General features: G+C 31.5%; 4 protein-coding genes, 4 long non-coding RNA genes and 1 other non-coding gene across 10 annotated transcripts; 5 read left to right on the top strand and 4 right to left on the bottom strand.

The window, feature by feature from the left end:
- The first annotated feature begins 6,324 nt into the window (after window positions 1-6,324).
- Window positions 6,325-7,185, top strand: LOC126688291 (uncharacterized). Its single transcript, XR_007644221.2, has 2 exons — window positions 6,325-6,831; window positions 6,967-7,185. It is a non-coding gene; the product is annotated as an uncharacterized LOC126688291 (long non-coding RNA).
- Window positions 7,186-7,469: 284 nt separating this feature from the next.
- LOC130014771 (uncharacterized) lies at window positions 7,470-9,352 on the bottom strand. The gene is made up of 3 exons (XR_008791037.1): window positions 9,101-9,352; window positions 8,393-8,477; window positions 7,470-7,682 (listed from the first exon to the last, which is right to left on the bottom strand). It is a non-coding gene; the product is annotated as an uncharacterized LOC130014771 (long non-coding RNA).
- A 4,265-nt stretch (window positions 9,353-13,617) lies between these two features.
- On the bottom strand, window positions 13,618-16,189 carry LOC126686284 (uncharacterized). The gene is made up of 4 exons (XR_007643874.2): window positions 15,972-16,189; window positions 15,339-15,476; window positions 14,631-14,715; window positions 13,618-13,918 (listed from the first exon to the last, which is right to left on the bottom strand). It is a non-coding gene; the product is annotated as an uncharacterized LOC126686284 (long non-coding RNA).
- A 747-nt stretch (window positions 16,190-16,936) lies between these two features.
- Window positions 16,937-18,535, bottom strand: LOC126687450 (uncharacterized). Its single transcript, XM_050382012.1, has 2 exons — window positions 17,992-18,535; window positions 16,937-17,889 (listed from the first exon to the last, which is right to left on the bottom strand). The coding sequence occupies exons 1-2, from the start codon at window positions 18,533-18,535 to the stop codon at window positions 16,937-16,939; spliced, it is 1,497 nt and encodes a 498-aa protein (XP_050237969.1).
- A 9,837-nt stretch (window positions 18,536-28,372) lies between these two features.
- On the top strand, window positions 28,373-29,825 carry LOC126653444 (uncharacterized). Its single transcript, XR_007632238.2, has 3 exons — window positions 28,373-28,410; window positions 28,708-29,042; window positions 29,115-29,825. It is a non-coding gene; the product is annotated as an uncharacterized LOC126653444 (long non-coding RNA).
- Window positions 29,826-31,341: 1,516 nt separating this feature from the next.
- Window positions 31,342-33,375, top strand: LOC126685679 (uncharacterized). 2 transcript variants are annotated; one of them, XM_050379601.2, is made up of 2 exons: window positions 31,342-31,498; window positions 31,880-33,375. In XM_050379601.2, the coding sequence occupies exon 2, from the start codon at window positions 31,911-31,913 to the stop codon at window positions 33,207-33,209; it is 1,299 nt and encodes a 432-aa protein (XP_050235558.1). In that variant the 5' UTR covers window positions 31,342-31,498; window positions 31,880-31,910; the 3' UTR covers window positions 33,210-33,375. The 2 variants fall into 2 exon arrangements, with proteins under 2 accessions (XP_050235558.1, XP_050235557.1); XM_050379600.2 differs by having other exon boundaries at window positions 31,342-31,579.
- A 9,862-nt stretch (window positions 33,376-43,237) lies between these two features.
- On the top strand, window positions 43,238-44,312 carry LOC126688131 (AT-hook motif nuclear-localized protein 28-like). Its single transcript, XM_050382727.2, has one exon. It carries the CDS (start codon window positions 43,239-43,241, stop codon window positions 44,082-44,084), a length of 846 nt encoding a protein of 281 aa, XP_050238684.1. The 5' UTR covers window position 43,238; the 3' UTR covers window positions 44,085-44,312.
- Window positions 44,313-60,502: 16,190 nt separating this feature from the next.
- On the bottom strand, window positions 60,503-62,124 carry LOC126686861 (uncharacterized protein At4g04775-like). The gene is made up of 2 exons (XM_050381133.2): window positions 61,557-62,124; window positions 60,503-61,056 (listed from the first exon to the last, which is right to left on the bottom strand). The coding sequence occupies exons 1-2, from the start codon at window positions 61,683-61,685 to the stop codon at window positions 60,652-60,654; spliced, it is 534 nt and encodes a 177-aa protein (XP_050237090.1). The 5' UTR covers window positions 61,686-62,124; the 3' UTR covers window positions 60,503-60,651.
- Window positions 62,125-63,442: 1,318 nt separating this feature from the next.
- TRNAT-UGU (transfer RNA threonine (anticodon UGU)) lies at window positions 63,443-63,514 on the top strand. The gene has a single exon. It is a non-coding gene; the product is annotated as a tRNA-Thr (tRNA).
- The last annotated feature ends 8,575 nt before the right edge of the window (window positions 63,515-72,089 follow it).

Raw genomic sequence — 72,089 nt, 5'->3', positions numbered from 1 at the left:
TTTAATTAACCTCCCTTTAACCCTTGCTTCTCTACAAACTCTACCTCCTTTTCTCGAAAATTTCCGAGGGCAGCACGGGCTAGAGCCTACCCAAGCCTACCCTTGGTTCCGCCCCTAGTTATTAACAACGGTTTTCTTGACTTTTTGTTCATCTCGTTCCGTTTTATAGTTTTGATGAGGTCTTGATTTTCTTAACAGCATCAAGGATTACATGTTTGAGGAAAGCGTGTGCTTTTATCTAAGAGCAGCGTGGTTTAATCCCTTAATTGTGGAGAGTCACGAAGATGCATATATATGATGATTTAGAGGAATACTATCGATATGATTTTGAGTATGATGACGACGACGACGAGGAGGATGATCTAGCTGATGTTTATTTAAGTAGCGATAAATCTTCGTATTGGCAATCGGAGGTGGGGAGAAAATGGTTATGTCAGGTCAGGCCGTCAAGAAGCAAGTCCAGTTCTTCGACCAAATACGAACGATTCTGATGCTTGTTCATCATCTTGCGAACCTAAGAAGAAAGAGACTGCAAAAGATGTAACATGCCGTCGTGCAAAAAGGTCACTTAAGCGTGAAGCTGCTGATAAGGCGGCGGCAGCAAAACAACAACAGCATTTGGTTAGGTTCGGCAGGAAGTGATTTGTATTCATGAGCCTTGTGTATTTCATAAACCACAAACCACAAATCTGGCATTTGCACAGTAATTGACTTTGTGAAATAATAACATGGTGATTAAATTGGTCATGCAACGTTAAGTTTTCTAGCATTTGCTTTTACTGAAGTCTGATTTGACTGTATGTATATACAATATTTTTGCTCAGATGCCATTCTTACTTCTTTACAAGTAGATTAGAGTATATAAATGAGAAATCTAACAAAAACATTATTAATTACCTGTGACGTCTGAATTTTTAGTGGTATAATTTTTATTTTTAAATTAGTATTCTCATTTTTTAAAAACATATTTAATTAATGAGTGTGTTTAATTGTTTTGTTTATTGGACTAAACTAAGGTCAAAAGTGATTCACAAAATGTTCTAATGTGATTAACTATTTTAATTCTATCTATCTATAACATTTTTATAAGGTTTAATTGTAACAAAAATCACCAACTTTCACGTGTTTTTGGTATTTAACATAATCTTTTTTTCTTGGCATAAAAAATCATCAACTTTCATTTTTTGGCATATTCGTCCACATAACCATTTCCTTTGAAAAATTAAGCGCAAAACGGCCCCGTTTTACATTCAAAACGGCGCCGTTTCACATCTCGTGGACAAATATGCCAAAAAATGAAAGTTGGTGATGTTTTATGCCAAAAAAAAAATTTATATTAAATATCAAAAATACGCGAAAGTTGGTGATTTTTTATGCAATTAAGTCTTTTTATAATTGGAAAGGGAAATGGACAAGAAAAACTTATTAAATTAAATCACTACTGGAGTAACGATTGTTGGTGGTGAGCTGATTGGGTAGCGGCTGGTGGTCTGATGGCGAGTGGTGGCAGGAATGGAATTTTTTTGTTGGTTCATGCCGGCTCCTCTGTATTTTTTTTTATTGAATTAGTAAGATTTATCATGGTATCCTGATCAATTAATTCTCTTTTATTAATTTCGCTGATTTCATGGGTTGACTTCTAGCCTATGTAATTAAGACAAAACCTATATACAGACTCCTATATTGTACAATTTTTGTGCGAAAAGCCCTTAATTCAAACTTATTTATGCTCAAGTCCCTTTACTTGGTAAAATCTATTTTTTACCCCCTTACGTGGACGCAAATCTACAAGTGTGTTACACTCTCCATTAGTGAGAGTCAAAAACAAAAGAAGAAGACATGATATATAGTACTCTCTCCGTCCTAATAGAGTTGTCCACTTTACCTTTATCACACAGTTTACGAAAAGTAATTATTGTTTATGGGTTTTATAAAAATTTTCTTATTTTTCTTATCATATCCCTATTTAATATAGGGTCCACTTACAATTTACTTTCAATTTACACAGTATTGTACTTTAAATAGGGGTAATATAGACAAGTTAAATGTAAAAGTTAGTTACTTTTTGAAAGTGGACAAGAGTTTTGGGACAAAAAAATTATGAACAAAGGGTCAACGCGCCTCCTGAACTTGTGACACGGGGTCATGTAGCCCAATTTATACTTTTTTGAGGAACTAACCCAAAACTCTTCATTTTTGGGTCAAATAACCCCGTAATTTATATTTTTATTTTAAAAAACAGATTTAGGATAATTATATCGCAACAATTAGAAAAGTATCTAATTACTTTTTTGCATCCCTCACCTCCGATTTGTATTTTACGCGTTTTGAAAATATAATTATGGGGTTACTTGACCCGAAAATGAAGAGTTTTGGGGTTAGTTGCTCAAAAAAGTATAAATTGGGTTAGATGATCCCGTGAGACAAGTTTAGGGGGCGCGTTGACCCTTTGTTCAAAAAATTATCAAAGTGGACAACTCTATTGCCACGGAGGAAGTATTTTTTTTTTTTGATAAATGATGACATGGCATATTTGTTTTTTGTTGACGTGGTAGTTTTAAAGCAAAATATGTGCTAACTGGACATATTCTCCTTTCATTCTTCTTTATAGTTGAAAATCTGCAATCTTAAATAAAATAATATATAAAATTTGAACCAACTTTGTCTTGAAAAAGCTCGTTTTTCATACTCGTCAAGATCTTTAAACTAGTAGTAGTCTCTTTATTCTGAACAAATCCGGAAAAATCTTCGAAGTCTTGAACGAGCAGCATATACAGGCTAAATTTTTTTGTCTTCTCCTTAGCTGGAATGATGGTGGAAGGTGAACTTTTCGTACGGCTGGGCCGTCGGCTGTGTTGGTGTCTCTGAACCCGGCATGTTTTCGAGAAGCGGCTTTAACGGTTGCTTGTTTGATGTCCTTAATGTTGATCACAAATCTTGGATTTTGGAAAATTAGAATTCGAAATGATGGTGTAAGAATTGAACAGATTATGGAAGTGAAGGTGGTGGTGGTGGCGGCGGCGGCGGTAGAATCAAGGAGAAGGTGGTAATTATTTGATTACGGAATTGAAGGCGGTGATTTGAAATAAAATCTAGGTGGTGGGCCATCTTCTTTCAATTATTTTGTTGAAACGTGTCAAAAATAAAAAAGACTTTTGGATGATGTGAACTATCAAAATCAAAGTTAGCTCCGTTAATTAACGGAATGGGAGAGTGTGGCACACTCGCGCAATTTTCGTCCACATAAGGGTATAAATATTAGATTTTGCTAAGTAGAGGGACTCGAGAATGAACAAGTTTAGAGTAGGAGCTTTCCGAATAAAAATGTTATAGTACAGGGGTCTCCGTATATCATATAAATAGACGGTGACATGTATATCATATTACATATATCAAATACAAATATATTTCAAATCACAACATTATCAAACGGGGAAAATAGCTTACAAGTAGGAACAAAATTCCCATGTTTTTATAAACATGTTCGAATTTTGTTTTATTTAGATAATTAACAACTTAAAACAACAATGAAAAGCCAACATAACTTGAGAAATACAAAGCCTTTTATTTAGATTACATATATAGCAAAGTGACGACGGCCAATTACTTCACAATTTAAATTTTATATTGTCTCCACCACCTGTTTTAGAAAGTCATGCCCATTTTCTTTGTCTTTGGTTACAGATGATCTTTTCAAGTAAACGCCAATTCCGTTGTCATTTATCTGATGGATGTCATAGAATCAGAATTATATATTAAACTTCAGAAATGGTGATATTAATTATGTATTTCAATTACGTAAAATTATGTTTATATTCATAACTTTGACTATTATTTCAAATATATATATTTTTTAATCTTTTGGATAATCCTCTCCGTCAAATTAAGATAATTACATATATAATATATTTGATCCATCGTCAATTGCTTATATTGATTTATCTGATAGGTCCAGATAGCAAAGAAATATGTTTTGTAATTTTAATTGAATAAAATTTAAATATACTTATTTTGATTTATAAAATTAACGGATCAAATAGGTCGATTTTTTTATAAAATATATTTTAAAAATAGTCAAAGTTATGAATTGAAAAATTATACTGCCTTTAAATTATGATTGAAAGCGAAGAACTTACTTCTTTTTTTTGTGCAGCTGTGGGAAAGAACATTGTTTCATGTGGATTGGTTAAAGAGGTATAGAAAGTGTCTGTTGCTATCACTGCAGTTCCTGCTCTAAATTCATAAGAATCTTTGCATAATTTGCTTTTCGCATTCTTAGTCTGCAAATTAAAAAGAAAAGCAATTATTTTTGAATGAACATTTAAAGAAACTAATTCAAGGGTGTTTATGAACGATACTTGTAGTTTTATAAAAGCTAAATTTATAGAAATCTCTACAGGTGTAACTATGTGCATTTGTATTCTGCAAAAATACAACAATTAATTTTTGTAGTCGCAATTCAAGACAAAACATTTAAAGAAATTGAGTGAAGAACTCATGAGCTATAATTTAAATGATATAAGAGCTGAACAACAAACTGTATAAGTCTAATCTTTTCCACAAGCACTTCCCTTTTTTAATTATTAAAAAAAATATCAAGTGAAGAGAGTATTTATATACAATAGTACAAGCTATTCAAAAGTGGATTCATGAATTAATATGTGACTCCATATATTTTAAAATGTATCATAAATATGGATCGATCCGAGGACAATGTTAGGAATATCTTATAGAAACAAAATAATATCTATAATTTGAACTTTCTGGCCTATAAATTTTTACGAATTTGAACAAATATATCCAATCCTCAAATAATAGCTATTAGTGTTTTATATACCTCAATAATAATCCAGCCAACGGAGTAATCTATATTCGTTGATAATTCACCAGTGTTGGCTTGAAAACAGTCAGCGGCCCAGCTTGTTTTAGTGAGAACAGGAAATCTTAAAGTTGCTAGTCGAACGTAAGATTCAAGTCTAGTATCGTTTGCGATATTACTGACTTTCGGGTTTGGCATCGGAACTTGTTCGGGCATATCTCGTGCATGTCCGGCGAGCATAAAAACAGAAAAGCAAATAAGAAACATTGTGGACGACAAAGATAGAGCCATTATGATCGTGGAAATGGTGACTAGCTTGTTGAAAGAAGCTTGGGATGTTTTATGAAAGGAAGCTGAGGCAGGTATTTATAGAAAATAAGTTCAAGAGGTAATTACTTTTAATACATATTTGATATAAAATTATATTAGTAGGCCCTTGTATGTATATTTATATTTAATTATGGAGTATTTGTTTTAATAAAAACATTGATGACTTTCATAGAATAATATCCAAAGTCAATATCATTTGAAGTATAATTTAGTAGTCGAAATTAATTTATTTTGAATGAATGATTCAGTAATTTTGTAACTTATCATCTTTATTTATTTTATATGATAATCTAAATGTTTAATGTTGATAAAGAAGTTAATTAAAATTTATATATATCATATTTATCTAGTCCAATTTAATTTTATATTTAAAATTTAGTTCAAATTTTTAAAAGTTATTATAGTCCTAACCTTTTTATTATCAAATATAATTATTTAACTAATTATTTTAAATGTCTAAAATTTAATTTTATATATATATATATATTCTATCATTATATATATATATTTAAAAAAAAGATTTTATATCGTCATTTTAGTGTAACAGTGTGGCTTTTAATTGTTAAAAGTTGGCCAAATCCATCTGGAGGTCCCAGACAATCAATCATCACATTTATGCATGCTCTTATTGTATGTATAATATTTAAATAACCTGAAGTAAAAAGCAAATAGATTTTGGAATTCAAACTAAATCATAGTAAATAATATAATTAATTAAGTTGTTTAAAAAAACAGACAATCTTAGAGATTACATCAATTGTGGACTTATTCTATAATACCTTATCGACTAATAATCTGACTCCCTTACAAAAAACTTCTTAAATTTCAAAAAAGGTCACTATACCCCCCTAAACATTATGGTGGCGCTGAGTCCAAAATTTTGTTAATATCGTTAACTTTACTGAGTTGTGACCTCCGCATCACGTAATAAAAGTATAATTTATTTAAAAAATAAAAAATTAAACTAACTCAACCCAACTCAACCAAACCTAAACCACCCTCTTAACTCGCCCACCTCCGCCACCATAAAAAATCATCTCTCCAGATTTGAGGAAACAAACTAACTAATGATTTTTTTTAGAAGACGAACCAAGCTTCGGCTTCTGGTGAGAAGATGAGCTAAGGACGAGGTGCTCGTAGGGGTGAGCAGAAACCGAACCAGACCGAAAAACCGAACCGAACCAAAATTTGTTATTTGGTTCGGTTTTTCGGTCAAAACGGTTTGGTTCGGTGTCAGATATGAAAAAGTGTGGAGATCGGTCTTTGGTTCGGTTTGAGGTTGTCACAAACCGAAATAACCGAAAAACCGATAACACCGAATGAGGTCTGATTCAGTTCATTTTTTTATCAAGGATACTACCTAATACTATGCCGTTTCAATATTATATATAATCCTCCTTAATATTGTGAACCCTATCTCTCATTTCTTTTTTCTCTCTCTTGCGGCACTCTCTTATTCTTCTTCTCTCCTTATTCCTTTTGTTTTTCACCATTAAAAACCCTAATTTCCAATTGATTTCTTAAATCTCTAACTAATACCTTTTAATTTAACACTCCACTTAATCATACAATTTCCCTCAACGTTTAGCGTGGCGATTCAAAGGAAGGCCATCATTTTCGCTTCTTCGAATCTGTCAATTTTTTTCATAAATGGATATTTGCTTGAAATCCTTTTAAAAAAAGTAAGTGTTTAATCAAATTTATTTCTTTTTATTTTGATATTTTGTTATTATTGGTATAATTTTGGAACTGCATGTTTCATTTTCTTTATTCACTTTAATTTTTTCCTAATTCATTTTTTTTCTTTATATCGACAGATCTACACCTCTAAACAAGATCAATTTGCTGATGATCCCTTTAATTTCTTGATGCTTCTGTTGAATTAGACTTGTCAATTTTTTGTATTCATCTCTTTTTAATTTTTTGTTAGTAATGAGTTATAATTTTAATTTTGTGTCTGTAATTTATATTAAGATTTGTAGAGTATGGGGTATGAATTTTTTTTATGGAGTGTGAATTTCTGTATTCGTTTTTTAGTTTATAAATTTATTGGTTTTACTTCTAAGTAAAGTTAACGACCCGAAATCTCGAGCTGCGACCGGCGCTAGGGAGTGGGAATTTTCGTTTCCAAAACCCGTAGCAAGCCTAAAACGAGTATAAATTTTTCGCGAATAAATTGATAAAACAAAATCATAATCATATACAAAATCATTTTCATAAAAGCCTTTCCATTGTGACGTATACAAACGTCTAGTTCAAAACCTGAAGCCATTACATAGGAACCTGGGTCTTATATTGCGATGTCTTATATCCAGCACAGCCCGTTCCACCTTTAGCAAACGGTTTAAAAGCGCAGTTTCAAAACCTTTTACAAATATCAGAGTATACGTTTTACAATCAAAACCGTTTGACACACCGTTACAACTTACTAGAACTCAACTACTGCAGCACTATTGATTCCGTACAAACTCCGAACTTCTGGAACAAGGATAGAAGTTCGTCATATCCTTTACTATGACCCTGAAATGAAACACTGTGAGGGGGTCAGTATTTTGGGAAATACTGAGTGAGTTTACGTTTACTAATGGTGTTATGTAAAATAACATCGCATTTAAAACATAACATATATATATGAACATAGTATATATCAAGTATTAGATCCGATCGAAACCTTAATCTTAAACTAATACTATTTCCTATAAATATCCTACTCATACTGTATCCGTTCATATTATATCGAATCATTTTAATCCAAGTGGTACGGTCCCGAGATAGTTCAACCGAGTTACTCGTTACCACGTGACATAGTCCCGAGATAGTTCAACCGAGTTACATCATGTCACTGCTTAATCCCAAGGTGTGAGTCCCGAGATAGTTCAACCGAGTTACTCACTAGATACGGGTCCCGAGATAGTTCGACCGAGTTACCTCGTATCTACCAAACATAATCCTCCTCATTCCCAAACATAATCATCATATAATGAGCTCATATCAAACATTTTTAGATACCAACATCTATTAATGCTAATTCTATGACTGACCGGACACTGGTGATCACACAGCCTATTGACGCCCAATAGGTAGCTCGTTTCCTCGGATCACTATACTAGTTTTATTTTATAAGAAATAAACATTCAATAAGAAATAATAATCATTATGAATAATAATGCAATGCATTAATAATAATGATAATAAAATAAATAGCTTTTATTAATAACACACAAAAGTAAATTGTAAACTCACCACTTGCTATCCAAAATCTTGTAGAACAAACAAAGCAATATCGTTCGTCACGTTCCGTGTCCTGTTAGTAGTCGCCTCGGCGAGTCTACAAAAATTCGATAATAACCTAAATTATTAACATTCTAACTATATGCTAAATATCCAAAACATAATTTCTAGCCAACTTCGGCTATCGAAATCGCTCATTTAAAACAGTCCGACCTCTAAACAAACTTAACATTCTTAAATTTTAGAATGTCTCCTAAAACATTTGTTTAGGTCTCGGACTGAGATTAGCACCCGAAGGTGTCGGAAATTAGCTCCAAAGTTATTTCCTTAAAGCTGATTACAAGTGCAGGGCAGACTGCACAATAAAATGTTCAGTCCAAAATGAACATTTTAGGTTTCGATTTTGCAAAAACTTATACTTAGAAATATTTAGATAACATCCTTAAGTTTCCGTACCAACAAACGGAACTTAATTTGGAGTTATATAGCTCGAGATACGGACTTCGCAATAGGGCTGTTTTGCAGAATAGTTTTCTGCAAAACGTCCTACTAGTTTGCGTAAACTCATCTCGTAACTTATAACTTATCGGAATCTTAGACCTTAGCATTTATATTATAAACCATTGTACTAGATTAGGGCCCAATGTCTTGATCATTAACTATTCCAAATTTCAATCAACAACTTGATTTGAACACGTCGAACTTTATACTTTAACTTACCTCGACCCGTCGCCCGTCGAACTTACTAACGATGAAAGCTTTTGTTCTCGACTCATAAGGACTTCCCATGCAGCCCCTATGGCCTTCATACCTCTGCCTACTAGGGTCAGGGTGTGGCTGGTCGAAGGCCTTCCGAACCTAGGAAGCAAAACGCACAACGTTTCATTGTCACACTCTCCATTTTCGCTTCAAAATATACATAACTCCTTAATCAATTCAAACACTAATCTTAGTGTAATTGCCGAAACACTCTAGCTCATTCCCTTCCAATTTTCATTCATTAGTTCATCTTAATTACATCCATCATAATTCAGCCATTATAACTCCTAATCAAAGCTTATGATTTTCAATAATCATCAACATGAATTCATCCAAAATTGTCATAATTCACCTACATATTTATCATCCATTTTTATTCAATTTAATCATCCAAGTTAAAATATTTTCGGCCATGACCTTCCTTCAACATATCAGCCTCAATTAATCATCATTCAACCATTAAAACACTTAATTATAAGCTTATAATCAACCAAAATCATCAAACACCATGATTACCTAATTGCCGAAAATAACAGCCCACAATTCATCCAAATTCGTTCAAAATTAGCCAACAAAATCGTGAATTGATGCTTACCTTGAGTATAGAATTGAGTCCTGAATCCATAGCCACAAATATCGTTCAATTTGGTCGAGAAACGAGCTCCGTAGCTCGATTTTAGCAAAAACGCTCCAAAACCTCATCTCCCATGGCTTCCTCTTTTCTCCATCTCTTTTTCTTTCTTTTTCTTTGAATGAATAATGGATATGCTAGAGAAATCAATAAGTGTAGGAAGTCAACATCTTCCTTAGGAAGTAATTGGTTAATATCACCTTTAGTACTTAAAATTGCCACCTCCTCATTTTTTAATCCATAACTTTTTTTTCGTCCAATTTAGTCCGTCGAACGCTAAATCTTTTAGGTCCGATTAATTCTATATTATTTATTATCAAATAAATAATATTAGTCCCATATCTTATAACTTCATTTTCTAATAATTTTATTTTGGCAATTTTGGCCAAAAACGCTCAAAATTTCATTTTGAGCTAACTTGCACTTTTTCGTCCAATATTTCATTTTAATGATTATCGATAATCATTTTATGGATATTATTTTCTTATCTTAAGAAAATAGAGTAAAGCACAACTTTCCTCTTAATTTTATGGTCAAAATTCCACTTTAGTCCTTAAAGTGGCTAATTTGCACTTTAACTCAACTTCTCAATTAACCGACATGCTTAACTAAACAATGTCCAAAAATTTATGAAACTTTTTCCATAATTTCTTAAAAATATTTCACGAACCTTGACGTGAAAATTATTAGCTCGGGACTCATACTTTATTTTATTTTAATTACTCTGGCTTCCTTTTAGTCCCGCTAATAATCACTCCGAATAACAAATTTTCGCTTAAAATTTATTATTCTGCGATCCAATTAATATACCTATTTTGACAATACTTGTCATTTTGATTCTCATTCACCATCACCTTATCCCAACTTCTTAATTTCGGACAAGTGGCACGTCCTAATATCTGAAAGTTATCTTAACAGTTTACGGGTTATTACATTCACCCCCCCTTATAATAAATTCGTCCTCGAATTTAAACTTTTGCCACTTACTCGAAATAAACATATATGAGTAGCTTCCTTGCATACTCGCTCTTACCTTGCACGTACACTTTTTTATAGAGTGATTTTTCCAAAGAACTTGCATCGCTGAAGTATCGTTAGTTCGTAGGTTTCTTATTTGCGTAACAACGATCCCTACTTGTTCCTTTTCTTATTATAGATCCTTGCTCACTTGTACTGTACACCAATCTTCGATTTTATCCATACCTTTGGGATAACTTTCTATTCTATCCAACCTGAACTGTATTTTTTTTCCTTGGAATTATTTCCTCTATCGTTTTCAACTTGAATAACTGTCTTTGTTATCAAGTTTTCGATTCTTCTTATGAGAATTGCTAACATCTATAAAGATTGTTAGTTTTGTCGTTGCATTTATTTGTATCATAGTCAATTGTACGTCTATACTTAATATCTGCTCGTAAAAGAGATGACCAATCTCTCTTCAACTTTCTTAGTTCACGCGTAGCAACTACGTATACGATTTCCGTATCGATAGGACAACAACAGGTGGGATAACAATTATTATCGCGTTGGGCTCTTCTCCCGTCGTCCATTAACCTCTTGCCTTAATAGGCTCGTATCCTTTCACTTCTTATTCTAATATCTCCAACCTTATCTTTTGTGTAGGGTCGAGGGTTGTTCCCTTTTGAATTTGTTGACGGGTTGCACTCTTGATCGTGTGTAAGTCCCTCTATCATATTTATACTGATATCTCGTCAATCAGTAAATTTGTTCGCATACCTAGACCAATTCAATTCCTCTTAACCTCTTTTGTACAGACGTTGATTTCCTTGTTCCCTTCTTGTTACTTTCCAAGTAACGTTCTTACTTCCTTTCCTCGATTACCTTTATAGAGTTCTTTTAATCCACGCAGGCTACACAAACCTCTTTAGCACCGATTATCTTAATATATCTCTTCGTAACCTCTGTTCATCTACTTCTCCGTTCGTCAATCGCAACGGTTAGTCTCTAGATAATCGTCTTAGGAATATCATATTCCAAAGTTAACTTGATCTGACGGCTTGATCAAACTTTATCAGGGTTTTACTAGCCTTATCTCTCGTTTACTTCCTTCGCGTCTTCTATGCGCCATCAATCCAAAACTATGTTCTTCTTAGGGTTTATGTGTTCACGTGTCGTGAATTCCCATCATTGTGATGGTTGTAATATCGATCACACACATATTGGTGTCGATGTTCGCAATCATATACTCCGATGTCGTTATCTAACGATCATCGTTGTACCTCTTACTCTTGAGATGATTTACTCTTCTTATACGATCTTCATTTTATATGCTCTACCTATGAGCTGTTAAGCTATGCTCATTATCAAACTATCTCTATATAATCCTTTATATTTGTTATTGCTCTTTGTTAAAGTTTATATATTGGTGTCACAAGAAATTCCATCTAGTTTTCTTATGTTTTCAAATCGTTTTGACTTTGCCCGTCGGCACTTTCAAAACGTTCTCTTTTCAAATCAAATACAATTTCAATAATATCTTTTCAAAACCTTTAATATAATTGCGCATCAAAGTGATGACACCTCTCATCACTAAAGAGTTGCTATTTTAAATTCTTTTAATTGCTCGTATCAGCGAATGCATGATGTAGTAAAATTGTGGTTTTATATTAAAATATTTATACATATATGTTGATACTGCAATATGTTTTTAATCATGTCTTTCATGCTTCCTATGGCATACTATATGCTGGGACTGCGCACAATTATACTTTTAAAAGAAATCTCAAAGCTTTATTTCTTTTATAAATACCATAAGTCAACTCAGATCGGAACTTCTGTGACAATTTAGTTTTTCTTTATTATGGCTTTTTATCAATCTTATTGGTATATTTTATTCTCATTCTCTGTCCTCCTATCACATATTATCAAGCTATGTTCAGGGCATAGCTCAGGTTATTCAGGCATATTTGACATTTTGTAGAGAATGTCGAACTCTTTCAATGTATGTTCGATGTGTGTTCAATGTATGTTCTCTACGTTTTGTTTCCTTCGTAAAGGAATATCTTAGGTTATGCACCTAGGTTCTCATTCTTCATAGAGCATCGTCTATTCGTTAACAATTTATCTCTAATGCGATACGTCTATACCATAATGGCTTGCCTTATTGGCCAAACCATAGCTACTAAAAGAAATGTGATAGCACAAAGCATATGCATCGTACTTGGGGGTGCTTGACTAGATTCGCCCCGTTCTCATATCACTATTCCTGATCGGCGACCTTTGATTCACTTCGGGCTATTTCTGGTATACGGGAGGTACATCCTCTCCGTTTGATATAGTGTGTGGCTGAGCCTCGTCTTGCCCAGACATGCTTGTGAGAGTCCATTTTCACATGTCCTTCTCCGTATGCACATTGCATATGCATACTCTATCATAAATGAAACACACATCCTTATCGTATATACATAATCCATACAGAACAAACAACGTTTCACAAAGCAATCGATTATAATGACTCACATCCTATCGAGGAGAGTTAGAAGTTTAAAACAAATTAGGTCCTATCAATGACATGACTCGATTCCTATAGCTGCAGTAGTTCCTAGGTCACTTAATGACAGAGTACCTACGGTCAAACAAACATTAATCACAGACTGGCAGTAGTATCAACCTGCCTCAAACCATATTAGCAGTGGTAACTGGACCAACTGCTCTGATACCACCTTTGTCACGACCCGAAATCTCGAGCTGCGACCGGCGCTAGGGAGTGGGAATTTTCGTTTCCAAAACCCGTAGCAAGCCTAAAACGAGTATAAATTTTTCGCGAATAAATTGATAAAACAAAATCATAATCATATACAAAATCATTTTATAAAAGCCTTTCCATTGTGACGTATACAAACGTCTAGTTCAAAACCTGAAGCCATTACATAGGAACCTGGGTCTTATATTGCGATGTCTTACATCCAGCACAGCCCGTTCCACCTTTAGCAAACGGTTTAAAAGCGCAGTTTCAAAACCTTTTACAAATATCAGAGTATACGTTTTACAATCAAAACCGTTTGACACACCGTTACAACTTACTAGAACTCAACTACTGCAGCACTATTGATTCCGTACAAACTCCGAACTTCTGGAACAAGGATAGAAGTTCGTCATATCCTTTACTATGACCCTGAAATGAAACACTGTGAGGGGGTCAGTATTTTGGGAAATACTGAGTGAGTTTACGTTTACTAATGGTGTTATGTAAAATAACATCGCATTTAAAACATAACATATATATATATGAACATAGTATATATCAAGTATTAGATCCGATCGAAACCTTAATCTTAAACTAATACTATTTCCTATAAATATCCTACTCATACTGTATCCGTTCATATTATATCGAATCATTTTAATCCAAGTGGTACGGTCCCGAGATAGTTCAACCGAGTTACTCGTTACCACGTGACATAGTCCCGAGATAGTTCAACCGAGTTACATCATGTCACTGCTTAATCCCAAGGTGTGAGTCCCGAGATAGTTCAACCGAGTTACTCACTAGATACGGGTCCCGAGATAGTTCGACCGAGTTACCTCGTATCTACCAAACATAATCCTCCTCATTCCCAAACATAATCATCATATAATGAGCTCATATCAAACATTTTTAGATACCAACATCTATTAATGCTAATTCTATGACTGACCGGACACTGGTGATCACACAGCCTATTGACGCCCAATAGGTAGCTCGTTTCCTCGGATCACTATACTAGTTTTATTTTATAAGAAATAAACATTCAATAAGAAATAATAATCATTATGAATAATAATGCTATGCATTAATAATAATGATAATAAAATAAATAGCTTTTATTAATAACACACAAAAGTAAATTGTAAACTCACCACTTGCTATCCAAAATCTTGTAGAACAAACAAAGCAATATCGTTCGTCACGTTCCGTGTCCTGTTAGTAGTCGCCTCGGCGAGTCTACAAAAATTCGATAATAACCTAAATTATTAACATTCTAACTATATGCTAAATATCCAAAACATAATTTCTAGCCAACTTCGGCTATCGAAATCGCTCATTTAAAACAGTCCGACCTCTAAACAAACTTAACATTCTTAAATTTTAGAATGTCTCCTAAAACATTTGTTTAGGTCTCGGACTGAGATTAGCACCCGAAGGTGTCGGAAATTAGCTCCAAAGTTATTTCCTTAAAGCTGATTACAAGTGCAGGGCAGACTGCACAATAAAATGTTCAGTCCAAAATGAACATTTTAGGTTTCGATTTTGCAAAAACTTATACTTAGAAATATTTAGATAACATCCTTAAGTTTCCGTACCAACAAACGGAACTTAATTTGGAGTTATATAGCTCGAGATACGGACTTCGCAATAGGGCTGTTTTGCAGAATAGTTTTCTGCAAAACGTCCTACTAGTTTGCGTAAACTCATCTCGTAACTTATAACTTATCGGAATCTTAGACCTTAGCATTTATATTATAAACCATTGTACTAGATTAGGGCCCAATGTCTTGATCATTAACTATTCCAAATTTCAATCAACAACTTGATTTGAACACGTCGAACTTTATACTTTAATTTACCTCGACCCGTCGCCCGTCGAACTTACTAACGATGAAAGCTTTCGTTCTCGACTCATAAGGACTTCCCATGCAGCCCCTATGGCCTTCATACCTCTGCCTACTAGGGTCAGGGTGTGGCTGGTCGAAGGCCTTCCGAACCTAGGAAGCAAAACGCACAACGTTTCATTGTCACACTCTCCATTTTCGCTTCAAAATATACATAACTCCTTAATCAATTCAAACACTAATCTTAGTGTAATTGCGAAACACTCTAGCTCATTCCCTTCCAATTTTCATTCATTAGTTCATCTTAATTACATCCATCATAATTCAGCCATTATAACTCCTAATCAAAGCTTATGATTTTCAATAATCATCAACATGAATTCATCCAAAATTGTCATAATTCACCTACATATTTATCATCCATTTTTATTCAATTTAATCATCCAAGTTAAAATATTTTCGGCCATGACCTTCCTTCAACATATCAGCCTCAATTAATCATCATTCAACCATTAAAACACTTAATTATAAGCTTGTAATCAACCAAAATCATCAAACACCATGATTACCTAATTACCGAAAATAACAGCCCACAATTCATCCAAATTCGTTCAAAATTAGCCAACCAAATCGTGAATTGATGCTTACCTTGAGTATAGAATTGAGTCCTGAATCCATAGCCACAAATATCGTTCAATTTGGTCGAGAAACGAGCTCCGTAGCTCGATTTTAGCAAAAACGCTCCAAAACCTCATCTCCCATGGCTTCCTCTTTTCTCCATCTCTTTTTCTTTCTTTTTCTTTGAATGAATAATGGATATGCTAGAGAAATCAATAAGTGTAGGAAGTCAACATCTTCCTTAGGAAGTAATTGGTTAATATCACCTTTAGTACTTAAAATTGCCACCTCCTCATTTTTTAATCCATAACTTTTTTTTCGTCCAATTTAGTCCGTCGAACGCTAAATCTTTTAGGTCCGATTAATTCTATATTATTTATTATCAAATAAATAATATTAGTCCCATATCTTATAACTTCATTTTCTAATAATTTTATTTTGGCAATTTTGGCCAAAAACGCTCAAAATTTCATTTTGAGCTAACTTACACTTTTTCGTCCAATATTTCATTTTAATGATTATCGATAATCATTTTATGGATATTATTTTCTTATCTTAAGAAAATAGAGTAAAGCACAACTTTCCTCTTAATTTTATGGTCAAAATTCCACTTTAGTCCTTAAAGTGGCTAATTTGCACTTTAACTCAACTTCTCAATTAACCGACATGCTTAACTAAACAATGTCCAAAAATTTATGAAACTTTTTCCATAATTTCTTAAAAATATTTCACGAACCTTGACGTGAAAATTATTAGCTCGGGACTCATACTTTATTTTATTTTAATTACTCTGGCTTCCTTTTAGTCCCGCTAATAATCACTCCGAATAACAAATTTTCGCTTAAAAATTATTATTCTGAGATCCAATTAATATACCTATTTTGACAATACTTGTCATTTTGATTCTCATTCACGATCACCTTATCCCAACTTCTTAATTTCGGACAAGTGGCACGTCCTAATATCTGAAAGTTATCTTAACAGTTTACGGGTTATTACAACCTATTAGCCAGCGCCTTAGAGATAAGTTTGAAGACTCCGTTAATTAAGCTTATAGGACGAAAATCCTTAATATCTGTAGCACCCTGAAATTTCGGAAGCAGCACTAGAAAAGCAGTATTGATGCCTCTTGGGAAATCCGCAGTAGCATAAAAATCATCGAAAAGGGAGATAAAATCATGCTTAAAAGTCTTCCAAGCCTTCTTATAGAAAAAATAATTAAAGCCATCCGGGCCCGGAGCTTTATTATCGTCACAACTCAAAAGAGTAGAATAAATCTCCCCTTCAGAAAATGAGGCCGATAAGCATGCAGCCTGCGAATCAGAGAGGCGCTTGATTGGAAGATCATCTAAGATAAAATCAACACTGGCAGGCTTATTAAACAAATTCTTATAAAAAGAATGCACCCTTTGTTTAATATCAGCAGGAGAAGAATAGCAGACGCCATCTATAAAGAATTCAGATACTAAATTGTTCTTTGAATGCAAAGAAGCAACAGTATGAAAATATTTTGTGTTTCTGTCTCCATTTAGATTCCAGTTAACCCTCGATTTCTGATGCCAAAGCGACTCAATTTGCTTGGAGATATGATTGAATTCTGAATGCAAATCAGACAACCTGGAACCATCGGCTTCTGACAAATTATTCAAATCTGCTATAGCTTCTAAATCCGAAATTGAGCTTTGAACTGTGGCTAGACGGTTTTCCATGTTCCCAAAGACATCTCGATTCCAAGCTTTCAGCAAAACACGCAACTCCTTCAATTTCCTCACCAAATTGGCTTTAGGCAGCCTTAGAGCAATAGAAGACCAAGAATTATCAACAAAAGAACTAAATTCTTTATGACTCCACCAGGCATTAATGGACTTGAACGGCTTAGGACCCCAATCAATAATAACCTCCGAAGTAAAAAGAATAGGAACATGATCCGAGTACGATCTAGGCAAAGCTTTTAGGAGGTAATTCGGTCAGGAAACACACGCAGAGGGGGAAAGAAAACATCTGTCAATTTTCGATCTAGCAATACTGTTCTGCCAAGTAAAAAATCTACCGTGTAAAGAAGCTTCCATCAAATTGGAACTAGAGATAAATGCCGAAAATTCCAGCATAGAAGGAGAAAACCCACTGCAATTTAAACGCTCAGACGGATCCAAAATTTCATTAAAGTCACCCACGAGAATACAAATGAAATCTGAACTAAGCTCAGGAATAATATCAATCCACATTGAAGCTCGTTCTCTCGAACAATTACTAGCGTATATCAAAATAAATCTGACATCCTTGCCACCCCAGACAAAATCCAAACTAATCCATCTATTAGTTTTAACAATCCTCGAAGGATTAATAAGATTCGAATTCCATACACAAATAAGACCACCAGAAGCGCCAATTGAAGGAACAAAGCAATAATCGAAGTCTAAATTAGGCCACAAAAAACGAACACTAAAGTCATCAAACAATTCTTTTTTCGTCTCAACAAGACCCAAAATAGTAAGTTTGTGAGTAGAAACTAAAGAACGGATAAAGCGATGTTTGCGAGCAAATGATAAGCCCCCACGAAAATTCCATGAAACAAAGTTAAGATTGTAAGACATGAGAAAAAATATAACCTTGAGAAATAGTAGCAACCAGAGAATTATGCCTCCGAAGCAATCCTCTGCGAGAGAAGATGGATGATTCCTTCTTCCTTTTCTGGAGCTAACCCCAGAGATACCCCAACATTCCATGTGAGCTTAGCTTCCGACTCCTTCCTCTGAGATTCAGCTGCTGCTAGATTCAGAATATTCATATTTCTGATATTATCGTCAGAAATAGAGTTTGTATGGATGCCTGAAAGTGAAGCTGTTGAACATATTCGGCCAGCGAGATCAACATGTTTCACCTTTCTCCTATGTTCAATGAAACCCTTGAAAGAAGCCGGTGTCTTGCCCGAGGAAGCATCGTCTTCTGCAACAAATGCTGCTGAAATCGAACCTGCTTCCTTATCTGAATTCTGCTGGTGGTGTGGGTTGAGAAGAAAAACCGGCGATGAATGAGCAGAAAATTCGTTGACCTCACGAGAAGCCGCCTGAGCTTTGTTAGCTGCTGAATTGTCACTCTTAATCAAAGAGCAGCCCTCATCGCTGCCTGAATAACTCATCTCCGACATCTCCCATTCTTCCAAGACAATTGGAAGGTCGGACTAATTAACAGAAAGTTCAAATTCCCGACCATCTAACATCAACGGGATTGACTCTTGGATTTTGCCCCTTGTGGTTGAGATAAGAATCGAACCTGTATCGAGTCTCTCTCTAGATAAAACCATAGGATGCACTGTAATAGGGTTTCCAAAATGCTTCCCAATCTGCATGAATAATCCCTCTCCCCATGCACAAAGAGGGACTCCCACAACATTAAGCCACACATATCTTCCTTTACTTGTTTCAAACCGATCACATTGCCTAAAGGAGATAAAGAAATCTGATAATGAAGGAAAAGTGATTGTTTCAAAAACTTCCTTCTCTTCTATGGTGCGAAATCTGAGTAAAACATCCGGGCCTCCTAAGAATGACCATGAAGCAAAATCAATCCCTTTGAGTTTCAAAAAGGAACACACTTGCAGCAACAGTGGAAGACTCTTAACCTGAACAATCACAGAATCTTGGTAATTCACGTCTGCAGCTTCTGGCGATGGAATGATGATGGGTTCATTACGGACAGCCTGAACATAGGATCTTCTGTCCCTAATTGCAGGATTAACGATACGACTCTGGGTTATTGTTTGATGTGGTGACTGTGAAGGAGGTGGTGGAGGTGGTACTTGTGAAACCCTAGAAGGGTATTTAACATCAAACGCCCTTATCTTGTAATAGCCAATACAAACCGTATTTAATCTAACACGAACAGTTTTGAAGTCCTCCTCAAGATTAGGTCTGAAAAAACCAAATCGCTTGTTTCGAACGTTTCTTTTCCGGGCCAAAGAAACTCTCCCTGCAATTCCAAATTTGAGGAAGGCTTGTTGAAGGTTGACATAATCCCAAGAATCTGGGTAATTTTCAAAGTAAAAAACGGGTAATGATGAAGGATTAGGGTTAGGGTTTTGGTGTTTGGTGAGGTTAGGGTTTAGGGGAGGAGAGGACGCCATTATCCTGGGACAAATTGAATAGTTGAGTTTATCAAATGTTAAACAATTAGTCTTTCCTTTGATTGGTTTAAACGTAGAAGAGTCAACTATTGTATGGGGGACGAGATAATTTTTCATTATATATTAGTGATGGATACCGAATTCCAAAATCTGAACCCTATCATTTCATCTATGCTTGAAGAATGACTCTCGAAAATATTCAGATCAAACTCTGAATACGTGAAGGCTTTGTCTCGTCTAAGATGAGCCCCTTCGGATTTTCCATCTTGAAGAATTAGTGTCACGATCCGAATTCGGATCGAGATAAACATCAGAAAATGGGAGTGATTGAAATTCGTAGCAAGGCTAAATTTTTGCATTTTATTTTAAAAACTCTTTAGAATTAAGTTTAAGAAAACTTAATAACTTAATTAATTGATCCATAACCAATTCATTAATTACCAATTTAAAATATTTCTTTTTAAGTTTGAAAATCGGTAACTCTTAAATATCCACACTCGGGACCCTAACTTTCATAATCAAATATAGTTTCATACTATGTAACACCGTTTCTAAAATTCCTGGTACTACTATTTAACCGGATTGCAACTGTCACGTCCTAAAATCAGAGATCGTGACCGGCGTTTAGGGTATGGGTATGATTGTACCAAAATCCGTAGCTATCTTCACAGAAACATATAAACCTGTAAGAAACCTACTCGGGGGCAACCGAGACTCCAACCTAAGTCTAGCAGTTTATATAAATAATTATAAAACTAAATGCTCGGCTCAAAGCCGAAGCTCCAACAACATGCCCTATATATAAATAATAAAAGTCAAAGTATACATGCCAACAATAAATAAACAGTCAGACCACTCCGACAAACTAAAGTATGAATAAATCATGAAAGACAACTAGTTCTACTACGGTCTAATAGTATAAAATAGTTTTATTAGTTTTATTAAAAATAAAAGAACCTCTGAAGAATCAAAGAAGCCGGATATCAACCAAAATTCTCAAAAATCATAAACTTGGAAAATGGAGAAAACGTCGGGGTCAGGTATACTTGACACATGACGTATAAGTTTGACATTTTTTTGTGATTAAGCCATTATTTTATTAGTTTGATTGTTTATCAAAAGATAAAGAAATTAATTAATAGATTCTTATTTACTATAGTTATAATTTTATAAGTAGTATATGTAAAGTTGATAAGCAGATATCAAATCAATTAAAATATATTTTTTATCTACTCTACTTTGATTTTAATTTTTGAGTGCATTTACTTTCCAAGCTATTACAGTTAATAATATTTTTATTATAAATTAGAGTGTTTATTATCCGGGTATATTCTATAGAGATATTCTTTTAAAAAGTGTTTCCATATCATTATGTATTTGATCGAGACAGACTTATGCTTGCTAAATTTTTTAGAGTGTTTATACCATATAACGGATGTACCACGTCATTTTTACAACAAACTAATAATTACTTGCGATAGAAAATCTTTATTTATTGCTTATCTTTTTATCATTAAATATTTATATATGGCTAACGCCTCATTAATTTGTTGTACGAATGACATGGCGTAGCCGGTGTGTTGTATAATTATTCAATCTTTTAATATTATGCATTTGAGAGGTTTATCCTAAAATTTGAGAAAAAGTCTAAAGTAATGATTGCCAGCCTATCCCAATTGAATAAGACATTTCAGTGCACTTTAAAAGTTTTGACTTTGTATTTCAGTACAGTCCAGTAATTTAAGATTAATCTAGCAATAATAAAAATTGTTTTAATTATATAGTATAAAATCACCATTTTTATATGGAATTTCAAGAATAATATGATTTTTAAAATGTGTTAATTCAGAATACTATCTTTCGTTTTTCTAAACGTTGGCAGTTTTTAATAACGTTTTGATGACGGGACATGACACGCGGCATTCTCATCGGATTCCCAAATCAGCAAAATTTGACCTAAAATGTGCCCATGTTATTTATGAAAAAAAAATGAAAGGCGATGTCAATTGACACGTTTAAAGGTCATGTTATTTTTGAGATTTCGTGTAACGATGGTGATTTTATATATAATTAACCCATAAAAATTTAACTACAAACTATTAACATTTTATTTCTACCGAACAAAATTTGAAAAGAAAGATAAACAATTAATTATTTTGATTTTAATACTCAATTAATTGAAAAGTCAACTTTATGATGAAAAACATTTAATTAAGTCGATTTAAAATGATATTTGTTCAATTAAATTGTGACGTAAGATTTTGTTGTTAAAAGTTTTCAGCATAAAATTTTGTGGAGATCAAACCTCTAGTTCATCATTGCATTTGAAAGGTGGTGAAATTATATAATTTTCATAATTCCGATTTTAGTTATTCTGATAATTATATTTATGAAATTATTTTTTTTGTAATCATTTTTTAGATTATTAGTTTGATGTACATGTGCGCTCTGCACGTGGTTTATAATTTTATTATTTATCATGATATATATTTGAAATTGTTGAACATAATTTTTTTAATTATATATGTATTGGAACTTTATATTTGAAATTGTTATATATGATTTTTTTTCTTTTTTACATTTATTGTCATTTAATATTAATATTATTTAAATATGAAAATTAAAATTAAAATTAAAATTAAAATTAATAATATAAATAAGTTAATATATATGATCATGCAAAAAAGACAAAATATAAATTTATTAGTTACAAATATTTTCTTAGATCAATCTCTTGCAACTCCCAAAATTTTACATAAATATGTTCGTAAACCTATTTAATGATATTTATTTAAAATTATACTCTTAACTTATTTAATTCTATTTTAGGTGTGATATACATGGTAGTGATCAGTAATATGATCCGTTGATTCATTATTTATAATAATAAATATAAATTAAAGGAAATTTTCTAGAATATCTATTTTTAAAACATAATTATCTCAACACCTTTCTTTGAACTTATTTACATGTCATATGCCTTTCTTTACCTGAGGGTACCTGTTTTAGAGTTTTTATTTCGAAAATACTTTTTTTTATGTTTTATATCTTTCTTTTATAGATTTTTTTTTCTTGCGGTGTTTTTATGGTGTTTTTTCTATCATATTTTTATAGTGTTTTTTATATTGTATTCATGGTGTTTTTATGTTGTATGTTTTTTAAATGTAAATACACTATAAAAAGACCATAAAAACACCATAAAACATTATAAAAACATAAATCAATTTGTCGTACGAAATCAGTAATAAAAACATCATAAAAACATCACAGATACTAAATAAAAATACCAGAAAAATACCGTATATACACAAAATATATATCAAAAATACACTAAAACATGGATACACCATAAGAACACTGCAAATACATCATAAATCAATTTGTTATTTACACAATCAGTAACATCAAAATAAAAGAACAAATATATGAACAAGAGAAAGACAAAATAAATTAAACAAATAATAGAAGAATGTCGTAAACAAAAAATAGATCTGCAATAATCTATTTATGAAAAAAATCTAAATTATCACAAAAAATCTAAAAACGTCGAGGAATCCACCAAAAGAAACGCGACGACAAAAATATCAGCGGAAGAAACGCGACAATAAAAATATCAGCGGAAGAAACGCGACTACGATGAAACCACTGAAAAAAGACGGCGACGATAAAGCAACCGAGAAAAAGTGCGACTACGACGTTGTGGTTGTGGATCTAAGAAAAAGGAAAAGAAAATCGCAGATTTGAAAAATAAAGAAGAAAATAAAATTGAGAAGAAGGGAAGAGAGAGAAAAGGGTGAGATATATGTGTGGGTGGAATATATGTGTTGAAAAAAATGAGAAAGAATAAATATTAAAAAAAGAAGTTTTAATTAATATAAGTTATTTTTGAAAGGCCTAATGGCAAAAAAAACCCAAACCTTTACGACTTGTTGCAATTTATCCAAACCTTTTAATTTTTGCAATAATATCCAAATTGCATTTTTTGGTTGCAATAATATTCAAATTGTATTTTTTGTAGCAATAATAGTCAAATTGATGGCTAGACTTGTTGTTTTTAATTAAGATATTAGGCTATTATTATGTTTTGATGTATAATAATATAGTAAAAGTCCCAAAAAATGACAAAAAACTCAAAAAATTTCACATAAAAAGTGCAATTTGGATATTATTGCAACAAAATAATGCAATTTGGATATTATTACAAAAATTAAAAGATTTGGATATAATTGCAACAAGTCGTAAAGGTTTGGGTTTTTTTTACCATTAAGCCTTTTTGAAATTAAAATAAAATATCGAGTGAAGATAAGAAAAGTTGGCCATTTTTATTGTAATTAAGTTGAAAAGCAGGATATTATATACAGGACATGTTTGGTTCAGCTGTTTTTTGTAGCTGGTAGCTGTTAGCTATTGCTGAGAGCTGTTAGCTGTTGGCTTGGAGCTGTTAGCTGATAGACCATACGTGCTTAGTGAGATTTGATTAGTTGTAGCTGTTTATATATAAAATGACCGTAAAGAGCACCTAATTTTTATTTTTATGTATTAAAGTATAAGTATATTATATAATATAGTATTTAATAAATATATCAATAATTCTTTTTTATAAGAAGCAATATTTGGTTAAAACTTATTTAAATATTTTTTAGATAAATTTATGATTTATTTTAAAATATTATTTTATTATGGTTGTTCTAATATAAATAAAATAATTTTATATAATTTAAAATGCTAAGAGTATTTAAAATAATTTAAATAATTTTATATATTAAAAAATGATATATTCTAATTGGGGTAATTTTGTCTAAATAATTAAAAATATTGAAACAGCTATCAGCTATTGGCAAAAAATTCCAAAATAGAGTTTTTTCAACAACAGTTGTTGGAGGTTCAAAAAGCTCCGAAAAAGCACTTAAAAAAATCTCACCAAACACTTTAGTGGAGCTTTTTGAAAAGGAAAAGTTAAAAACTCTACCGAAAAGCTGAACCAAACACCCTCAAATAACTCGTATAAATAAAATATATATACATATATAATTTATTTTTAATTATTAATTATTTATATTTGAAATTGTTGAACATTATTTTTTACTTTTTATATTTATATAAATTAATTAATACATATAAAAAGATTGGATGTTATTTATAGAACCTAATATTGTGTATTTAATTAGAATTATATCATGAATGTCTTTTTGATCCCGCTCGATTTGTGTAGTGAGCTTGAGCGTATGATGAACTCGTTTTGGTGGGGTCGAAATCGAGAGGAGAAAAAAGGTATTTGTTGGGCGAGTTGGGATAAGCTTTGTGTGCCAAAAAAATTCGGCGGGTTGGGTTTCAAAAAAATTCACGAGTTTAATTTGGCTATGTTGGCCCGTCAAGCTTGGCGATTGATTAGTAATGGTGATTCTTTGTTGAGTCGTGTGTTTAAGGCTAAATATTACCCAACTACTTCTTTTTTGGAAGCCTCGCTAGGTAGCAATCCGAGTTACGTTTGGCGGAGCATATTCGCGTCGCATGGGATCATGAAGAAAGGAGCTCGCGTTAGTATTGGAGATGGTCGAAGTACTGAGATATGGCACTCCCCTTGGCTTCTTAGAAGTGAGTCAGGGCTAGTATCTACTGTTGCGAGACCGGAGTTGGTTAATAGCAAAGTTTGGCAGTTATTTCAAGAGGATGCAAAGCAATGGGATGAATCGATAGTTCGAGACATTTTTAATAGCGATGATGCTTCCAACATCTTAGCTGTTCCTATTAGTGCCAGGAATATTAGTGACGGCTGGACTTGGAGTTTGGAGGCAAAAAGAAAATTTACTATCCGTAGCGCGTATAGATGTATCCGTGGGGAGATGGTATCTGGAGGTCTGGTTTCAGATGGGGTTTGCTGGAATAAAATTTGGAATCTCCAAATTCCGTTGCATATTCGCATTTTCCTTTGGAGACTTGCAGCTGGGTTTCTTCCTTCGGCAGTTAACTTGGCTTCGAAGAGAGTCTTTATTCACGATACCTGTCAGGTTTGTAAGGGTTGCTCTGAAACAGATGTCCATATTTTTAGTAGCTGCTCAAAGGCAGTAGACTGTTGGGAGTTGTCTGGTTTGCAAGTTGGTACTGAAGCAGGTTTGTCTCTGCGTCCTTGGTTTAATAGCTGGTTGTGTAATTTGGATAGAGACGAGGTAAGTTTGGCTGCTTTGATTTGTTGGAGACTTTGGCTTAATCGAAATAATGTGGTGTGGGGTAAACCGATGAGTACGGCAGTGGAAGTGGTTAGCTCAGCTAGTCATCAGCTGCATATCTGGAAAACGGCTCGGTTTGGGTCTGAGAATTGTAATGAGAACGCAGCTGGTGTGTTAGATGGTCAGGTTGAGTGGCAATGTCCAGCAGCAGGTTTCTTCAAAATAAATATGGACGCTGCTGTTTTCAGTGAAGAGGGAAGAGCTGCGATTGGTTGCGTGTTACGGAATGATAAGGGTGATATCATTCAAGCCAGGCAAGTCGGGTTTGCTGGAGATTTTGACTCAAGAACGGTAGAGGCAATGGGCATTAGGGAGGCTCTCAGTTGGCTCAAGGGTTGGAGGAATTTGATTGTCGAGTCCGATGCGATGGATATCATTCTGGATATTAGAAACCAAGAAAGGATAGAGGGGGACGTGTTGATTGATGATTGTGTTACTTTAGCGAAACAGTACTTTAATTTGTCTTTTGTTTATGTAAGGCGGTCTGCGAATGAAGCTGCGCATTTGTTAGCGCGTAATGCTCGTTCTCTGTCAGGTCATCGGGTTTGGTTTTCGAACTTTCCTGAATATCTTACGTCTGTATCTGTTTCGATTATCTCTTAATGAAGAAAGTTTGAAGTTCAAAAAAAAAATTAGAATTATTAGAAAAAAAATTATATGGTTGACTAAGATTATAAAAACTTTCTAATAATGGAAGTGTTTTCCAGCTAATATATTTTTTATATATGTCATAGATGTTATCATCCACCTACTTTTGATTGTGAGAATAAAAATATCATTTATTAAAAAAATATTCCTATAGTTTATTTTTCTTGGATACGTCACTATAAATTGATGCATTACCAAACGATTAAATTATGGCATATATACTACACGTAAGCATGTACAAAAATAAATATTCAAAAAAATATAACTAAAAAATCTATTGAAATCCAGAAATATATTAGAAAAATAGATTTGATAACTAGATCTCAAGAAACAAGTAATAGTAATTTTTTTTTGAGGGTAAACAAGTAATAGTAATTAATTACAAGATTCAAATTATTAATTATGCAAAACTAAATCAAATCAAAAAAATTATTGATTATGATATTTTAGATTTTCCGAGTTTATTAATCTAATTCGAGACATTTATATTTATAAAAAAATTAAAAACTAATATGATATCCTGACACAGGAACAAGCATTTTATGCGAATAAATTCGCTACCTAATTTGTAGATTTATTTACGAAAATTAATTTATCGAATTGTTTTGCTAATAAAAAAATATTCCATCAATACCTCGCTTATGACATACGATTCAACCACTATCTGACAAAACCTTTACCGTTTGGATTGAGGGCTTTCAAAATCCATTTACTTTATTAAATACATGAAATATGACATTCATGAATTTATTGATTCTATCGTTTGTATTCGATATAAAATCCATGGATGTATGAAGGATATTTTTGAAATTATTAAAATTTTAAAACAATCCAGCATATATTAAACTTTTCCATCTAGGAGGTAGGAAATCAAATGGTGAATTTTGGAGTATGATGAATTTTATTGATGAGAAAGGTCTCAAATTAATAATTGCATCTTGTTGATGAGAGAGGTCTCAAATTAATATTTTTTCAATTCTTAACCAAAATTTGTTTTCACACGTGTGTTGGTGGTAAATATAATCTACTAAAACAAAATAAAATACTCCCTCTGTCCCACTCTAATTGACAAAATATGGAATTTTTGGTATCTCATTCTAATTGACAAAACTAACATAAATATAATTTTTTTCTTTAATTTTCCATCTTTACCCTCATTTAAAGTCATGGTTATTGTAATTTAGTTATTTTGTCAATTAGAGTGGGACGGAGGGAGTACTATTTATTGCATTTTGTAAAATTTAAAGGCCAAATTCATCCCAGAGTCTCTCTACTTTTCATTTTTTTTTGAGGAGATCCCTCTACTTTAATTTGGCGTTTATGCGTTCTTACACTTTCATTTTCCTTGTTATTAAGTGAAAGAATGCAGTATTTAACATTTTTCCTTTCTGGAATTTAAAACTTAAATTCACCCATTAACAAACAAACAATCTAATTGAGAAAAACGTTGCATCCAAAATTGCAGAAACAGGTAACAAAAAGAGCGTAACAGGAAGTGTAAGAACAATTTTCAAGAAATTCCTCTTCCTCCTAGTTTTACCTTTGAACTCTCACAGGACATGAGTTTTGTTAGATTCAATAAAGCAAGGAACATGGAAGAGAAGGAGATCGACAAAAAGCCTGTCTGTTTCCTTCTGGTTGCTGCTAGCTGAGATTTTGCCGGTGTTCATTTATTAGTCCTTCTTGCTAAAACATGCCTGCATTTGTTATCCACTTCATGAAAAGAAATCTTGTTGGTCAGTTTTCTGAAGTTGATGTCTGTGTCCAGGTTGATTTAGGTTCGCTTCAAGACACTGTACCAACAGACAGGATTTTAGTTTTGCGAGACTGGACAGATTCTACTTCGACTGACATATAAAGCATATGTTGAGGATGAAGATGATGACAAATGTGCAGTGGACTCTATTGATACAGATGATGAATTAAATGTGCCTTTGGAATCTGATAAAGAGTCATTTGTGGATGTTCTAGCTGCTTCAATAGTGAGCGAGGAATTTCAAGGGATTGTGGCATCTGAGACAGGAAGCAATAAAAACTTTGACCATGTCTCAGCTGCTCAATCAGTGCCTTCCCATACCAACAGCAGTTCTGAAGGTTCCGGAGGTATTTAACAGTTCTCCATTTAAAGCAGGTTCGATTGAGAGGTATTTAACATTTAAAATTTTCCAATCGCAGGATCAGTTATAGTTTGGCTTGCTATTTTAACAACCATATTAATTGGTGCTAATAGCTATCAGTGTACATACACATACTCCTGCTTAAGAAGGTGATTGATTCCTAAAGTTTTTATCTGATTTATTTTTGCAATATATAGTTTTTGTCTTTTAACTTTTGTTTCCCATATACTCCTCCTCTGTTCCGTAAAGATTGGAAAAGTTATACTTTCACGGTAAGTAAGAAATTAATTATTTATAGTAAATTTATTGGAATATTTCTAAAGTACCCTTTTAAAAGTGAAACATTATGGAATAATTACTTACAAAAACCAAAGCAACTGTTCTAATTATTGCATTATAGGAATAATTTTGTCATTAACTAATATTCAAATAGCAACTTTTTCTATCTTTAAAGAACGGAGGTAGTATTTCTTTTCTTATGCTTTTAGCTTATCGAGGAATTGTTTTCAGGAGAGGAAATAGTTTTCATGACTTGAAAAAGGGGTAAGAATCAAATGGATGCCTTATCCCCTTGGCAGCTATAGTAATGAGGAATATATATTTACTGATAGGCTATTTGGTAAAAGATAGTTAAAATGTTGAGACTAAAAAAAATTATGCATATCTAAGTTAAGATACAAGTCATCAAATGGCATTAATTAGAAAATTAATATCTAGACTTAAGTTTGATTTGTGCTATTTGCACTACATATCAAATATATATTCTTTATAAGGCAGCAACATAATAAAAACTACCCTTTACGTGAAGGTAATTGAAATGATATTGTTTATTTTGTTTTTTTACTTTTTATAGTACCCATTAAAATTGGTTTGAAAATTCAAAAGACTATGCGAGTCTAAGTATTCACCTCATGAGTTACAAAGTCATTTACATTCTGTTAAGATAATAATATAGTTGGAGTCTCATCCAACAGCTTGACCTATGGTTGAATTGGTTGTTTGACATGATAACTGAGGCTCTATGATCTATTAGTCTAAAGTTTAATAATTCACAATCCTCATTTGGTTGATTACAATATTTGAGCAGCAAAAACAAGCTAGCTGCAAAATTATTGTTATCATATACAATATTTCTTGTATTGTTGTTTCAACTAAACTATATCTTTATTTCTTACTAATAATTAGTAACTAACTATAAAACCATAAGTTAAGTAATTAATTTAGTATATATTAAAGAGGATAATTAAGCTAGTATTTTCAATTTATCCTTTGATTGATATAAGTTAGAGTTGTAAGGTATCGGTATTTCATACGAAAACAATATTCTGAGTTATTTGTCATTATTATTTATTCCTTAATTTTTTATTTTATGGTTTTGTTAGTTTTAATTAAAATCTCACAAAATCTATTTTTGTTAGTTTAAATAATTCTTAAATAACTATTTTGGTACTAAATTTAATTTCATGTGGGATCAACTTGTTTATTATCACTTTATTACTTGTTTGTCGACATTGTTCACTTGCAATTTCAAGCATCATATATCAGAACAAAAGCATAATAACAATTTAACAAAAATAACTAAGTGTATTCAAATCAAACTTTACATATTTTTGAAGGATATATGGAGTATTTAATAATATAATATAATTTAATTAATTATATCCACTAGTAACATAACAATAAAGTCTATTTTGAAAAAATCTACAAATTCAACTAATTTTTTTCAGCATTAAACTTCATGCAATTTCCTTTTGGATTTTGCTCTAGTTTTGGAACAATGAAAACCATACATTTAATATTGAATCACACTCTAGCTTTCTTTTCCTTGATGCCAAGTTATTGAACAGGAGTTTATTTGTAAGCATTATCAAAGTTTCTTCTTAGCAAAAAGCCTAGAAAAGGGGAAATTAGGGTAATATGAAGAGAGTGATTCAAATTGTTTGGAAGCATTTAAAAGTGTGAAAATAGGTGGAGAAAATGATAATTGAAGTGGGTCCTCCAATTACCTCTTAGTGGAGAAATATAAATCACCACAAGTGGAAGCTGCAATGTCAAGCAAACCAAAGCAAAAATACTATTTCCAAACATCTAAATTCTTCACAAAAATTATTAAGTGAACCAAATTCATCATATAAGATTAAAACTAAATCATAATAAAAATTTAAAAATTTACATTAAATATTACCAAACCGCCTATTTTCTTTTGATTTGAATTTTCAATCAGATTCGGTTTTTTCACACCTCTACCTACATCCATATTTCTCTTATTGGAAGAGAGAAACATGGAAAGTATTTTCTTGAAGTGGGCACAATGAAAACAACCATAACATCATGATGATGATCAAATTCTTTTGATTTTTTTCTCATAATTCTTGATTCTCACCTACTACTACCCACCAATTCAACTTGCTGCACTAACCAAACCTCTCCCACATTTTCACTGTAAGTCACTCTTTCTCTCCCATTCACACACACCTTTTCCCATAGTCTAAAATGAGTTATACAAAAAAGCTTCATTGCTTTGTAAGTAATCAATCTTTTATCCCTACTCTCTGAATCTACTCTGTTTTGTTCTGTTCCCTTTCCTTCTAAAACATTCTTTATGTCATTAAATCTTGCCTTTAATTTCATGCATTCTTATTTTAATACTTCTAGAAGTTATCATAAGTTTCTAAAAGGATATTAAATTAGGCATAAATTCTCCTAGAATATCATTCTTGATTAGTTTCACCTCAGTTTCATCTTTGTTTCAATTCTGTTTCGTTTCGGTTTCATATCTGTTTTTACTCTGTTTTTGTTCTGTTTCTTACAAATTCCAACCAGGCAGTAATAGGGATTTGATTGATTTCTTGAAATGGATTCTTTCAACCAAGAAACCGGGTTTCGGTATAATCCGAATTCGCACGATGCTGACGGGGAATCCGAGGAGTCGGGAATTCTTGAAATATATGTTCATCATGCTAGGAATATTCATAACATATGTATCTATGAAAATCAAGATGTGTATGCAAAATTTTCTCTTACATATAATCCGGATGAAACCCACTCCACTAGAATTATCAATGGAGGTGGAAAAAATCCAGATTTCAATGAAAAATTAGTGATCAAAATTACCCAACTTGATGCACTTCTCAAATGTGAGATTTGGATGCTTAGTAGAGCTAGAAATTACATGGAAGATCAGCTTTTAGGGTTTGCTTTAGTTCCAATTTCACAAATTATTGGTAAAGGAAAAATCACTCAAGATTATAGTCTTTCTTCTACTGATCTATTTCACTCTCCAGCTGGAATTATCCAATTATCTCTTTCTTTAGATCAATCTTTGCCTCTCAATTCTTCAACATCAATACCTAATTCTTCGATTTCGGCTGAAGTTGTGTTTCTTGATAGAAAAGTATCACAAGTCGTTCTCGATCCTGTCGAGTATTCACGGATCGAATTTCCCGATATCAATGTTGTTCGAGAGAATCATCAAATGGTATCGGAGTATTTCGACGGTTTGGATTCAAAACCGGGATCATTTCTTCATCTTGGTGTTGTTGATTACGAAATGACATTAAATTCTTATGAAGAGAATCGAGACGGATTAACTTCTCATGTTGGTAGTAGTATGCAAAACTCGGGTTTCTTGAGCTCTACGACTACTAGCTTAAGCGAAGATCGAAATTCCTTGGATTCCATCGATAAAAAGACTACTCTTCTAGGCACTCATTCATCAAACTCGCTTGATATTTCGGTCTCCACCGAGGCTAATCATGGGTCGAGCACTTCTCCCGACACTCCTACCTCCAAGAAAGGAATCCAAGTACGAGATGAAAAGGATTCGGATTTTTCGAGCAGAGAAGATGAGAGCAACAAAGAAGAAAAATTAAATAAGGGCAAATTTGGTCAAGTTTTCTCATCCCCGTTAATAAATATCAATGTTGAAGCTGAGCAATCAGCAATGCAGCAACAAATAGTAGACATGTACATGAGAAGCATGCAGCAATTTACTGAATCTTTAGCTAAGATGAAACTTCCTATGAATCTTGACAAGCCTGATCAAACCGAAGATCACGGCGATTTAATTCAAAATCACAACAATAGTTTAGAAATTGAGAAGAAGAAAAAAGATGGATCAAGGGTGTTCTATGGTAGCAGGGCATTTTTCTAATAACAATTTAATTATGTATAATAATTTTAATATCAAATAGCTTCGTTATTGCTGGATTTGGAGTTTAATTGGTGAAACTTTTATGAGTTTCTCACTCTCGGCTGATTCATTCAGTTGTAATTCATCACTTAAATTTTTTAGTTTTATGTTTAAATCTTGTTTAACATCTCCTAATTTTTAGTTTTATGTTTAATATTGTTTTATTAACACTTACAAGTGTTCAATATCATCATGGCTTTTTGTTTTCTTTTTTTAAATTATTCTCGGGTGGCTAGCTATAATTATATACCTTGCTTTATAAGACTTAAAAATTTACATTTCATATGTTCTTTTTCGAGCAATTGTAGTTTGAGGACATTTCACCCTCAGCGCATCTCTAGAGCTTTTCATGAGCTAGGCTAATAAAAGTTTAAATTCAGCCAATAACCGATTTAGGTTTTATATTTGCTACTCAAATTCGATCTTTATATATATATATATACACACACGCGTGCGCACACACACGCTCAAATAGAGTTTTTTTTCGGACTTACATGAGACATTCAATTATAATAAAAAGCCAAATACCTCCATAAAATTCAAATTTATTATGGGCCGGAAAAAATTTATTATGGGCCGGAAAAATTTATTATGGGCCGGACTTTAGACAAAATATCCATGCCTATAAATAGGTTTTGGCATTCCTAACCCAAAAAATTATTTTAGTTCAATACACATTGTAATATTTTCCTCCAATCCATTAGAGTTTCTATTACACTAAAAAATAAAGTTCTGTATACATATTGTTATATTTAAATATTTACTACTTTACATTTATTTTTATATTTTGGAATAAATATATCCTTATTTAAAAATATTATTTGATATTGATTAAATAATTTTAAATTATTAAATTAATAGTTTTTAGTTAAATAATGTCATTTAATGCTTTATTGTAATGTTTATTTAATGTTAGCAGCTGTAATTTTAATAAATTCAAATAAAAATATTATGTTATTGAAACTTATATAACTTTTTAGACTATATTGTATTTATTTATTAAATATTTACTTATAAATAATTTAAAAAACAAACATTTTAGACTAAAGTATTTTTTTTTTTTTGAAATAAGACTAAAGTATTTAAAATATGATGATTATACTTTAAAAGTTAATAAAACAAATTATAATAAAAATTAGTTAAGTAAAATCTTCAAAACCAAACACCATTACCCAATATAAGCCCACTTTACAAAGAACTTTTTTACCCACACTGAAGTATCAAAAGAAAAAGAGGAAATTACACACCGTTTTTTGTTTTTTGAAATTTTCATAAAAATACTCTCCAATTTTTTTGTAGCAAAAATATATCTTTTTAAACTTTTTTTTTTTGTAAAAATATACTCTTTTCCAATCTAACAACGATCTACCAATAATCTACCATACACATACCTTCACAAAAAAAAGCGTATTTTGCTATAAGAAAATCAAAGTATATTTTTACAAACAGTTAGCCAAAAATAGATATTTTTGTAAAATACCCAAAGAAGAATGAAGTAAAATGTGATTCAGAGTTTCGAGGTTTGTACATAAAGAACTAAAATCCTTACAAGGTGTAACAATCCAAACGTAGAACATTATTCTCGGAGGCTGCCTCTTGATCCCAAAGTGAATTTCAAGAGCAAACCAAATTGTGCATATAGGAACAAGACCGCCAACATTGTAATCTTGACAAATTATCTTCCAATTTTTTTTATAAAGGACTCTAGAAGAAATATCATCTTTTAAAAAAGAACACTTCATGTAACTCTCAGGATGATTTTGAATTGATCGTGACATATGAAAGATTGACACATAGTAAAATTGGAATACTATGTAAAATATACTCCCTCCGTTCCGTTTAAAAAGGTCAATTCATGATTTTTGTGCCATTTTATAAAAAATTCTCTCTTATACCCTCATTTTCTCTTTTATAATTAAAGCTAATAATGTACACACAAATTATAAGACAATAATTAATAGGAATAAAATAAAATAGGCGAAAGAAGAAAACTTTTTCAAGAAGATAATTTTGACTTAAATCTTTCACGACATGGTCCCAAAAACCTGTAGAATGCACTAGTTAACAAAAGGAAGATCAAGGTATTTAGTCGGGAAAAAAATTAATTTGGCAACCTTCGCCACACGATGTCATTTTTTATGAATAAAATGATACCGGACAATGACGTTGGACTGTAAAATGCCAACAAATAAAAAGTTAAGTCTTTTAGTGTTAAATTTTAAAAATATATTTAAACCGCAACTCACGTGAAAAGTCGGATTTTTTTTTTGTATTTTACAAGAACCCTTAAAAACATAAGTATGTATTTGAACCAGTTGCCTATATCAAAAATATTACTTACAAATTTCTAAACGCAATTGAGTTGATAAGGCGCTCTCCTTATTTAAATGAGGTTGTGGGGTCGAACCCCAAAAATGGGTTTAATCTAGAGGTCCTCGTCCTTATCTTATGATTCGTAAACGAGATGATCTTTCTCGGAACTTGTTGAAAATAAAAAAATTGAAATATTATTTCTATTTGATAGTTACTTGTAACTATTTAAAATTTGGGATCAGATACTGTGTCACGCAACAGACATACACTACTCCAATGATGATTAGTCTGAGAATAGAAGGTTTAAAATATTGCCCCATAGTTAAAACCCGTATAGAAAACTTCATACAAGAAAATTACATAGTTGAGATTTTAGAGTTGGATACCTTATTGAGGCTATCTCTAATACATTATAAAATTAAAACTCTATTTATCAGAGATAGAATAAGTTTTCCAACTATAAATTCTATCTCTAACTCTAAATGAGTTTTTCTCCAATCACAAACTTTATCTCTAATTTTAAATAAGTTTTTTTTCAATCACAAACTCTATCTCTAACTCTAAAAAAATATTTTAAAACTACACTATTTTATTATTTTAAAAAATTAGCTCAAATTAATTTTTTTTTACATATTCGTCCCAAAAATAGAAACATATATGCGATTTTTTATTATTTAAATTATTTAATTTTATTAGTAGTCACATAAAAAATATAATAATAAAGATATGATTATATTGTTTTATCATAGGATATAATTGTATAAATTAAAGTTAATGGGTTAAATAAGTAATTTGTAAAATCAAAAAAGTACAAACTAATCCTTATTATAGAAAAATGTATAGTGAAACTTACATACAAAATTAATTGTTCAAAATTCTAAAATAAATAAATTTATAGAGTTAAATTGAAGTTGGTTAACTCTAAACCGTGAAACCCAACTCATTTTTAGAGTTGGAATGGAGATGTCCGAGTCTCTCTAGTGTTGTGTGAGAAAAGATGTGACCTAAACTGCCATTTATATAGCCAAATGGGAAATTCGGACCCACCAATTCTTTTAGAGTGTGTTTGGATACATGGATTTGGATTTCAAATTCATGAATTTCAAATCTATTGTTTGGATAACCAAAAAAATTTGAATTCTCAACATATATAATATTTAACTAATAATTAATTTTTTATTTAAAAAAAATATTTTAAAAATAATAATTAAAATGAATGTAATGATTATGTTCAAAATCGAACCGAAAAATATATTTTTATAAAATCAAATTTATCCAAACAATTCTCTTTTCATATTATTTTTAAAACAATACCAAACTGAAATTTTGAAAGAAATAATATTTCAAAACAAAAAAGTTCCAGTTTTTTTAATTTTTTTTAAATTAATCCAAATTATTTTTTAAAATTTACCAAAATAAAATTTCTAAAATTTTAAGAGGTACTTTTCACCGTCCTCCGATGAAATTTTTTTCCTCAAGAGGAACCTACTCTCTCTCTTCCGAGGTATCTGCCACCGCCCTATGACAAATTTTTTTGTTTTCAAAAAGTTTAAGAATTTTTTTTCCCGTCGTGGGGTGAAGATTGGTACCTCAAATAGGAGGAGCCTGATCCTCCGGGAAAAAAAATTTAAAAAAATGTGGATTAAATAAAATTCGGAAAAAATCTCAGTCGGACGTTGGGTGCGAGTATCTCGAAAGAGGATGAGACTGATCATCCGGAAAAAAAAATCGGAAAAAATTTGTCAATTTTTTTTATGCCGAACGGTCATAACGGGTACCTCGGAATAGGAGGAGTTTGATCCTCGATAAAAAAATTCGGAGTAAATTTTTCAAAAGATATGTGGAGTAAAAAAATTCAAAAAAATATTTCTATCGGTTGGCCACAATGGGTACCTCGGAAGAGGATGAGCCTAATCCTACAGAAAAAATTCAAAAACATTAGTCGAAAAAAAAAAATTTGCCGGACGGCCACAGCCGGTACCTCGGAAGAGGAGGCGCATGATCCTCTGAAAAAAAAAGTCGGAAAAAAATTCTCAAAAATCCGTGGATTTAAAAAAATTCAAAAAAATTGTCGAAAAAAATTATATCGGACGGCGGCATCTGGTACCTCGAAAGAGGAGCATGATCCTCCAGAAAAAGAAATTCAGAAATATTTGTGGATTAAAAGAAATTGAGAAAAAAAATTGTTGAAAAAAAAAAATTTCTGTCGGGAGGCGGTAGCGGGTACCTCGGAAGTGGAGGAGACTGATACTCAAGATAAAAAATTTGAAATTTTTTTTGACAAAAATATGAAAATTAAAAAAATTGGAAAAAATCTTCTGTTAAACGACGGCAACGGGTATTTCGAAAGAGGAGGAGCCTGATCCTTCAGAAAAAAATAGAAAAACAAATTCCAAAAAAATGACCGTCGGACAGCGGCGGCGTTTATCTCAGTAAAGGAGAAACAAACTCTTTCTTTAAGAAATCTTTTTTTGAGAAAAATATTTCAAAACAATATTGGCCGGATACATTTTTTAATTTTTTCTCTATTCCAAAATTGAGTTATAGTCGATTTTTGACGTCTTTACAGTTTACACCTAATAACAAAAAGAGAAAATTATTCTCAGACCATGCATATATTATAAATTACACTTTCGTCTTTTTTATTTAAAATCCAAACAATGCAGTCATCTATCTTTATTTTTGTTGTAATTTTAATCATTTTGTTTATTTTTTGATGTTAGTCTATTAAGTAGAATTTAAACTATAAAAAATTAAATTTAAATTTAGTCATTGAACTTATTTTTTACTCAAGTATTAATAAAATTTATATATATATGAAATTAAATAGCTTAATAAATCTAAATTTTTTTATTTTTTAGAAACATCCAAATTTTAAACTAAAAAATAAAATCTGTATTTGTTTTCAAAAATTAAAATGTAATAAATATTAAAAAAATTAAGTCATTAAATTTCATAATAGTATAATTTTTATTTTTACATATTAAAAATATACTACATGACTAAATTAAAGGCATAAGGTACAAATAAAAATATTGACTTTTTCTCAAAAGTTCAAATCATCCCGTTTACTTGTTTTGGGCACAATTAATCCTCTGTATTTTTGAAATTGAGCAATTCAACCCTTGTTTTAAAATCGAACAAATAAACCATTTTAGTTTACGTTTGGGACACTTACCCTCTCAAATTTTCGGTAAATATTTTAAACATTAAAATTTTTTTTGAATTTTTTTTCTCTATATGATTATGAGATACATGTCAGCAATTAACTAATGTTTTTAATGGTATTGGACGAAAGAGGTTATTTGTTCTATTTGAAAATATGTGATGACACGAGAATAATCTGCTAAAAAAAATTGAAATATCTATATATACACTTAAAACAATTACAAAGATTAGAAAGGTCTTTCACACAAGTAAATGAAGTTGTTTGAAGTATTTCAATACTTAAAATTGTTAACCTTAATACATATACTCAAAGGTAAATGATAAATAGAAGGTCTAATTACTTAAAAACCACCCATCTTATAATTTTTTTCCATTTATACCATGACCTATGAAAATTTTCAATTGTACCCTATTTTCGATTTTTAAACAGGTCTAACGGGGAGGCATGGAAGTGTCATGATTCTCTCTAAAATTTCAAAATTGTTAAAATTAGCAATAATTTTTTTATTTTTTACAATTTAACCCCTCTTAATTTTCAAAATTACATACTTTATATATTACATATTGTAATTTGATCCTCTTTATGTTAAAATCCTAACTCTGTCATTGGTCTTAGGTGTTCCATAATGTTCATACACACTTATAAAAGGATTAAGACAATTTTGATTTAAAGTTAAAGAGATTGAAAATGACAAAAGCCCAACATAAAGAAGTTTACTCTAGTCAGAGGAGTTGCCGATATCAAGTTCTGCATGAACATTGTAGCCAACCGTAAAGGAACTCATATGGAAGAACTAGCAGCCCCGATCGTAGCTTGCAGACCAACTTGGAGAGACTTCCTGCCTAAAGGTATAGTCCCTAAGGCTCTGTTTGTATTGAGGGTAAGGAAAGGAAAGGGAGGGGAAGGGAAGAGAAGTAAATTATTTACCTTTAATTGGGAGACAAAATTTAAAGAAAAGGGAAGGGAAAGGGAAGGGAAGCCTCCTAACTCATGAAAACCCCCACTTTACTTTCACTCCAAATTGGGGTGTAAGACCATCTCCAAGGGGAGTCATCAAAATGGGAATTGATGACTCCCCATCTCCAAGGGAGTCACCAAAATGCATTTTGGTGACTCCCTCACACTCTCTTTCATCAAAAATGGTGAAGGAATTTTTCCTTCACCATTTCACTTTTTGAATATAATAATGTGGTTAATTTATATTTTAGTACATATAATTTGTTTGTAGTTGTATTTAATTAATTACTTACTTTTTAAATAATTTAACGAGACAATGATATAAAAATATTACATGAATAATTTTATAAAATAATAACATAAAAATCTTACATGAATAATTTTACGAGACAATTAAGAAAATATTACATAATTAATTTTATGAGACAATAATATAAAAACATTACATAGATAATTTTACGAGACAATAATATAAAAACATTACATAGAAAAAAATTGTACTTTTTTTACATTGAATGTATTTACCTTGTCATTATGAGGATTGATTTATGTTTTCGTTAATTTTAGTTTTTATGTTGTGTTAATTTAAATAAATTAATGTAATGTTTATTTTAGTCTTTTTATTATGTTAATTTAAATAAATTAATGTAATGTTCATTTTAAATAATTTTAATATAAATTAAATTTTATAAGATATTCATAATTAAAAAAATTAATAGCAATTTATTTTTTTAGATATAAATAATACTATAATTCAGATGAATATGAGCATAAATAAGTTTGTGGGTGTAATTGGTAAAAAGTGTATAAAATGTTAAGAATTAAAAATGATTATTTTATTAAAAAGTAAAAAAGTATGTTTTTTGGTGAAGAATTTGGTGATGTCCATTGGAGTAAATTTGGTGAAAATTCACCAAATTGAAAAATGGTGAGGGAAAAATGGTGACTCCCCTTGGAGATGCCCTAAGCGATGGAAAATAAATAACTAATGATGTTAATAATTTTTTTTATTAGTTTTATTTCATCTAAAATAAAAAAATATTAATTTTTTTTGCTGTAATAGTAGAAGTTATTTTTTTTATATGAAGTTAACTATTAGTTTTATTTGATCGTCTATAAAATATTACTAGACTTAATAAAATAGCTATATTTTATTTTAATTCTTTTTATATATAAATTAACTACTAATTATTATTTTAATTTGCTTAATTTCATTTTATAATATATTAAAAAAAAGATGATGATAATAAATATGTAAACCGTTAAAATAAATTTTTCTATTACATCACATATTGTTTAATATTTAATTATCTTAAATTTTTTATATTAATTTTAATGTAGTTATCTATGTTTAAAAAACAATATTTTTTCATCATTAAACTTAAAAAAATTAATATTCTTAATAATAATAAATTTAATATCTAATTTTAGTCTATACTCATATATTTTTTATATTATAAAACTATTTTAGTAATTAAAATATTTAATTTTCCTTTACTTTACACTCCTTTAAAATTCTCCTCCCAAACAAAGGGAGGGTAAGCATTTTCCTTTCCCTTCCCTTTCTAGCTTTACCCTTCCTTATCCTTCCATTACTTACACTTCAACTCACCCCATCCAAACAGAGTGTAACTCTTTAAAAGATATTGTCAGCAGTTGAAATATCCACTATAATTACCTCCCACGAGATTTTACATAAAACTCTCGAGAAAAAAACATATCTTTTCCGCATAAAATAACCGCTTCATACGAGATACAATTTGAGTTTAAACCATAACCGACATAATTAGGTGGTAGATTCATAAACTTTTTTAAAATATTTTTATTATAATTCCATAAAAATTGACAAACAAAAAAATTCTGAAGTGTTTTTTTAACATAAATAAAAATCGACTATTAAAGTTTCAGTTATTATACTAACAATGGAGCGCAAGTGTCCTATAAATAATAATTCTCTTTAGGGGTAGGTATTGAAATTTGAACGCAAAAATTGAACAAAGAATCATTTTATCCCCTCAACTTGGCACAAAAGTATCAAAAGTCCAAAATTAAAAAACCGGATCACTTTTATCCTGAATTTGATAAAACCAGCTCAAACCCCCCCATGCTGACGTGACACCTTAATTGGAGAGTGGATTTCTAATTATTTATAATTTTTTTTAGTTAATCATACTTAAATACTAATTAATCTAAGTGCTTTTTTGAACTTTTTTTTCAAAGTTTTTTTTTTAATTTTCGGCGAGGAGGAGCTACTGCTCCTCTAAATCGTTCATTTTACAATAAACGGTGTACATCATGAACATGACCCCCTCAAATTTATTTTGAATTTGAGAGAATCCTAATCAACACCGGTCTGTTTTTTGAAGAACAGACGCCAGCGTCTATTCATCAAAGAGCAGACGAGTTATTTTTTAAAAAACAGACACATGTCTATTTAAGAACACTAGATTTGTTCTTCCTCAAAGAACATATCCATGAGGTCTGCTTTTGAGGAAGAAGACCACCTACGGGTCTGTTCAATTTTTTTAAAAAATTTAACTTTTTGGTTAGAAATATAAAATATGGGGGTTAATTTGTTGTATATATATAAAATTTGGGAGTTAATTTGTTGTATGTATGAAATTTAAGGGTTAATTTGTTACATAAAGTTTTAAATTAAAATAATATATTTTTTAAAATTGTTAAATATTAATTTACAATGTTTAAAAAAAATTAGGACCATTTTAAAATTTTTTTCCATTAAAAACCACCTTGGAAAAATAAATTACCATCAAAATCGGAGAGTGTATCTCACTCTCTTTGGTGAGAGTGGGGAGGGGGGAAAATAAAAAAAATCCTTTTTTTTTGTTAATTTTGACATTTTTAATAATTTGTGCCAAGTTGATGAGGTAAAATGATCATTTGTTCCCAAAAATTTCATCTCATGAGAGAGAACTCAAACCAATTGGCCGCTCAATCTAATCTAAGAGTTTAAAGTAAAAATTTAAGGTGAACTATTAACATTATTATTTTATATCTTAGGTTTATAAAATGGTCAGTTGCTCATCATACACTACATGTAAGGTCGTTTTTTATACTTTAAATAATGAAAATTATTGCACACAACCGTTGCGCCATATCATTCGTGCAACAAACCAATTATGCGTTAGCCATATAGAAAATTGAATGATAAAAAAATAAGTAATAATTAAAAGATTCTCTATCGCAAATACTCATTGGCTAGATGTAAAAATGACATGGCGCAACGGTTGCATGTGATAAACACTCTTAAATAATTATTCATAAATAAAAAGTACTTATTCTTTCAAAAACAAATATAAAGGATGTATTTGTATATTTTCCCTAAATTAAGAGTTGAATTTGAAGGATTAGAATGATATATAGTTTGACTCATTTAAATCCTTCCTATCAAGAAATGACAATATGCATATCCATGAATCTCTGTGGACCTATCAAATAAGTGGGGTCCACTCTTTTTACACATCACAAAACTTTGACTACTATAAATCATAACTTCTCATCTTTTCTTTATCATTTCTTTCAAGAAAAAAATGGCAGACTATGGCACTGCCATTTCTCTCTCAAGAGAGCTCTCTCACACTTCCGAAGACTCTTCCTCCGATCAAAGCCCACGTAGCGTTCCTTCCAAGCACCAGAAACTTTCAATCACCACCGATCCTGACAATAACCACCACTACAACCACCACCACCACCTTCCCACAGCGTTGGAGACTCAAAGAAAGCCACGTGGCAGGCCTCCAGGCTCCAAGAACAAACCGAAACCGCCGGTTATTATTACAAAGGACAGCGACTCCGCCATGAAACCGGCTATCCTCGAGATCTCCGCTGGGTCTGATATTGTTGACTCTATCGTTAACTTTGCTCGGAAAAACCACTCTGGTATCTGTGTAATAAGTGCTACTGGCTCTGTCTCTAATGTCACGCTCCGCCACCCTCATTCTCACGCGCCGTCTCTTTCTCTTCATGGACCATTTAACTTGCTTTCTTTATCAGGCTCGTTTCTTGGATTTGTTGCACCAAAACAATCATCGTGGTCATCCTCTTCTTCTTGTTTTGGGATATCTCTCGCCGGAGCACAAGGGCAAATATTCGGCGGGATTATAGCCGGGAAGGTTTTAGCGGCGACCCAGGTGGTGGTGGTCGCTACAACTTTTTCAAACCCTAAATTTCACAGGTTGCCAAGTGATGATAACAATGATGATGATGAGGTTGAAGATATTAAACCTAACCCTGCTGGTGGTTCTTCTGTCGCCGGAAATGATCAGTCGATGACTGTTTACAATGCGGCTAATGCAACTCCGATCAACAGCCAAATCTCTCCACCGGAAATTATGCACTGGCCTGGTCCTTCTCCTAATTCTCGTCCTCATTATTGAAAAAAAATTCAAAGATTTAGATTTGGATAATTTTATTATTTAATACATGCAAAAAGTTTGATTTAGCTAGACAGTCCTCTCTTAGTTTAATTTGAGATTAATTTTAGCTTAGTGCTTACTGTTTAGTGCTATACAGGGAACTATTATCATTTATGGCTTTTATTTGTCTCTGCATATTGTTTGTTCTTGTCCTAGTTTTGAGTTAATTAGTACTCTATTTGATGGTTAGGGTTTGGATTTCTTGTTGCATGTTTGCATTTCTTGCTTAAATATAGCTCGAACAAATGTATGTTTCGCCCCTCCTATTTAACACAAAGATCAAAAGAGTACGAGGATTTGTGATTTTGAAAAACAAAAAAATATACGGCTTGTTGATTTTAATCAGTTTATATTCTAATCTGACTTTGATTTTATGAACAAAGTCTATTCAATATTAATAAGTATGCGGGTGTACCAATGGGAGTTGGTTCAAGTGGTAAGCGGCTTGATATCGCTTAAGCAAGATCTCGGGTTCGAGTCCTTGTGAATGCAGAAAATTCCCACTGGCAGACTCACCCACCATGCCAGGTGTGCGACGCGGGTCGGATCCGGATTAGTCAGGTCAAAGCCTTGGAAACCGGATAGGCTTACCAAAAAAAAAAAATAAGTATGCGGGTGTTTTTATTTAAAATTATAATTTTAGACTCTTTAATTGGAGGGGTAAATTGAACATTAATTGCATATAAGTGATCATGGGGCAATTTTTTTAACAAAGATTCATTATGCCCCTTCTATTTGGCACAAAATATCAATGATGAACCAATTTATGATTTTAGATAAAAACACTCGTAATTTAATTAATTTGACTCCTTAATTTGTCCCTTAGCTGAAGTGGCATAAAATAATTATAGTAATTGAAGTTGACGTGACAATAAATTATTGGATCATTTGAAATTGAAGAGCTAAAGTGAGTTAAAACGTTTATTTTTCAGGTGTTTTTGTCCAATTCGCCTATTATAAAGATGTTTGTATTCAAAATTAAGAACTTTATCTTATTTGATTTTTTTGACTCAAATTTAAAGGTAAAAATTGAACCTTATTGGATTATTTTCTTTTCTTCAAAGAGATGGAGTGAAAAATGGCATGCAAAAAAAATATAGTGGTGAATGTGAATCTTTTTCTGCTAGGCTATGGTGACACTATTTCTTGGGTCAAAATCTGATGTGAGTGACAGAAATGTGTAAAATTAAGTCCCTCGGGAAGTGACTAAACATGAGTCACCTTCTCCAAAGCAAAATAATTCCACAGTACCAGCAAGCTAGCTCTTAATAGGCTTTGGATATGGAAGAAATAAAATCTTTCCAAAGATTTCAAATCTCAGTAATGCTATATCTTCCTATATCATATCCAGTATTTTATGTACGTTTAGCTTGTCCCAGCAAAGGGCAGAGGAGTTCGCAAGTAGGGCTATGCAGTCGGTTAGTTTGGTCAGTTTGATCATTGAGAACCGAACTTACAGAACACCGAAGTTTGGTAAAAATGCAAAAATGAATCGGGCCGAATTTTACATTTGAAATACATCAAACTAAACTGAAAAAATCGATTTGCTTTAGTTCGGTTCGGTTAAAAACCGAAATTTTTACCTTTTTTACCCTTATTATTTATTTTAAAATCATTCAAATATTAAATAATAAGTGTCTAATAATATGTTTATATTTATTAGCATATTTATATATTGTACAAAATTTATTAATTTATATAAAATTTAGGCCTAATGCATTAAAAATACTCCGACCTTTTAGCACCTTTTCGATCTCACACAGACGTTGAAAACCGTCAATTATCATATTTCGTATTTTTGTGTTTTAATTGCAACCGGAAATATTAAATTAACGTCTTTTTCATTTGAAAAAAAAATCAAAAACGTTCTCCATGTCTAGTATAAAATAATGATATATGTTTAAAATTTATTTATATTTAGTTAAATTAATTAAGAATTTAAATTATTTTTAATTTGATTATGATTTTTAGTTAGTTTTTAAAAGTAAAGGACTTATTTGTATTTTTTTGATGGAAATGAATTTACTTTTATCTTTAGACTTAGTTAATTAAATGATTCATCATTTAAAAAAAACAATTAACAAAAATTGAAAAATTAGAGTACAATTAAAACGATATATGCAGAATAGGGTCAAATTGATCAATCTTCAACGTCAGGATAAGATTGAAAGGGGTTAAAAGGACAAATTTTTTTAAGATATTAGGCCTAAAATTTATTAATATATATATCAACTATAATAAAAGAATAAAAAATAGAAAATATAAATTTATATAATTACAATCCGAACAAAACCATATTCACCAAATAAAGAATCGTAATTACAATTTTGATTTGGTTCAATTTTACAGTTCAGTTTGGTTCGATTTTTGCACACCCTTACTCGCAAGGGAGGAGTTTAAAAAAGGTCATTGTATTTTAAAATTTTATTAATTTAGATTATAAAAAAATTATTCATCTAGTCAATTTTATTCTTTCGTTGTTATAGAGTCTTTATACTTATCTTACTTTACAGATTAAGGTATTTTCTTTGACAAAATGGAAGGTATATCACACTCGCCGTGAAATGCGCATGAAATAGAGTTTAAATATCCAGCTAACTTAGCGAAATATATGTACCATATCATTAAACTTTAAAAGAGTCAGATAAATAAAAAGTTATCAGTATAAAGTCTATTGAATAATAAAACTTGAAAAACAGACTAGATAAACACAAATTTAAAAGTATAACATTTTTTTATTTTTTCTGACGTGAAAATTGTTAATCATTTGACGAAAAATGAGAGATACACTCATAACTTATGTCCATAAAAGACCTAAATGTTAAAAAAAAACAAAAAATAGTACATGGACTCTGTTCAATAACAAACTTGTAAATAACACATTAAAAGTACATGAGCCTTTTGATGGGTTAACCTTTAAAAGAATGATTAGTGCAATTTGGTATTAAAATTTTGAAACGTATGAAATTAATATTAAAAAAAACTTAGTTTATTTTAGATGATAATATTTCAATATTTTTTCTAATTTAATATGACAATCGAATAAATTATTTAGGATATATTGCTACGTGATTGATTATTAGGATTGTAGATAATCTGAGCTGAAACAAGCTTTCACATGTTTGGGTTAAAAAAAATTGCGGTTATTTAACTTTAGGTTTTATACACTTCGATAATATTCTGTTAACCCGACTTTTATTTTTGTTACAACGAGAAGTTACTCATTCATTTCAGGCGAAGAGTTTCTTGCGCGACAAAAAAAAAACCAATAGAATGTCCTTCATGTGTCGTTTTTCCAATTATATAATCTTTTGTGTTTTGTGTTTCCAATAATATGATTCTCCGTATGTCATTTTTTTTTATTTCAAATCCTTTGTGTGTCGTTTTTTTTTAATGGTATGATCCTCTATGTGTCTTTTTTCTAACTTTTTTTTGTTATATGGCATTCTTACTTCAAAAAATGGCTTAGCAAACAATTTTATATTGCCACATAAGTAAAACTTCGCCTGAAATGATTGAGTAACATCCCGTTGTAATTAAAATAAAAGTTAGGTTATTAAAATGTAACAAATAAGACGTTGGTTATCGAAGTGTAAAAAGGCCATAATTTTTTTACCCTCGCATATTCATCTTCAACTTGTTACATGAACGATGTTCATATTCAGTCGCAATTTGGGTGATTTAAAATTTATATTATCCATGTTTGGCTCCTATTCATCTTGTGTTCGTTTTTTCAAGATGATGGAGCCGAGTTCGTAATTGTTCATTTAGGTATTAAACAAGTTTGGTTCAAACCTGTCCATTTACATTTCTAAACAAGCTGAGAACAAACACTATAATCAAACTTAAAAATGAGCTAGTTTGCAAATGTATAATTAAACTCATAACGAGCTAGTTCGCGCATTTTTTATGGGTCTTTTATACAAGTCAATTCATAAACTCTTAACCAACCTCGTATATGAGTCAATTCACGAGCACGTAATCGAGCTTATATACGAGTCCATTCCAAAACTATTAAACAAGAGTTGTTCGTAAATATAAACGAGCTGAACACTGTTGTGTTGAAGTTCAGGCTGCTCAGCTGATCATTCAACTAAATGAATACAAAATTAAGCTTGCTAGAACTTGATTCGATTAGGATACGAGTCAACACAAACAAAGATCTTATCATGTTGAACGTCGAGACGCTTGTGAACAAGTCGGTTCATTTATGATTCTAGTTGTTTTGGTATTCATCATTTGATATATGGTGTCTTTAGTACATTATATAATATTGCCATTGACTGCTTTGTTAGTTTATTTTGATGTAAAAAATTTAATTATTTTTTCTTGAAATATAAATTAAATTTTTAATATTATTTTGGTATGAATTAAAGTTTCTGTAGCAAATTGAATTATATAATTAAAATTTGGTACCAATTACAATTTTAACTCACCAAAATAGACACTTCTAATTAATTCTATATCAATCTCATCTTGTTTGTTTGGTAATCAAATGTTTTCAAGTCCATTAGGCTTTTGGATTAGGTAAATTTGTGTGTTTGGTTCGTGTCCATTAATTCATTAAACTTTAATTGGCAAGTGGTTTCCAACATTTCTAGAAGTGTCTAGTTTCTACTATCAATAGATAATTGAGTTTCATGCAATATGCATGAACCAAGTTGTAAGGGTGGTTAAGAATAATCATTTTATTAACTAATAAAGAAAAGTAATTAAGCATTTTTAGTAGTTTTTCTTATGATTGAAGACAGGACGTTTGTGTGAGAACTTGAACCCACAACCTAGCAATTTGTTGTTTAGCGCATGCAATAAAAAAATGGATTGGGATTCCCTAAAGTTCAAATGAACTTGAAGGAATTATGTTCACAATCTACACCGTTCATTACAAAATGAATGGTGTAGATCAAAAAAGCACAATTTTAATCAAGTTAATCTACACCGTTTATTTTATAATGAACGGTGTAGATCGTGAACATGACCCTCTCAAGTTCAAGTGAACTTGAGGGAATCCCAATCCATCCATACATTATAAATTTATGGAATATAAAATCCGTAAATATATACATTGCATCGTTCGTATTAGGTATAAAGTTCATGAATATATAGAAATATATCTGGAATTATAAAAGTTGGCTAAACTAATAATTATATCTCTTAACTATACGTATTTTGATTAAGTCGTCCCTAAACTTTCTTTTTGCTTTTTTTTTATCCTTCAACTTCTACTTCTCATTAGTCAGAGTCCTTTTTTGGATGTCTATCTTTTGCAAGCAGTCATGATCTGTTAACTAATAAAAAAATAAGATAATGAAGGCGAAATTAATTTTGAGGATCATGTATCTTCACCGAATTATTTATTTGGTCTTTTTCCAAAAGTTTTTTATTCATTAGATTTTTGTACTTCACATATTTGATTTAATAGGTCCATTTTAAACAGAATTTGTACGTGTGTGTTCATTTTCTGTTAACCTTTAACACGTGAAAAATGATAAAGTTAGGTTAAGTTTTTATATTCAACAGGTGTCTGTATTTTCAAAAAAAAAAGGTCTTTATACTTTTGAATTTTTGTTTATCAGGTGTTTGTTCAAATTCGCCTTCATGTGTGTTTCACAGCAAATATTGTTCACCCTCTTTTTTCCTCCAAAAAAGGACGTAGAAATTAAAAACAAATTAAGTCTAAGAACTAAATAAATAAATAAATTAAAAAAATTACCATATAATAGAAAAAAAGTAAAAGTATGGTGGCCTCAAAATGAGTTGGGCTTAAAATGAATTTTCATTTTTGAAAATTTGTTGGAGCCAAATCTATTTTAAGATACCTAAACTATATATGCTTTGATTAAGTATTCCATTATTTATGATTTTGCTTTATCTTATCAAAACTATTATTTATTATTAGGGGTAAGGTTAAATAAATTCATAAATTCTACATGTTTTCTCAATTTAATCACGAACTTTAAACCGTCTCAATTGTATGCAGAAAGTTTCATTTTTTTCCTCAATTCGATGCATATGCTGACGTGGCATTCATTCGTTGGAGTGATTTTGCTGAGGTGGACATCATTCTTTTAGCCACGTCATTATATTATGACTTCATGTATCGAATTGAGAAAAACAAATAAAACTTCCTACATACAATTGAAACATTTTAAAATTCGTGATTAAATTGAAAAAACAGGTATAGTTTATAATTTTTTATAACATTATCCCTTATCATTTTTAGATACTTTCTTGGATATCCGTCCAAACGCGTTCACGAATAGAAAATCACATAATTAAATTTCTTATATAGAGAACATACATTATTTTCATTAACTGTCAGCACTTCTCTCTTTAACTCTCTTTGAATATTTTTCATTTTTTTATCATAGTATTTATCTATCCCATAAAAAAGATAACACATAGTAAAACAAATAAAAAAATGCAAGTTGATAAAAACAATTAAATTTGAGTTCAAATTCGAAAAAAAATCTAAATGATCTAATTTGATTCGAGAAAATTTGAATTCAATAAAAAATAAAAATAATTAATAAAAATTATAGTATTTAAGTTTTTCAAATATGGAATTCAACCAATTATAGTAATATATATTTAGATTTAAAAATACCGTTAAAAAAATTATTGTGTATATAGAACACTAGTTTATACTTATATTGGACCTTTTTAATTTGGCTTAACCCATATAGAGGTTCCTGTACTTTACACATTTTTTTCCATAGGTCCTTATACTTCATTTTTGTATTATTTGGTCCCTCTACTTATCTATTTTTGATTTTCAGGTCCTTTATGAGTTTTTTCTAGTCCTTTTGTATGGCTGGAGGAAATAAAAATTATAAGTAGAGGGACTGGAGGAAACAAAAATTATAAGTAGAGGGACTGGAAAAAACTCACAAAGGACCTGAAAATCAAAAAAAGGTAAGTAGAGGGATCAGATAATACAAAAATGAAGTATAAGGACCTACACAAAAAAAAAGTGTAAAGTACAGGGATCTCTACATGGATTTGGCCTTTTAATTTTTCAATAACTTACAAGTAGTCTAAATTCACATACAATTATCTATAACTGAAATCACTTATAAGTATAAAATGTTAAATTAAAAGGCACATATTCTTATACAAATATTATTATGGTTGTTCCATATAAATTAATATGAAATTTAATTTTTATTTTATTTTAAAAACTTATCAAATTAAGGACTAAATAAATAAATAATGTATTATACAAGAATCTAAAAGATAGTTAACCTTTATCCCTCGCCAGTTTTGGAGCATATAATCACGTTTCTAAGAGAGATTCAAGGAGGGACAAGATTTAACTATAACTCATAGTTAAATGATCAAAAAGAGCAAAATTGAAGTTTAAGGACGAAAAAAACTCGTTTACTAATTATAAATTTAGTCATTAAAGTTGAACACAATTCACCAATAAATAAAAGTAATTTATTTCAACTTTTCCATCAAGAAGTGGGACTTTAAATGAGGATTTTGAGGGATGAAAAATTTTCACTATCCATAATCCTCGTGTTATTTTTTTCTTATTAAACCATGAATTTCTGCAAGTTATTAAATTTTATGAAATTCATGAATTTTATTCTTCTAAAATCTTTCAATTCAAAATGCTAGGGCTATTTTGAATTTATTTTGACAAAAAATTGGTTTTTCTTGGTGATGTCATATGATTATATAGAGTTCTTTTTTTTAATGAATTAATATAATCAGGAGGTCAATTTATAGCGAAATAAAATACTTTTTTAATCACGGTAGTTTGAGAACTTTGAAAAGCGAGGAACAAAAACAATTCAAAAGAACACGATTTCTTTAAATGACATCATATACTCTAATTTTCTGAATTCAACTTTTCTATTTAAGTGTATTAATCCTGATTTTTCCGGGAATGAATTTTTTAAAAGATCCCGACTATATTCTTTTCGGTTAGCTCTGTGTTTCCACTCTCAAAGCCATAGCCATTTGTGCATAACCTTTGAATAGTGGATTTTGGCCACTTCTTGTGGTGTTTTTTTAGTATACTACGATTCATCAAAAGCAAAAATAACGCATGAAGTAAGTATATTTTACTTCTGAGATGAAAACATTTAATGTCTATAAAATTAAAAGTGTATGAATTTAATAAAATATAAATTTAGGGATTTAATTCTAAAAAGTGGATAAATATAGGAACCCGAATATATATGTGTTTGGCTTAATACATAGTTTGACCTCTAAACTTATATACTTTTATCCATTTAACCCCTAAACTTAACGTCTCATCTATCAAACTTCTGAACTTGTTAAATAATCCGATTGGACCCCTGAACTTGATAAATACGTAAGTATTGAACCCCTCTGTGTCCACCTGTCATTTGAAACATTTTAAAAGAAATTGTGTACGGAGCAGGGGCGGATCTACCCTTAGGCTAGGGTAGGCTTCAGCCAGGGCTGCCGTTGAAAAATCGGAGGTTAGTTGTGGTCCGGCGGTGAGGCACGCTGTTAGTGGCTGTTGTTCTGTAAAACTCAGTTTTGCATTCAGCCCGGGCTGAGGAAGAAGAAGACATTCTTTATATACTTTCGATGTTCTTTTTTTAACGCTAATTCCACGTATCTGTTTACATTACATATGGGTTTTATTCTTGGCCCTTCATTTAACTAAAGTAAAAAGGGTCCATATATATTTGTCTAAACTTTATATGGATTACTGTTAGGAGAGAAATTTTTATGTAGACTCAGTCTACCACGTCATCTGTGGACTAAGCCAATCATATCATAACACCTCATTAAAATGAGGATATTCTTGTAATTTCGTTTGTTATTTGCATACACTTTTGGATAATGATATTACAAGAATACCCTCATTTTAATGAGGTGTTATGATATGATTGGCTTAGTCCACGGATGACGTGGTGGACTGAGTCTACTTAAAAATTTCTCCTGTTAGGAATGTTTTGTTCAATTCACTTAATTTTCTAATTTTTTTTTCTTTCTAATTTTCACTTATTATAAAAATCTAACTTAAGTTTTCAAATTCTCAAACTTTAATTACTAAATTCTTCACCAATTTTCTAACATAATTCTTCAAATTTCTTAATTTAATATCTTTAATTTTTTTTTTAAAAAAAAATAAATAAAATTTTCAACCAAAAATTATTAATTCTAATAATTTTAATTTTTTTCTTTCAAAATAATATTACCTTCAATTTTTAAAAAGTTTTTTCTTTTTTTGTTTTGTTTTATCAATACAAATTAATTTATTATTTATATTTGTGTGATGATTTTTTAATATTCAATCCTCAAACTCTAATAATTTTCTCTCTTTAAAAATTACATGTCATTTTAGCCCGGACTGGAAAAAAATCCTGGATTCGCCACTGGTACGGAGGGGTTTAATGTTTACGTATTTATCAAGTTCAGGGGTCAAATCGGATTATTTAACAAGTTCAGAGGTTCGATAAATGAGACTTTAAATTTAGAAGTTAGATGGGTAAAAGAATATAAATTCAGGGACCAAACTATATATTCAGCCTATGTGTTTTGCAAAAGAAGTGAGTTGATCATGGTATGAGATATATGGTGCATGCGAAGTCAGAACAAGTATTTGATTATCCGCGTGTCGAAACCACTTTGGCCATGGTAAAATTCACGAGCCATAAATACGATCATGCAGCAAACAATGACCAAAAAGATAAAAGCTGCATGCATGACTCTGCTTGAGCTGAGTCTGGTATTTTTCTGACGTATTTTTCTTTACTGTTGGGAGAATGGTCAAACATTTAAAATTAACAAGTTGCCATATTCAGGCCTGAAATGTTGCGAATTAGAAAACAAAAGTATAAATGTAGCATTTTGTTCAGCTTTATTTTGTTGGGAATTGGAATTGTTCATGTAACCAAGTACTGTAGATTCAGTTTCGGGACTTGAGGGTATGTATGGATAAGGATATGTTAAACTATTTCTAAACTATTTTTTAACCTATCACAATGGGATAATTTTCACCAACCGTCAACTTCCGTCTCTCCTCCCAACCGTTCTTGAACTTTAATTCGTACTCCAACTATTTTTTAACTTTAATTCCATATTTCAAAAGTCCCTAATATTATTTTTATGATAACTCCATCCAATATGTTGAACTGTAAACGTGACTAAGCGCCTTTCTTTTTTATTTCTCCACATAAATATCATCTCACCATTTTTAATTTGCACCACCTAGTCGTCTAGTCACGTTTCTAGGTTGATATATTGGACATAGTTAAAATAAGGCAAAACCCATTCCGAGGCCCTCCTACTTTACCACTTTTGTTCCAAAGGCCCCTAGACGAAACTTTTTCATCCCGAAGCCCTTCTACTACTGAAACTGTAATAACGATGTCCCTCCGTGGATGGAAAATCCCGCGTGCTTCCCAACCGTCGTTAAAGCGCGTGCTGGCCTAATTTTCGATTCCCCCGTGGAATCCACGTGTATGCGTGATACACATGGCGTCTAAACACTTGGTGACTCAGCTTATTCGAAGTGACGCCGTTTTGATTTTTTACCCTGTCTCCAAAAACGACACCGTTTTTATTTGTGAAGAAGTTATAATTTTTTACCCCAAAGACGAACCCTAATCTATTTTCCTCTTGTTTTTTCTTACAAACACTCGTCTTCTCTCCTTTGTTTTTCCATTGAAACCAGAACTGAAACTGGAGGCACTGATGATGGAATCCCTAATTCTATGTCTTCCTTGTGAAATGGAGTTGTAAACGAAGACCTGGGACGCTGTGCTTTTTTCCTTTTTTACTTCTGCGATCTGAACAACTGGCGAGATATTTCGTGAAGAAAATAATCGAAGGTCTGAGGTTCCAGAAGAAAGAAAAAGTATTTTATAGAACCTGGTGGGAGGTATGTAATTTATACCCCATTTATTTTATATTTGAGAATGCGGTCCCCAAACTAGTGATTTAGGGTTTGTTTGTTTGTGAAAATCTGTACTGCTTGACTTATTGGAATGTAGGAATTGATAATGTGGTCCCCGACTGGTCGGGGTTTACTCATTAGGGTTTTGAAATTGAATTTTTGCTACTTCGCGTTTTTTAATTGATTTTACCAACTAATTTTTTTTAACTTTTTCAGTAAATGTAGCAGAATAATTATGTACTTTTCCTGAATTGGTTGTTGTGAATTGAATTTGTGGTCCCCAATATGTACAATTTTTAAATTAGGGTTTTTAATTAGGGTTTGTCCTTTTCTTCTATTTCTGTAACTGCGGTCCCCCATATATTGGGCTTAGGGTTTGTCTGCTTGGGGACTTCATGCGTTCTTTTTGTAATAGTTTAGTACAGTTGAAATGAATGCTGGAAGTGATACTGTGGTCCCCAATTAGGGTTTTTTAATTATATGTCTGCAATTTGATGTTTTTATATTTGTTACACTTAAATAGACAGAACAAATGTGTTGCCCTCATTGGTTGGTGACAATTGATAATGTGGTCCCCAAATAATAAATTTGTCAATTAGGGTTTCATATGAATGTTACCCAAACTGGAAAATATTGCAATATTTTGAGTCTTATGCATGAAACTGGGCTGAACATGCTTCACGTAGGGCATTTTATGAAAGTGGATATATGTTTGTACTTGCCTTTGTGTACTTCCTTGAATTTGAATAAATAAGAATCTAACGTTCAACCTTGTTTATAAATAGAGTCTTGCATGGTTGGTATTGGTGTAGTGTTGATTGATATGGTTACATTTTTATGGTTTTGGAGTATGTTTAGTTCCTGAACATATTTTTGCTATTGCTATGCAGGAAAATGAGGTATGTTAGTGTTGTTCTACACCATGGTGGTGTTTTTACCCCAAAGCAGAAGTATGTTGGGGGGAAACACACTATGGTTGAAGAGTACTGTGACTTAGACAAGCTGTCTTTCAATGGGATTCTAGCGCTTGCTATAAAGTTAGGGTATGAATCAGTAAGTGGGATTTATTATAGGCTGCATTCAGGAGATCATGTTCTTATTTTTGATGATAAGGGATTGTTTGATATGATTGGGAAGCCACTGAGTGGTTCGATGTTGGAGTTCTATGTGGAGCACATGAAGGATGGAAAGCAGGACCCAAGCCAGCAACTGTCAGCTCCTGAGGCAGAGGGAGATGCTCTTGTGCAGGCAGATGATCATGAGCAGGTTCCTGAGGTGGAGCATCAGCAGCCACCTGTGGTAGAGGAACACGTGTCTGAGGTGGAAGAAGAGGAGCCTGACCTGGAAGAAGAGGTGCGTGGGCTGGATGGAGAGGAACCTGACCTGGAGGAAGAGGTGCGTGGGCTGGATGAAGAGGTGCCTGACCTAGAGGAAGAAGTGCCTGAGGTGGAGCAAGAGGTGCCTGACCATGGCCAGAATCCTGAGGTTGAAGTGGGTGGCAGGGAACAGACTTTTGATAATGTCTGTGTCAACGTGAGTATAATGACCGATGATGAGGAGGATGAGGAGTTGCAGAATGCAAGAAAAAATGTCAGGAAGTCCAAGAGGACCCTGGTTAATCATGCTGCCAGAAGATCTAACCAGAATTTGGTACAAGGAGATGGAGGTGAAGATGTGGCAGTGAATCCAGCTATTGAAGAGGACATTATACACAGTGATGGTAGCGGGGATGACAGTAGTGATGCCAGCTATGTTGCAGAAGAGATTGATGAGGGAGATGAATTGTGTGGGTCTGATGCAAATGATGGGGATGGTACTGCGAGTGTCTACTATGACAGTGATGACCTGGAGAGTTATTATAGTGAGAATGAGGATGACCCAGTATCTAAACCTCAAAAGAAAACAACATCTAGATATGATCCGGAGACTGCTGTTCCTGTGTTTGCTGTGGGAATGATTTTTAGAAACCATGAGGAGTGCAGGTTTGCTTTGGCTAAGTACTCAATCTTGAAGAAGTTACATGTTCACTATGTGAAGAATTGTACCAAGAGGATTAGAGCTGCATGTCATCCTGGCTGCCCTTGGAAATTTTTGGCAAGTGTAGATGGGAAGACACAAAATTTGGTGGTGAAAACCTACTATTCTGAACACAGATGTTACATCACCAATGTCAACCGCATGGCAACAAGCAAGTTTCTTGCAAAATACTTGAAGCCAAGGCTGTATGCCCAACCTTTCATCAAGTTGATGGACCTGAGGGCCTTATGCAAATCAGAATTGAAGCTGAAAGTTAGTTTGACCATGTGCAAAAATATCAAAGTTAGAATGTTTGAGGATTTGGACACTCTAACTACGGAAGAGTACAGGAGTCTTTATGACTATGGAGAGGAGATGAGAGTTAGCAATCCAGGGAGTACATGTATAATAAGGAGCACGAGGGAGGATGGGAGTGAAGTGAACCATTTCAAGAGAATGTACGTTTGTTTGGAGGCATGTAAAAGGGGGTGGATGGCTGGTTGTAGAAAGATCATAGGAATGGATGGCTGTTTCTTAAAGGGTCTGTGCAAAGGCCAACTTCTGTGTGCAATTGGCCGCGATGGGAACAACCAAATGTTCCCACTAGCATGGGCCGTGGTCCAAGTAGAAAATACTGACAATTGGAGCTGGTTCATACGCTTGCTGGCATATGATTTGCAGTTGAAGCGAGGAGATGGATATGTCATCATTAGTGACATGCAGAAGGTAATTTTTTCTGAATATATTTCCTTTAATTTTTGATTTTATTTTCAAAATGGCATATTAACCTGCTTCATTTATTTATTCCTTTAAGGGGTTGGAGATAGCTATTAGGAACCAGCTCCCACAAGTTGAACATAGAAGGTGTGCACGCCATGTGTATGCAGCATTGGCTAAGCAGTGGAAGGGAGAGGACAGGAAGCTGGGTTTCTGGACTTGTGCGAAGTCCACATTTCCACAGCAATTGAGAGCAAATCTAAGGAAATTAGAACTTATTGGACCAGGCATGGTCCCCCATATGATGGAATACGATGTGGAGACTTTTTGCAAGGCCTACTTTCAGACAGAAGTAAAATGTGATGTCATTGACAACAATTTGGCAGAAACATTTAATGGGTGGATACTTGATGCCCGGTAAGGTTCTCATTCAGCTTGTGGTGTTGTTTTTTTTTAATAGTATGTATACTAACTTAGTTCATACTGACTGTGTGTTGCAGCTGCCTACCTATTATTAGTATGCTAGAGGCAATCAGGGTCCAAGTCATGACCAGACTGCATACGAAGAGGAGCTTTGCTGATACATGGATCAACAACATTGCCCCAAGAGCTATGACGAAGCTGGAAAAGAACAAGGAGATGTCCTACACTTGGCAAATGATATGGAACGGGGACGATGCTTATGAGGTGACAAGTGTGTATGATGCAAAGGACAAGCATACAGTGAACACCACCCTCAGAAGCTGTACCTGTCGAGAGTGGGACCTCACCGGGATACCTTGTCGTCATGCGATATCAGCGATACACAGAACAAAAAAAAATGCTGAGGACTTTGTTCATGATTGGTACAAAGTGGAAACATACAAGGAAGCATACAGATTCATGTTGCAGCCTGTGAGGGGTAGAATTATGTGGCCTGAAACTGGGTTAGAACCTCTCGACCCTCCTCCTTACAGGAAAATGCCTGGTAGGCCAAAAAAAGCAAGAAAGAAAGACTTACATGAAACAAGAAAAACAGGAAAAATAAGTAGACAAGGGAGGGTTATGAGGTGTAAAACCTGCAGCCAAACTGGGCATAATGCCAGGGGATGTCCTCATAGGGTAAATTATTGATTACATTTGTTTGGTTATATTTTTTCCTCTACATTATTCACTAACTTAATTTTGTAATGTCGTCAGGACCCTACCTTACCTGCAAAACAACCTCGACGTAGGACTAAAACTGCTGGAGCATCAACATCACAAGCAGTCAGGCCATCAGCTGACATGGTTGCAGAATTTGGAACCAGAAGAAAGAGAAAAAGGGTAGCTACTGTGCAAGGGCTTGCTGCAGAAGAGGTTGAACCAACCCAAGTACCTACTGTGCAAGGGCCAGGCCAAGGTCCTGAGGCACAAGGGCAGCCAATACACGAGGAACCAAGAGAGCAAATTCCTCAATACGATGACATAGAGGTGTCTAATGCTGAAGGGGGCTGGACACCTGCAAATGAATGGGTTGTCCATCCTAATACACAACCGGAGGGCGATTTGGCAGTTCAGGATGACTTGAGAGTTTCCATCGAAGGTCTGAATGATTTTACCTCAGAAATCCTAAGTGGTGAGTTACAGCAAAGGACTACTGCAGCCACAGGCATGAAGAAAAAAAAACAGATTGCAAAAGGAACTGTGAGTACATTTATTACTTATATGTCGTTGTATTGTTCAGATATTAAATGCTAGGGTATTGCAGGTAAGGTTTGAATGTTGTTGACTGGCTTTGGTTAATTTTTTTTTAAAAAAATTGGTTTGAGGTTTGTAAATATTTACTATGGATTGGTTGTATCACAGAGGCATGGCATATCACTTTCTGCACCGGCGAGGAAGGAACAAACACCACCTGCACCAGCGAGGCAGGAACCAACACCAACTGCACCACCTGCCCCATCAAGGCATGACCCAACACCACATGCACCACCTTCAAAAGCAACTGCATCATCTGCTCCAACTACTAGGCAAAGCAAGAGAGAGGGTAAAAAACCAATGACCCCAAGGCAACTAAAAATGGATGACGTTGTTCGAAAACCTTGGAGTAGTCCGAGGAGGTTTTGAAGGTTCGACAACACACTACTAACCACTGAAACTTAACCTTTTTGTGCCTTATTATAAGGTTGTCACATGTAAAGTTAAATGTATGGCGCCTTCTTATAAGGTTGTCTTTTTGTGCCTTATTATAAGGTTGTCACATGTAAAGTTAACTGTATGGCGCCTTCTTATAAGGTTGTCTTTTTGTGCGGAGGGCCTTTCGTACATGTTTGTAACTAAATTCTGTGAACAATTAGGGCAGTAGTTTTTTGTGCCTGTTATTCAGGTTAGGGTAATTTTGTAAGTTTCAATAGGTGGTTTTTTGGGATCATGTAAAGATCTAGTGAAGCTAGCTGACATACTTTAAGGGTTTGTAAATGATTATTATTATCTATATTAAGCTTTTTTTTCAGACATTGGTTTGCACCAGTAAAATTCCTTGCATATTTGAAGTTTGCATTTACAGGATTTGCACTTTTTGCTTTTCTATGTTTTGCTCTGTATGACACTAATCAGAAATATTAAAGACAAAACCTTGCCCAGTTTTATTCTTTGCCAATTGTCACATTCATTCATATTTTACAAAGAACACATACCACTTAACACTGACAAAAACAAAAGACATATTTCAAAGATTGGTACATATAGTAATAGAGCCAAATAACTTAACACATATTTTAATTCAGCAAAATAGCAGTTAATACAAGACAGTACTTCGCAACACAACATACTGCATCACAACATAAACTTGCTCAAAAGTACTTCAGAAATTACCTACTTAAGTACATAAACACAACAAAACTTAATAAACCACCTAATAGTTAAGAGTAGCAAGCTTAACAGCTTTAATTAAAATTTCATCATAATAACAAAGGCAATCAGCAACACAGCCACAGCAGTGACAAGATAATTGCTCAGCTCCTTCTGCTTCTTCACAGACTGGATCTCCTTCTCATACTGCTGCATCTCCCCTAATTTTTTTTTCAGCTCCATGTTCAACTCTTTGTTCAATTCAGCCACTTTGCCCTCCAAATTGGCTTTCTCAGCTTTGACTTCCTTCAGGTTCTTCTCCATCTCGATAGCATCAAGGGAACTAGCATGGTCCATTAGGTACTTCAGACGAAAAACTTCACCCCTCAGATATTCCCCCTCCTTGGACAAGTTTGTTTCTTGACGTTTCAGATGATTCAGCATTGTTTTGATGTGGTGAGCATACTCTTCATCATGCCACATGAAATACGAGCACTTGTTCCCCTAAGTAAAAACCAAACAGCCACACAAATTCGTAAGAGCTCACACCTCAAGTTTAATACACAAATTTAAGGCAATATCAACCCATCTGACAAACCTTAACTAATTGCCAAAGAATATAAACCTGCAAACGCATACAACGCAACACACAGACATTTTCACACAACTAACCACTGTAACAGAATACCAGTTTGTGAAGCTCTCCTATTTAGGAACCCTAAATTAAAAACCATATATCAAACGAACCAAACCCTATATCAATGCTAGCAAACCCTATATCAATTGATCAAACCCTAGATGGATGGAAACCAAAAATTAGCAAACCCTAGATCTATTAAACCAAAAAAAAACTTTGCATCAATTGAACCCAAAACATGCCGAAAGCTGGTTCGGTTGAACTAAATAACAAGCAAAACAAAAAACAACTACACCAACAGTAGCAACACCAAAAAAAATAAAACCAAAACTTACAAAACCCTAAAAAAATAACTTAGCAAAATTACCTCACACCGGAAAAATCGCCTCCCGGGGTTCTTTTCTGACCAGGAAACCAGCATCTTCGCCTTCTTTCCACACTTGCAGTTGCTATTCTCAGTAGCCGGAATCACACCATCGTACATTTCCTCAGCCATAGTCGCGAAGCACGAGAACGAACGAGAATAGAAAAAAAGAGAAGGGTGCACGACGTAAGACAGACAACCAAACCAGAGAAAACAATTGAAAGGGAGAAAATTTAGGGCTGCGGACGTGAAGGCTAAAGGAGGATGGTTAGGAGAAAGGGTAAAAGGGTAAAAAAAATTGAGTTAATAAATTTTATACCGATCCACGTAATAAGCAGTGGGTAAAAACCACATGGCAATTATTTCCACGCTGTCCAACAGATTCACGTGCTTACTATGACGTGGCGAGGCATTCCGTTTGTTAACGACGGTTGGGAAGCACGCGGGATTTTCCATCCACGGAGGGACATCGTTATTACAGTTTCAGTAGTAGAAGGGCTTCGGGATGAAAAAGTTTCGTCTAGGGGCCTTTGGAACAAAAGTGGTAAAGTAGGAGGGCCTCGGAATGGGTTTTGCCTTAAAATAATATAGATGTTAGAAACTTTTGGGATATAAAATTAAAGTTGGGGGATAGTTGGAGTACGAATTAAAATTCAGGGACAATTGGTGGAGAGAAGCGAAAGTTTAAGAACAGTCGGTAAAAATCATACTCCAGTATCAATTTTTTAACCTATATATCATAATATATCTAATAAATAATGGATAAGGAGATGTATGGATAAGTAACTAGTATTTTTTTTATTTATCGTTTTTAACCTATCATAAAGTGTGGTAAAATTCATGAATTTTATTTCTCGAAATTCCCTCAATTTAGTGTCTAAAATTTTTTTAAGTGCTTTTCAGAGGATTTAAAGAGATTTTTGCAATATTTTGAAGGCCCACTGGTCGAAAATAAGTAAAAAGCTTTGTTTGCTATTTTTAAATGACTGAAATGATTTTTTTTTACTTTTGACCATTTTATACTTTACTTTTGTTAAATTTTGTCTTTTACTTAGTTTTAATATATAAGTTATTTTAAATTTTTAGATCTCTTTTGAATAGAAAAAAAAATGCATTACGTTCATAGTAAAGGATGCGTGAGACCGTATTAAAGGATTGGGATTCCATCAAATTTAAATAAATTTGAGAGAGTCATGTTTATGATCTACACCTTTCATTGTAAAATAAACGGTGTAAATTAATTTAATTAAAATTGTATTTTTTAATCTGAACGGTGTAGATCGTGAACATGATCCCCTCAAGTTCAAAATAAATTTGAAGAAATCCCAATCCCGTATTTAAATATCAACCTAAATTTCTCATAAAAAAATTATCCACCTAATTTGACATGCCGACAAAATGATCAAATTTTAATAGAGACCAGAATTTTTAAAAATAATTCGGGACTTATTGATAACAAATTTAATAGAAGTGTCAATTAAATAAAAAATTTAAATTATGAGTCTTTTATTTTTATATGAAAATGATTGACTATTCAACGGTAATTGAGCAATATTTGCAAATTCCGTCTATAAAAAGACCTATTAAATAAAAACGAATACTACAAGGATTTATTGACTAACCAATTTTAAAAGAGAGCAAATAAATTAAACTTTGATAAAATAGATAGGTTAAACTTTAAGTAAATTAAATTTAGTCAATTTTGATAATTTTACTTATTTGTTTTTAGAAAAATACATATTAAATATATTTGAATATACATGACTACTTCATACTAAAATAGTTGATGGCTGATGCTTGTTCATAAAATATACAAAAATGCAAAAAACGAAATCAAAATAAAACAAACTATTGGATTTATTAGCCACCTGATTCTAGCATGTACAAAAGCCCTTATAGCTCAGTGGTAGAGCGTCAGTCTTGTAAACTGAAGGTCCGTAGTTCGATCCTGCGTGAGGGCATTTTGTTTTTATAAATTCCGTTGATGCTCATAGTCCCAATCGTTCTTTTGAAATTGTCCGTTTTCATACGTTGGTATTAGAGGTTAGGGTTGTACAGAAAAAATTCAAACTAATCAAGTCAAACCAAATCAGACCAAATATTACAGTTTAGAAGATTGCTGATTTGATTTTGGTTTGAAAAATAAAAAAAAAATAATTATTGGTCTGATTTGCGGTTTGATAAATTATAAATCAAACCAAACCAATATATACACATACATATATATTTTTATTAAAATTGAAAATATTATAATTTAAAAATAAAATTTTTATCACTATTTTTTAAAATTGTACTTGACAAAATAATATATTTAAATATCATCTAATGAAATAACTAATTGTATATTTATTATCGATCAATAAATATTATATTTTTATAATATTAGGATATTATATTAATAAAATGTAAGAATTTATAATATAAAAAATTTATAAAAAATATTTTTTTATTTATTAGTCATTATTTAGTTTGTTATGTAAGTATAATATTTATTTTATGATAAATAAATATTTTATAGATTTTTAGATTTTTTTTATCTTAAATGATAAATAAATAATTTTTTGATGATGGTTTAAACTGGTTTTAAAGAAAAAATTATCAAGCCAAACCAAATTAATTTTGCTGGTTTATAATGTGTGTGGTTTGATTTTGGTTTGAAAATTTACCAAACCAGTATAATTATTTTGGACTAAAATATCATTGATAAACCAGTCAAATCAGACCATGTACATCCCTATTAGAGGTATATAATATTTAAACATATATACATTTATATTAAATATTTATCGATTACTTATAACTAAGTACTAACCATGTATATAATATTTAAACACGAATAATTTTTTATTTAATATTAGACAATAGTGTCCATTCATAACTGCGAATAACAATAAAGAGCCAACATAATTTAAGTAATACGAAGCCTTTTATTTACTTTTATATAGTTTATAGCAAACTGACTAATAAGCTTGTTTTAAAAGGTCATGCCCACTTTTGTTGTCTTCATTATCGGTCGACCTTTGCATATAAACATCAACTCCATTTTCGCGCATCTGTCAATAAAATTATAATTATATATAAATAAATATATTCAAATTTAACACACATAAAAAGTATATTCAACTTGAAAAATGGTTTGATAAAATATCTCTAATAGTTGAAGATAAAATAATCCGAATTTCACACTAAAATTCCATCGACATAATATTGTTTTATCTCTAACCGTTTACACTAAAAATTATTCTCAGCATATTCCTACTCAATAAATAATTTAAACATTTTACACATTATATCCATTAATTATTTAATACTTCTAAAATACATCATAAAAAACAAATTCTTAATTTTACTAATATAATCTAAATATGTTCATATGTTACTAAATTTACAGTAACTATATTTTATTAAAAAAATTATTAAATAATAACATACATCGAAACATACTCTATTAATTAAAAAATACCAATAAGTTTTTCAAAAATGTTTTTTTTTATGAATAAAACACCGATGACTATACTGTTATTGTGTGCTTTTTAAATTGTTAAATTACTTAATGCAAATCTATTTTATTTGATGTTGGATATTCAAATTTTCTACTAAATTGAACATATTGTTAATTTAAAATATGCTAAGATAAAAATTAACAAATATTAATAATGAAATTTATAATAAAACTAAAAATTAAAAGTAATATAGAGTACTCTTTTTTTCATCTCCAATGACAATCTAATTTAAGGTATAATGAGTTTCTTTATACTCTCTATATAAAGGTCACTATATAGAGTTACTATATATATATATGGGTTAATGTCGCAAAAATTCACCAGCTTTATACATTTTTTCAATTCAATCACGCTTTTTAAAAAATGTCATATTTGAACACCTAATTTCACTTTTTTTATCAAATCAATACACCATATCATAATTTGCTGAAGTGACAACCAAAATATGAGTTCCACATCGGCAAATTACACCAAAAATGGGTGTCATCTCAGCCAATCCTGACTTCGTGTATAAATTTGAAAAAAAAAATTGTGAACAAATATGACACTTTTTAAAAGACGTAATTAAATTGAAAAAACATGTAAAGTACGTGAATTTTTATGATATTAATCTAAAAAATATGGTACACTATAATAAAATCGGTGTACAAATATGACACATTTTAAAAGATATGAATTGAAAAATTGGTGTTATTGGAGATCACCTAAATTTTTAAATTATGACTGAAAGTGAAATTTGAATATTAAACTCTCTGAATCATTTAACTTACCTATTGTTATAAAAAGAGTAGTGTTCTTTATTTTTTTATGGAAAGGTCACTCATCTTTACAATTTGTTATACGGGAGGTCACCCATATAAATGACAATGTTTTCATACTAAAGCATCGTTTTTGCTTACATGGCATGCTAAAATTACGAAATAAAAGGTGCAACTTGGTATCTTGTTTATAACTCACGATAAAATTCAGTATACTTTTTTTAATAAAATTCGGCTGACCAAAGTAGCATTCCGTTGTAATAAAAAATATAATTCGATATTTTTTTTGTAACCAAATAAAAAATAATCGCTTTTATAATAATAGATAAGTTAAGTGACACAAAAACTTACTTCTTGTTTTTGTTCAGCTGTGGGAGAGAACTGAATTTCATGCCGACTCGTTCCAGATACATAGATAGTATATGCTGCTATTACTTGAGTTCCTATCATAAATTCATAAGATTCTGTACATGTATGGCTTATCTCACTGTCAGTCTGCAAAAAATACAAGAATTACTGCTGGAAACTTATTTCAAAAATTACAATACGTTCAATTAGTCTAAGTTATTATGATCCCTAATTTTTCTTTGGGTGAATTACTAAGACCCCCCTAATGTATGTTTAAATACACTAAGACACCCCTTGGTTTTTGTAAAATGGCGAAAGTTATTAGGTCAGAATCTTTTGTTGTTGAAATATCTACATAAGGTCAATTTGGGAATAATATTATTAATTAGGTCATTGAATGGGACAAACTCTCTTGACTAACAGAATATATCATTAATTCATGACAGAAGGGCTAATTTGTGTAACGTAACGAAATATAAAGGGTGTCATAATGTATTTAAAAAAACCAAAGAATGTCTTAGTGTATTTAAACACACATTAGGGGGGTCTTAGTAATTCACCCTTTTTCTTTTTCTTTTTTTGGTATTAGGTTTATGAAATCTGGCCTAATGTTTTAAAAAGAGTTAATTCCATAAAAAGTCACGACCTTTACATTAATTTTCATTTTAATCACGACTTTTAAAAGTTGTCATATAAAACTATGACCTTTCATTATTTTTTCAAATCTATCACCAAATCAATTTTTGGTATATTTTGATGACGTGGCCACCATAATCTGATAGATTTGAAAAAAAAAATGAAAAGTAAAATTCACCGGAAAAATAGTCGGTGATAGATTTGAAGAAAAATAAAAGGTCATGGTTTTATATGACAATTTTTAAAAGTCGTGATTCAAATAAAAATCCGTGTAAAGATCGTGACTTTTTATGGAACTAGTTTCGCATTACGTGCTATGCACGTGGCTCGTAACGTAACTCGTCAATCAACATATTAGTAAATTTATTATAATTATATCAATTTTTTATTTATAATTAATATTAAATTAGTTAAGAATTTTTGTAAAAGTAAATATAATATATTCGGTTATTAAATTTTTTGCCATACTGAATTTTTTTTTTGGTTTTATAATAACCATAATTAAATAAGTAACTTAATTTTATTAATAATATCTTTAAAAATAATAAGATAGAAATTTAAATAATAATATATTGACCAATACAGTATTTTAATTTTGTAGTTCAATCAAACTAAAAGATAGGTATTCCTACTAATTTGGAGACAATTTAGTTATTTTTTACATACTAAAAACTAAGTTGAAAGATAATTTAACTACCTATTCTAATTAGGACTTTAATTACAATAGTGATTAATTAAATAACTAATTAGTTAATGACTATAAAACCTTTATTTAGTTGTAAACTGAAAAGGATTATTCAGTAAATTTGTCTGTCCCCCCCCATCCGTGCTTTTATATATAGTATAGATATAGATATAGATTAACCCTTTTAAAGAACCCCGACTTTTTATCTTTCTTTTCAATTCTACCTGATATTAAAAATCAGTCAATTTTCTCTATTTTGCATTTTTTTTCATTTCAATTGTATTCCAAAGCATAAAATTGATCTTTTTTATTTAACAAAAGTTCCAAATAATTTTTTAAATTGACTTTTTTTGCATTAAATTAATTTTTTGTATACTAAATTGACCATTTTTGAAGAATTTTTTTAAACTTTTGTCAAATAAATAAAGGTCAATTTTATACTTCAGGATATAATTGAAGTGAAAAAAGTACAAAATAAGATAAAATTGACAAACATTCAACGTTAAAATAGAATTAAAAAGAGGATGTAAGGTCGGAGTTTTTAAGGCAATAATTCTTAATTTTTAATAAATAAAACTCTAACAATAAAGTAGCTAGGAGTTTAGTGAATAATCTTTTGGTTTTTTTTTCCGGTAATATAAAATGGTTTATCAAACAAAATGTTAGTGAGTTTTACCTCAATAATAATCCAACCGGTGGAAAAATCTCTATTTTTTGTCACCCAAGCAGTGTTGTCTTGAAAACAGTCACCAGTCCAATTTGTTCGCTGCAAAAAACCCATTATATTGGCTACTTGAAAATATTCTCCTGCTGGAATATCATCGCCCAGTGTTGTGTTCGGTGTCGATACCTGTTCGGCCGGCACATCCCGCAGTGCATCTCCATCGAGCACAAAAATGGAAAAGCAGACGATGAACATTGCGGAAGACAAAGATAGAGCCATATTGATTGTGGGAATTAATGGTGACCTGTGAAATAAGTTGAGGCAATATTTATAGAGAGTTTATTACTTCTAACTCATAATATTTTACATATTATTGTTAGAGATAATGACTGCAAAGAATACTAGAATTAGTAGTAAATAGTTTTAACATTAATAGTGCAAAAATTATTACTATTAACATATAACAAAAAAATAAATTATAACATGTTACTGCTAATAAAATGTTATCTTAAATAATTGGTAATAAAATTTACTTTAAAATGCTACTTATAACTTAACTAATGTCATTTCTTGTGGTCAGGGGTGAAACCATAAATTTTCCGAAAGAGGGGGAAAATTTAATATTTTACATAAAATATAAAAATAAGATGGTCAATTTATGTTAAAAATAAATTTAATTACATTGTTTAATTAATTTAATATATTAGTTCAATTTTTTTGGAAAGGTGGTCAATTGACCCCCTTCCTAACCATGTGACTTCGCCACTATTTGTGGCTTAATATATATTTCGGTTTATAATTTTTTTTTTATTAGTGGCAGTAATTTTTAAAATTATTGCTACGAAATGTCTTTTAGTAGCAAAAACAAAGTTACCTGCAAAATTTTTGTTATCAAATACAATATTTCTTATAGTGTGTACTAATTAGAGTTCCATAAGCTTTCATTCATTAAAAAATTCAATTTTTTAAATTATTACCAAAATTTTAAATTTTATAACTTTATGAGTAATTGATTCGGGAGACCGCACTGTGCTTTTCAGAAATATTAAAATGCTGACTGGACTTTAAAACATAATAAAATGGTTATTTAACTTTCAAATTTATGATTCTAAGAAGTTTTAAGCGTTTCTCGTTAAATTATGCATATGTTGTAATCCGTTTTTAATTATTTATGACAACAAATACCTTTTTTTTAAACTCATAAAATTTCATTAATCAAAAAGCCATTTGATCGGCCAGAACATGATTTGAAATTTTTGGAAGACGTAGACCTTCCAAACACTGCTCCTAATAATGGTTGCTAAAACCTCTCTTGCTAAACAATGAACAAGCATATTAGTACTCCTATTACAATAAGAAATACTAATACATTTCTCACTACTAACTGGACTTAAACTGTATTTCGCTATTAGACTCACATCAAAACACAGCACATTGTAGTTAGTGGATGCCTCTATTGCAATTTTTGGGTCTGATATTGCCTCAAAAGGAATTAGATTGGCTTCCTTTACTACGATGATGCCTTCTCGGATGGCAATGTAAAATTTGAATCCAGCATTTTGAACCATTTCTGTTGAGTCTTTGAACAGCAGAACACGCCAGAAAAGACCCCGAAGATGGTTTTTTGGCGATGGATTGGTGGTTGTGTCTCCGATTAAAATAAATTTGTATCCGTAAAAAATAAATTATTATTTATTTAATTTTTGGATGAATTTTCGGGCGATCGATTTGTTTATTTGGATTTCGATTTGTTTAATTAGGTTTCGACGTGTTTAGTTGAGTTTCCATTGTTTAATAAACATTTTATTTTTAAATATTATTTAATTATTGATATTTAAGTGAAAAAGAGGGTGATAATGGTTTAAAAAATTATAAATATAAAATTGGTATATATTTTAACCATTAAGGATGTTTTTGAACTTTTTTTTACGATTTTACTTTTTCAGTTGTTATATAGGCACGACGTTTTCTTGGCATTATAGAACTAGTGGAGTCGGATGGACTAGGACTACGAATAGCAATGGAGGAGTCATCGATTTCAGACCACTGATGACAAAGATGCTAGAGTAGTCTTAATTGATATTCTCGATCTAGTTTCAAATTTTTAGAAATTAGATTTTAATTGGGCGGCCCATTCGGCGGCTAAAAACGTCCTTGTGGGCTTTGCAGTTTTTATCATTTAATTTTGAAATGGCTTACTCATTAGTGTTGAGAAGTCATTTTCTAATTACCAATGGGAGTTGGTCCAAGTGGTAAGTGGCTTGGTATCGCTTAAGCAAGGTCTCGGGTTCGAGTCTTTGTGAATGCAAAAAATTCCCACTGGAAGACTCACCCACCATGCCAGGTGCGCGACACGGGTCAGATCCGGATTAGTCAGGGCGAAGTCTTGGAAACCGGATGGGCTTACCAAAAAAAGAAGAAGTCATTTTCTAATTGTATATATCATTCTTCAATGGCTTAATTATTTAAAAATCACTCACCTTGAATTTTTTTTCGTTTATACCCTGACCTAGGAAAAAATTCATTTATACCCTGACGTATGTATTTATATTTCACCTCTACCCCGAGGCACTAAATTAACCTCTTTCCATTAAAAAAAAAAGTTTAAAATAGTTCATTTTTAACCTAACCTAATTAGAGTTTAATTAGAAATGATTTTTTTCTAAATGAAGGACTATTTTAAACTTTTTTTTAAATGAAAAGAGGTTAATTTAGTGCCTCGAGGTAGAGGTGAAACATAAACACATACGTCAGGGTATAAATGAATATTTTCTTAGGTCAGGGTATAAACGAAAAAAAAATTTCAAGATGGGTGGTTTTTAAGTAATTAAGCCTTCTTCAATTAATGAAGTTTAATCTTTGACAAAAAAAAAAAAAACAATAGAAAAATTTAGATTAAAAAAATATAAGTGTTAAAAAGATGGGATTTTTCTTTTTGTTGAGGTTTACTATTATTTTAAAAAATAAAATGTTTTCTCTAATTTTTTCTTCTAATTACTACCAATCTTTTTGGGTTGAGTTTATTCCGGATGGACCTACTATTTGGACCTTTTGTATGCTGCAGTTGTTTTTTTGTACAGTGTTATGAGAAATGATTTTTTATTATTATTGTTAATTGGGATGAAGTATAGTCGTGTTTAAACATTTTAAATTGAATTTTTTTTGCATTATAAGTTATCAAAATTGTGGTGATTAGTTTCAAAGCAAACTCATATTTAAATTTAGATTGGAACCTAGAAGTAGTAATTGAGTACTACATCCAGATTAAAACTAGGAAATTTATTTAGTTTCAAAGGATATTAAAACTTGGAAATTTAATTAGTTTCAAATCAAACTCTTATTTAAATTTTGATTAGAACCTAGAAGAAGTAATTGAATATTACATCCAAATTAAAACTAGGAAATTTATTAGAAAAGTCACTCATCACACAGTGTTAATACCCCATTGTTGAGGTGGGAATCCCATATTGGTTGTGTGTGTGAATGAACATGTATTTAAATATTAGTTGGACACCTCCACTTGACACCAATTGGTTTTAAGATGGAATCTAACAGTTTGACGGAAACATAAGCAATTGTGAAACGAAAAATAAGTGTATACTGCAAAACCTTCTTAAACGTGAAGAAAAATCTAGTTTTCTTCTTCTGATTTAAGGAAACGTCTTTTCTCGAATTTTAAAAATATGTATAACAAAAATGTATAGAAATGAAAAAATTTAGATACTTATTTTAGATATTAGAAATTACATTTTTTAAAAGTGTTCTATCATGTCCTCTGTTTTTTTTTTGTTTTTTTTTTTTGAGAAATAATTTGGATTTTATTAATAATCTGAAGCACTTACATTGGCGAAAAATTCAGGAAAGTGACAGAACCACTCCTGATAATCTGAAATGGAACGGGCATTTTGCGCTAATACATGCGCTGTCTGATTCGCAGATCGC

The sequence above is a fragment of the Mercurialis annua genome, linkage group LG6 (genome assembly GCF_937616625.2).
Source record: "Mercurialis annua linkage group LG6, ddMerAnnu1.2, whole genome shotgun sequence".
In the NCBI taxonomy this organism is placed as follows: domain Eukaryota; kingdom Viridiplantae; phylum Streptophyta; class Magnoliopsida; order Malpighiales; family Euphorbiaceae; genus Mercurialis; species Mercurialis annua.
The sequence above is the reverse complement of the archived record's forward strand: the minus strand, read 5'-3'. Positions and strand labels throughout refer to the sequence as shown.

Coding starts and splice junctions, on each gene's coding strand:
- LOC126687450 (XM_050382012.1), bottom strand. CDS start 18,535: ATGTCTTACAATCTTAACTTTGTTTCATGGAATTTTCGTGGGGGCTTA. Junction 17,890..17,991: donor GATGGAAGCTTCTTTACACG/GTAGATTTTTTA, acceptor ACCTCCTAAAAG/CTTTGCCTAGATCGTACTCG.
- LOC126685679 (XM_050379601.2), top strand. CDS start 31,911: ATGGATTCTTTCAACCAAGAAACCGGGTTTCGGTATAATCCGAATTCG.
- LOC126688131 (XM_050382727.2), top strand. CDS start 43,239: ATGGCAGACTATGGCACTGCCATTTCTCTCTCAAGAGAGCTCTCTCAC.
- LOC126686861 (XM_050381133.2), bottom strand. CDS start 61,685: ATGGCTGAGGAAATGTACGATGGTGTGATTCCGGCTACTGAGAATAGC. Junction 61,057..61,556: donor GGCGATTTTTCCGGTGTGAG/GTAATTTTGCTA, acceptor GTTTTTACTTAG/GGGAACAAGTGCTCGTATTT.